Source organism: Oncorhynchus keta, chromosome 35, assembly GCF_023373465.1.
Source record: "Oncorhynchus keta strain PuntledgeMale-10-30-2019 chromosome 35, Oket_V2, whole genome shotgun sequence".
NCBI classification, from domain to species: Eukaryota; Metazoa; Chordata; class Actinopteri; order Salmoniformes; family Salmonidae; genus Oncorhynchus; species Oncorhynchus keta.
The window spans coordinates 30,917,411-30,980,479 of NC_068455.1; the positions used below are offsets into that span (position 1 = coordinate 30,917,411).

A 63,069-nucleotide genomic window follows, 5' to 3' on the forward strand; every position below is an offset into this window, starting at 1 on the left:
TAATACCGGCAACCTTCCCTCCCCTTAACCATATACCAGATCTGTATCTACTTCCAACCTTGAATAAAAGGTATACTGTATGCACACGTCATTTCTATTTATCCTTGAGTTCAAAGATTATGTAATTTCCTATGGTTCATGTTGTTATTCAAAAACACAGAGGGAACTCAAGGACATTGGTGTTAGGGTTAAGAACGTGACATGACTGTCCTGTGAGGATTCAAATAGGTCTGATCAGCTTTGCAACATAACTTCAACCAGATGCCCTCTCATCCGCGGGGAGGGGGGTGGTTAACACCTCACACCCTGTTGTAAATCAAGAGCTTAACAAGCTCACCATGAAAAGGCATAAACCGCGGCAAACCAAGGAATTTCTACATAAATACATCCATATTTCTTACTCCAAGTATAGGAGTAGTGTAATTGAGAGTAGTTTTTAAATGTAACTATGTTAACTATCTCTGTCCCCCTCTCTCTTTCGCCCTCTCCATGTCTTTTGTAACAAACAGCCATATTGTTGTCAGTCCGCTAGGGATCTGTTTCTAATGTATTAAGTCTGTATGTTTATCTTGTGTTACCATTTAATTATCTAGTAAATAAATTATTAAACCAATTTGTGTAGTACTGAATCATAAGGCTGAGTTTTTTTGCAGATGCAGGACGTTACGACTGTTCAGAATGATGATATGATACAAGGTTATGATTAATAGATGTAATAGGTAAAGAACTTTAGAGTTTCATTCAGGAAATGGTAACTCTTTAAAGAACCTCTTTCGTGGTGCCCCAGATCCTAATGAGTTAATTGTTACATGATTCATTTAATTGGGTAACAATTAAACATAGTTAGTAATTAGATAAATAACTTCAGATTAATGTTCAAAGTCAAGTCACGGCAAACGTCTCCCTGTGTATTTGAGTCATTCTGCTGGCTTTGAGTGGTGCTGATGAGATGCCAGACAAAGAAGGGGGAGGGAGGGGGAGGGAGGGAGAGATGGGCTTGATGGCTCTACAGTCTCGAGGTGAATAAAAGACTGCACTCGTTTTGTTCTGCCATCCTGACTCCAAAATGTATGTTTTGTTCCTGAGCTTTCAGCTTGCTGGCAGTTAAAGTCACCTCAAGGCGAGACCATGAGTGATGCCAAACACAGAGAACAGAGAAGCAGTGCCAGTGAGGGGAGAAGCCAGGAGGCGAGCAAATTGTCAATATAACTCACAGTGGCCAACAATGCATTCTGACATCCCTCTATTATACGGTCAGAAATGCCCCTCTCCACACTCCTCAAGGAAACAATGAATAAGTGAGAAAGACAGGCAACAGGAAAATTATTCACGCCAAATGTATTTATTCTGACAGGAGATACAGTGCACAATAAACACATTTTCCTCTTGATCACTGCTCACCAGTTTTATCTACATTCTCCGATAGGTTTCTGTGTTGAGAGTCGATTGACTGATGATGGCAGATTAATTTCCCAGAACCTGGACTGGCGAGCAGTTTGATGAATAATCAGTAAAGTAAGCCTTCTTGATGTAGCATTTCAGACACAATGACTGGCTCATTATGACTCCCTGTGGCATGGAAATCAATAAGAACAAAAACATCATTTGCACATGAAGTATTTAAAGAACTGCAAAAATGATGGATGGGGGCCTCCATGATAATGATGAAGACCAGTGGAGGAGGTTAGCTCTAGAATTAGTATCATCACTTTAATTTTACTAGGAGCAGAACAGTCATCTTTCCATTGATGTTTTCCTCATTACTTTGTGAACCTTGAACATCATTATCAGGCTGATAAACCTAGAGAGAAGAGGCTGGGAAATAGACACAAGGGTGTAATCCAGATGGATACGTCTGTGGTTTACATTGTTTGGTCAGGGTAAACATTTCAAAACACTGACTCTGTCCCTTCCTCTCCTCCTCTATCCTCTCTGCTGCTCCTCAACCCAAACATCTAGACAGAGCCACATCTATAGGGGATGGTGCTTCAGGGTTGCCATAGAAGAGACAGCTTCCTAAGCACTCCCCTGTGGCCGTGGTTCTGCTGCTATACATGTCCTCCAGACGTGGACAGGTAGGCTACGAGGGCCACCACCACCCCCACGTACATCCCTGCCCCGATGGTGATGGAGAGAACAGCAAGGAACAGGGCTCTTCTGGAGCTACTGCTTGCCCTGGAGAAGTCTCCCTTAGCAATGGCCTTGCTAGTCTGAGAGACAAAAAATAGAGAAATGAGTCATGATTAAATATGACTGAGAAAAATGTGAGTAGGTGTACATTTACTGTAGAGCGAGAAAACAAGACATTAGTTGCTATGGCAATTATGTCACTACCATTTTGAATGTGACTAATGTGGTGTTTGGATGTTTTTGTATCCCTCCGAAAGGACCCTCACATAACCCATTTGTCATTTTGACACATTTATTTGGGTCATTTTACAATGTAATTGTCTTTGCAATTAGTTTGAGAGATGTTGCGAACCACTGAGATAAATTGTAGTTGGATTAGGGGGCAGGGAGGGGACCTGCTGCATTCAGAACCTGCTCACTAAAGTGCTGCTATTTATAGATAGACCTGGGGTTCAGTATAATCACAATAATGGTGAGACAGTCCTGGGGGCAGCAGCTATCCTGTCTATTCATTATCTACTGAAAAATACATGTAAATATTATCACCTAGATACTCCCTTGGGAAATGTATTGCTAACATAAAATAACATTTATTGTTGAGGTATTTGATTGACTAAATGTGACCATAATTGAAAATAAAATATACTGTATATGTAGCGGCACAATCATCCTTTAGTTTGAGCTGTACTCAGTTTCCTTTGCTCTCTGCTGTATGGTTGCTTGTGATCACAAGAGTAAATAGGGGCGGGTACCTATACAGTTTACGCAGTAAATGGTCTGTAATAATTGGTATGGGCCGATGGATGTAGAAAATGAGCTGCGTTACACTTGAGAGAGCACTTGTGCCTACTGAACTTGCAGAGTGTTCTGGGGGTAATTAGCATTAATAACAGGGTAGTAGGTGTAAAAGTGTACTGGTCCTGGACTCACCCTCTGGGAAAAGTAAAAGGCTGCGATCCCTAGGGGCCAAAAGCAGCAGAGCATGGAGAAGATGGCCAGGCCCAGGTGGTCCCTGGGGGGTAGCATGATGAAGTTGTCCTCACTCTCACTGTCACTGGAGCTGTCACTCTGGCGCGGGAGGGAAGGGCACAGGAAAGAGCCAGTCAGTTAGGATAGTCAATTTTGGTGTACGTCTGAACAACTACATTATGGTGACGCCAAATCAAATCAAATTTGATTGGTCACATACATGTATTTAGCAGATGTTATTGCGGGTGTAGCGTAATGCTTGTGTTCCTAGCTCCAACAGTGCAGTAGTATCTAACAATTCACAACAATACACACAAATCTAAAAGTAAATGAATGGAATTAAGATACAGTGCCTTGCGAAAGTATTCGGCCCCCTTGAACTTTGCGACCTTTTGCCACATTTCAGGCTTCAAACATAAAGATATAAAACTGTATTTTTTGTGAAGAATCAACAACAAGTGGGACACAATCATGAAGTGGAACGACATTTATTGGATATTTCAAACTTTTTTAACAAATCAAAAACTGAAAAATTGTGCATGCAAAATTATTCAGCCCCCTTAAGTTAATACTTTGTAGCGCCACCTTTTGCTGCGATTACATCTGTAAGTCGCTTGGGGTATGTCTCTATCCGTTTTGCACATCGAGAGACTGAATTTTTCTCCCATTCCTCCTTGCAAAACAGCTCGAGCTCAGTGAGGTTGGATGGAGAGCATTTGTGAACAGCAGTTTTCAGTTCTTTCCACAGATTCTCGATTGGATTCAGGCCTGGACTTTGACTTGGCCATTCTAACACCTGGATAGGTTTATTTTTTAACCATTCCATTGTAGATTTTGCTTTATGTTTTGGATCATTGTCTTTTTGGAAGACAAATCTCCGTCCCAGTCTCAGGTCTTTTGCAGACTCCATCAGGTTTTCCTCCAGAATGGTCCTGTATTTGGCTCCATCCATCTTCCCATCAATTTTAACCATCTTCCCTGTCCCTGCTGAAGAAAAGCAGGCCCAAACCATGATGCTGCCACCACCATGTTTGACAGTGGGGATGGTGTGTTCAGGGTGATGAGCTGTGTTGCTTTTACGCCAAACATAACGTTTTGCATTGTTGCCAAAAAGTTCAATTTTGGTTTCATCTGACCAGGGCACCTTCTTCCACATGTTTGGTGTGTCTCCCAGGTGGCTTGTGGCAAACTTTAAACAACACTTTTTATGGATATCTTTAAGAAATGGCTTTCTTCTTGCCACTCTTCCATAAAGGCCAGATTTGTGCAATATACGACTGATTGTTGTCCTATGGACAGAGTCTCTCACCTCAGCTGTAGAACTCTGCAGTTCATCCAGAGTGATCATGGGCCTCTTGGCTGCATCTCGGATCAGTCTTCTCCTTGTATGAGCTGAAAGTTTAAAGGGACGGCCAGGTCTTGGTAGATTTGCAGTGGTCTGATACTCCTTCCATTTCAATATTATCGCTTGCACAGTGCTCCTTGGGATGTTTAAAGCTTGGGAAATCTTTTTGTATCCAAATCCAGCTTATAACTTCTTCACAACAGTATCTCGGACCTGCCTGGTGTGTTCCTTGTTCTTCATGATGCTCTCTGCGCTTTTAACGGAGCTCTGAGACTATCACAGTGCAGGTGCATTTATACGGAGACTTGATTACACACAGGTGGATTGTATTTATCATCATTAGTCATTTAGGTCAACATTGGATCATTCAGAGATCCTCACTGAACTTCTGGAGAGAGTTTGCTGCACTGAAAGTAAAGGGGCTGAATAATTTTGCACGCCCAATTTTTCAGTTTTTGATTTGTTAAAAAAGTTTGAAATATCCAATAAATGTCGTTCCACTTCATGATTGTGTCCCACTTGTTTTTGATTCTTCACAAAAAAATACAGTTTTATATCTTTATGTTTGAAGCCTGAAATGTGGCAAAAGGTTGCAAAGTTCAAGGGGGCCGAATACTTTCGCAAGGCACTGTATATACATATTAGGATGAGCTCGGACTAAAATACAGTATAATAGAATACTGTATATACATATGAGATGAGTAAAGCAGTATGTACACATTATTATAGTGACTTGTGTTCCATTATTAAAGTGACCAGTGATTCCATGTCTATGTACATACAACAGCAGCCTCTAGGTGCAAGGTTGAGTAACGGGGTGGTAGCCGGCTAATGATGGTTATTTAACAGTCTGATGGCCTTGAGATAGAAGCTGTTTCTCAGTCTCTTGGTCCCAGCTTTGATGTACCCACACTGACCTCACCTTCTGGATGATAGTGGAATGAACAGGCCATGGCTCGTATGGTTGATGTCCTTAATTAACTTTTTGCCTTCCTGTGACATCGGGTGCTGTAGGTGTCCAAGAGGGCAGGCAGTGTGCTTTTGGTGATGCGTTTTCCAGACTGCACCACCCTCCGGAGAGCCCTGCGGTTGTGGGTGGTGCAGTTGCTGTATTGGGTAGTGATACAGCCCGACAGGATGCTCTCAATTGTGCATCTGTAAAAGTGTGTGAGGGTTTTAGGTGCCAAGCCAAATTTCTTTAGCATCCTGAGGTTGAAGAGGCACTGTTGCGCCTTCTCACCACACTGTCTGTGTGGGTGGACCGTCGATGTAGATAGGGGTGTGTTCCCTCTGCTGTTTCATGAAGTCCATGATCAGGTCCTTCATTTTGTTGACGTTGAGGGAGAGGTTATTTTCCTGGCTTCACCAGGGGCCTCACCATCGCCAGGGCCCTCCCCATTCTCCCGCCAATAGTTAATTGTCGATGAGCTACTCATGCTAGATTATCTACTTACACATATGAATGCATTTTTAAATCAGTATGTGTACCTCAAAGCTGTTTCTAACACAAAAATCTGCAAGATTATAGGGTCAGATTCTACAACATTGTTCCATGGACCTGAACTTGTCAGGCAAGTCACTTTGCACTGCAGACATAATGTGATACACTGTGACATACTGTGAACAGTGTGATAGTTGATGACAAACACCCCCAGGCATATCTGCCCTTGTTCTGCTTACATGTAGGACATGATGGGCTCAGCCAGGCAGAGAGGATTTGTATTTCTGTCAACACCCATAAGCGACCTGACAGATACCGCTGGATTAACGGACTGTTTCATCATCACCAGGTGACAGCGGAAACGGGAAGAAGACAGTGTAATGTATGTGCTAAATTGCCTCTACAGAACGAGAAAGACCCCTCCCCCATCCTTCATGTGCACCTCCACCACAGGAAGCTGCTGAGGGGAGGATGGCTCATCATGGGGTGGCAGGTAGCCTAATGGTTAGAGCATTGGGCCAGTAACAAAAATGTTGCTAGCTCGAATTCCTGAGCTGACAAGGTACAAATCTGTCGTCCTGCCCCGGTAGGCTGTCATTATAAATAAGAATTTGTTATTAACTCACTTGCCGAGTTAAATAAATAAAATAAAAAATATATATAATGGCTGGAATGGAGCAAATGGAATGGCATCAAACACATAGAAACCATGTATTTGATACTATTCTGCTCCAACCATTACCACAAGACAGGGTAGCCTAGTGGTTAGAGGGTTGGACTAGTAACCGAAAGGTTGCAAGTTCAAATCCCTGAGCTGACAAGGTACAAATGTGTTGTACTGCTCCTAGGTCGTCATTGAAAGTAAGAATTTGTTCTTAACTTCTTGCCTAGTAAAATAAAGGTAAAATAAATAAAAAATAAAAATAAAAGCCTGTCCTCCACAATTAAGGTGCCATCAACTCTCATCTGTTTGCTTGAGAGGCTGTGAATGTTCTGAGGGCTTGTGTGGTGCTGTACCTTGATCCTCCTCAGAGGCCCCTGGGTTGCTGAGGGACTAATGAATGGAAAAGTCTGACGCTGCTGTGGGCACTCTGGTACGGGGACAAAAGTTGAGAGCCACATCTCTGGGATGACCTTTAAGAAGAGAAAGCCTCACCTTTGCAGTTCTCCCAGAGAGGGAGCTGCTGTTTGATTAAATGAATGGCCCTCCATCAGGACAGGATTCATTTGTTAGTCTTGTTACTCGCAGGGATCAAACAAACCTGGGCGACTGAGGGAAGAGAGGAAATGGAAATGGATGTTCATGGCCGAAAATAAATGAGCCAATTTAAAGAGGACGAGAGGAGAGGCGGAGAGGCGGGCAGAGGGAGTGTCTGTCAAAGCTCTCCAGCCAATTATAATACAGCATGTAGACAAAGTGGACATAGCGGCAAAACCCTCATATCACCTTCTCACCCATTGGCAAACATGTTAGAGAGAGTGATAAACATATTGATGTGCCCTTGCATTGTGCATTAAGCGGCACAAGTACTGTGCATGTAGAGAGAACAAAGTGACAGAGGATCTAAAATGTATTACATAATACTTTACATCCATACGATTATATAGCTACAGAAGCTATGTCAATTTTGTATGAAGTTGCACACGGAGACCCACATGCATGACCAATGGCCAAGAGATTTTGGCCCACAATGGACTTGTGAAATAATTCCTGGTGGAGACCTGTAGCACCAGGTGAGATTCTCTACATCCAACCACATTTCTAATGAATGCCCATGTCGCTGTGGATAGATTGCTAGACTTGGTATGGGAATATGAACAGACAGTGGTGCATTACACTAAAGCCAATCTGAGAGTTAGCCAGTCAGCCAGTAGCGGCAGGCATTTTGAGGCCAGTGTAATTGATGAGACTCCTCCACTGCACTGGTCTGTTAATTATCCTCAGACTGCACTCCCAGAGGGCTCGTTAATGACGGCAGGGGACACTGGGCACACCCACAGGTCACACAGACAGCCATGGCTCCAGTCACTAGGGAATGGCATATTCACCCACACCCAGGCCTGAGTCTTGTTTTACCCCTTACACACCAGCAGTATCCTGATTCCCCATCACATCTGGTGGGAAACGCTGGCAGAGGGACAAAACTGTTGGCATTTTGGAAAAACTTGCTTTTCATCTACAATTATGGATATTAAACATTGCACAGAGCTCAGCAAAACAAAAATAATTACTGAGTAAAGAATTTAGATGGGTGTCATTGAGGACATGGTCCAGTCATGTGTTATTGTGCGGAACAGTTAAGGCCATCATATGCCTACTGAGAACCATGTTTTTTATTTTTTATTTCACCCTTATTTAACCAGGTAGGCTAGTTGAGAACAAGTTCTCATTTGCAACTGCGACCTGGCCAAGATAAAGCATAGCAGTGTGAGCAGACAACACAGAGTTACACATGGAGTAAACAATTAACAAGTCAATAACACAGTAGAAAAAAAGGGGGAGTCTATATACAATGTGTGCAAATGGCATGAGGAGGTAGGCGAATAATTACAATTTTGCAGATTAACACTGGAGTGATAAATGATCAGATGGTCATGTACAGGTAGAGATATTGGTGTGCAAAAGAGCAGAAAAGTAAATAAATAAAAACAGTATGGGGATGAGGTAGGTGAAAATGGGTGGGCTATTTACCAATAGACTATGTACAGCTGCAGCGATCGGTTAGCTGCTCAGATAGCTGATGTTTGAAGTTGGTGAGGGAGATAAAAGTCTCCAGCTTCAGCGATTTTTGCAGTTCGTTCCAGTCACAGGCAGCAGAGTACTGGAACGAAAGGCGGCCAAATGAAGTGTTGGCTTTAGGGATGATCAGTGAGATACACCTGCTGGAGTGCGTGCTACGGATGGGTGTTGCCATCGTGACCAGTGAACTGAGATAAGGCGGAGCTTTACCTAGCATGGACTTGTAGATGACCTGGAGCCAGTGGGTCTAGCGACAAATATGTAGCGAGGGCCAGCCGACTAGAGCATACAAGTCGCAGTGGTGGGTGGTATAGGGTGCTTTAGTGACCAAACGGATGGCACTGTGATAGACTGCATCCAGTTTGCTGAGTAGAGTGTTGGAAGCCATTTTGTAGATGACATCGCCGAAGTCGAGGATCGGTAGGATAGTCAGTTTTACTAGGGTAAGCTTGGCGGCGTGAGTGAAGGAGGCTTTGTTGCGGAATAGAAAGCCAACTCTTGATGTGATTTTCGATTGGAGATGTTTGATATGAGTCTGGAAGGAGAGTTTGCAGTCTAGCCAGACACCTAGGTACTTATAGATGTCCACATATTCAAGGTCGGAACCATCCAGGGTGATGATGCTAGTCGGGCATGCGGGTGCAGGCAGCGATCGGTTGAAAAGCATGCATTTGGTTTTACTAGCGTTTAAGAGCAGTTGGAGGCCACGGAAGGAGTGTTGTATGGCATTGAAGCTTGTTTGGAGGTTAGATAGCACAGTGTCCAATGACGGGCCGAAAGTATATAGAATGGTGTCGTCTGCGTAGAGGTGGATCAGGGAATCGCCCGCAGCAAGAGCAACATCATTGATATATACAGAGAAAAGAGTCGGCCCGAGAATTGAACCCTGTGGCACCCCCATAGAGACTGCCAGAGGACCGGACAGCATGCCCTCCGATTTGACACACTGAACTCTGTCTGCAAAGTAATTGGTGAACCAGGCAAGGCAGTCATCCGAAAAACCGAGGCTACTGAGTCTGCCGATAAGAATATGGTGATTGACAGAGTCGAAAGCCTTGGCAAGGTCGATGAAGACGGCTGCACAGTACTGTCTTTTATCGATGGCGGTTATGATATCGTTTAGTACCTTGAGTGTGGCTGAGGTGCACCCGTGACCGGCTCGGAAACCAGATTGCACAGCAGAGAAGGTACGGTGGGATTCGAGATGGTGAGTGACCTGTTTGTTCACTTGGCTTTCGAAGACCTTAGATAGGCAGGGCAGGATGGATATAGGTCTGTAACAGTTTGGGTCCAGGGTGTCTCCCCCTTTGAAGAGGGGGATGACTGCGGCAGCTTTCCAATCCTTGGGGATCTCAGACGATATGAAAGAGAGGTTGAAAAGGCTGGTAATGGGGTTGCGACAATGGCGGCGGATAGTTTCAGAAATAGAGGGTCCAGATTGTCAAGCCCAGCTGATTTGTACGGGTCCAGGTTTTGCAGCTCTTTCAGAACATCTGCTATATGGATTTGGGTAAAGGAGAACCTGGAGAGGCTTGGGCGAGGAGCTGGGGGGGGGGGGGCGGAGCTGTTGGCCGAGGTTGGAGTAGCCAGGCGGAAGGCATGGCCAGCCGTTGAGAAATGCTTGTTGAAGTTTTCGATAATCATGGATTTATCGGTGGTGACCGTGTTACCTAGCCTCAGTACAGTGGGCAGCTGGGAGGAGGTGCTCTTGTTCTCCATGGACTTCACAGTGTCCCAAAACTTTTTGGAGTTGGAGCTACAGGATGCAAACTTCTGCCTGAAGAAGCTGGCCTTAGCTTTCCTGACTGACTGCGTGTATTGGTTCCTGACTTCCCTGAACAGTTGCATATCACGGGGACTATTCGATGCTATTGCAGTCTGCCACAGGATGTTTTTGTGCTGGTCGAGGGCAGTCAGGTCTGGAGTGAACCAAGGGCTGTATCTGTTCTTACTTCTGCATTTTTTGAACGGAGCATGCTTATCTGAAATGGTGAGGAAGTTACTTTTAAAGAATGACCAGGCATCCTCAACTGACGGGATGAGGTCAATGTCCTTCCAGGATACCCGGGCCAGGTCGATTAGAAAGGCCTGCTCACAGAAGTGTTTTAGGGAGCGTTTGACAGTGATGAGGGGTGGTCGTTTGACTGCGGCTCCGTGGCGGATACAGGCAATGAGGCAGTGATCGCTGAGATCCTGGTTGAAGACAGCGGAGGTGTATTTGGAGGGCCAGTTGGTCAGGATGACGTCTATGAGGGTGCCCTTGTTTACAGAGTTAGGGTTGTACCTGGTGGGTTCCTTGATGATTTGTGTGAGATTGAGGGCATCTAGCTTAGATTATAGGACTGCCGGGGTGTTAAGCATATCCCAGTTTAGGTCACCTAACAGAACAAACTCTGAAGCTAGATGGGGGGGCGATCAATTCACAAATGGTGTCCAGGGCACAGCTGGGAGCTGAGGGGGGTCGGTAGCAGGCGGCAACAGTGAGAGACTTATTTCTGGAGAGAGTAATTTTCAAAATTAGTAGTTCGAACTGTTTGGGTATGGACCTGGAAAGTATGACATTACTTTGCAAGCTATCTCTGCAGTAGACTGCAACTCCTCCCCCTTTGGCAGTTCTATCTTGATGGAAGATGTTATAGTTGGGTATGGAAATCTCTGAATTTTTGGTGGCCTTCCTGAGCCAGGATTCAGACACGGCAAGGACATCAGGGTTAGCAGAGTGTGCTAAAGCAGTGAGTAAAACAAACTTAGGGAGGAGGCTTCTGATGTTGACATGCATGAAACCAAGGCTTTTTCGATCACAGAAGTCAACAAATGAGGGTGCCTGGGGACATGCAGGGCCTGGGTTTACCTCCACATCACCCGCGGAACAGAGAAGGAGTAGTATGAGGGTGCGGCTAAAGGCTATCAAAACTGGTCGCCTAGAGCGTTGGGGACAGAGAATAAGAGGAGCAGGTTTCTGGGCATGGTAGAGTATATTCAGGGCATAATGCGCAGACAGGGGTATGGTGGGGTGCGGGTACAGCGGAGGTAAGCCCAGGCACTGGGTGATGATGAGAGAGGTTGTATCTCTGGACATGCTGGTTGTAATGGGTGAGGTCACCGCATGTGTGGGAGGTGGGACAAAGGAGGAAACAGGGGTATGAAGAGTGGAACTAGGGGCTCCATTGTGAACTAAAACAATGATAACTAACCTGAACAACAGTATACAAGGCATATTGACATTTGAGAGAGACATACAGCGAGGCATACAGTAATCACAGGTGTTGAATTGGGAAAGCTAGCTAAAACAGTAGGTGAGACAACAACAGCTAATCAGCTAGCACAACAAACAGCAGGTAAAATGGCGTTGACTAGGCAACAGGGCCGACAGATAAAACAAACAAGCAGAATGGAGTACCGTGATTAATGGACAGTCCAGCGTGCATCAGCTATGTAGCCAAGAGATCAGTGTCCAGGGGGCAGCGGTGGATGGGCAGGGAAGCTGGACTGGCGAGTGTTATCCAGGTTAAAAAAAACTAACAATGACTAAATAGCTTGTAGCTAGTTAGCTGGTTAGCGTCTGGAGGTTCTTGAGTGTGTTCTAAAAAATTAAAAATAATAGCGATTCCGTATCACATTGGGTGAGGCAGGTTTCCGGAAGGTATAAACAAATTAAAAATCAAAAAGAGATAGAGAGTAAATATGGGTCTAGTGAGTGTTTGGGACGCGGCGATTCAGACGGTTAGCAGGCCTGTGCTAACAAGCTAACAGTTTGTAGGCCCGGGCTAGACAAGGTAGCAGTTAGCGGACCAGAGCTAGACAAGCTAGCAGTTAGCAGGCCGAATTAGCAAGCAGGGAGATAGCGAGGGCTAGAGAGTTAGCCTTTGGGGGACGTCGCGATGGGGTGAGTCTGTTTATTCCTCTTCATGCGGTGACATCGATAGACCGGTCGTGGGCCCGGGTATTGTAGCCCAGGAGTATGCTACAGGTGCTCTGGTCGGGCTAGCTTCAAGCTAAGTGAGTGGAAACGCTAGCTAGCTAGTTGTGAAGATCCAGCTGAAAAAATGTTCAGTTTGCGGTGGGAATCCGGGTATGAATAATAAATAGGTCCGTTATGCTCTGGTTAGAGTCGCGTTGTTCGAACTGGCAAGGGCTTTCCGGGCTGAAGGTTCGCTGATGACCGGTTAGCTGAAGACCGCTAGCATAGCTGGTGGTTAGCTGGCTAGCTTCAGTTGAGGGGTTCCGGTTCCGAAGTAAATATAAATACTTTAGGAAAAATAGCTACATTGGGTGAGGCGGGTTGCAGGAGAATATTTGGAAGCTTAGGTTTAGCAAAAGGTTTTTAAAGAGATATGCGAAGAAAAATATGTAAAAAACGAAAAAGAAACGATATACACAAGGGACATGACACGACAGGACGACTTACTGCTACGCCATCTTGGAATTCAGCATACAGATGCAGGGTTTTCAACATAATCTTTTATCTTGGTTAACACAGAACTAATGTCTCAAGTAATTGGTCAGCTGAGCGATTAAGTTTCGGGTCCATACGTGTTAAGAGAAGAGATGCTAGAGCAAGGAGCGGAACTGGAACGGGGGTGGAACTGCACCCTCTCTCTGTGCAGTTACGGACTGAATGTCCCATCCCCTTCTGAAATTCGAAAGATGCTAACACCTGCGAAATCGTGATTTGTCCCAAAAGCCAGTGAGGAAAAACACAAACACCTGAACTAAAGCTGCTCGTTTTCTTGTAGATCTGTCCAAGAGAAATTCCATAACTTATGATAAACACAACATGTATAGAAGAACTAACAGCAGATACTGACTTTGACGAGTAAGAATTATCGTCCAGCGTTTTCCCTCTTGTCTAAGTGTGTTGAGAGCATGTTCACTTTAAAAGCCTTCTACAGAGCTTTGATCTCCAGCTGTAGAGAGCTGTATCACATCAACACACACCTGGCTGGCACACCCACTTCATCTCCAATTCTTGGAACTACATCCAAGGGTGAAATGATCTACCGACACACACGCGCACTCACACACACTCACACAAATGCTTGACAGAGGGTTAACCAAGAGAACCAGCTCTCAAGTTCCAACTGGAAGCCCAACTTTCATCTCCTGGGTGTTAATCAGATTAATTTGTTATTTGAATCTACCTGGAATAATTGATCTGCTGGCCATTTTGTGTCGGGCCATGCTTCAGCCCAGTCTCTAATACTCTCAAAGCACTGCATTAGCTGTGGCATTAATGGCCGTCTCTGCTGTGAATCTATCCATCTGCTGAGCTCCTAGTGACAGGAGCTGGACTGATCGTAAGTCCAGTTAGGGATCTATGCACTCCTCCCGCTGCCAACTCACGACAATGGGTATTTTACAACCCTCGCTGCATGAAATGAGATTGTTCCACTTTTCAAAAGAAGTTGCTATCCCACTGTCACCGTTTTAGTTTGAGGTGCTTAGTCACAGTTTTGTCCTAACAACAAAAGGACTGGAGTGATATGATCAAAGATGAACAGGGAGATTTGCCAACAATTATGGAAGAGAAAAACAGTACAATTACCCCTGTATTTGACACCAAATTGGTCATTTAGTGAACAGACAGTTAGGTTGAATAAATAGACATGAATCATGCTGGCTGCTTTAGCAGCCTATTAGAAAGAGGTAGGGAGATTTGTTGGAAATGAAATAGTTATCATGAAAAGCATTGAGTGCCGTGACCCATTATTCTGGGATTGATTTCTGCAACTCACTATTACAATCCACACAATTTGAGGTACATGTAACCTTTTTATTTTAATCGTCCTATTAATTTATGTCCAACTGCTCTCTACTAATAAAAAATAACCTTTTGATTTGAACAATGCTCATTGTTTAGCCTGTATGAGCATCAACACATCCCAAATTCAAAGTTGTAGTTGGTCATTTATAGTTGCCCTCTGTGTGATCTCTCACCTCATACTCGTGTCCTTCCTCCTCCACCTCATAGGACACAGTTTGGATCGTCACATCCTTCTCTCCCATTAGTTTGTCCTGAGGGTCCTCTATGGGGGCTCCCTCCACTCCCAACACACTGTCCTTGTTCTCTGTGAACGTGGTCTCGGAGCTCTCACTCTTAGAGTCCTTGCTCTGGAGGCTGACATTGTCCTTATACAGGATAAAGTTGGGCCTATAGAAGGCCTCCACTGCTAAGTGCAGAGAGGTAGCATCCAGGAACTGCTGGGCCTGAGTCTTGCCGTTGCTGCCTGTGACAAAGTAACCAATGATGTTCTCCTGGTACTGGTGGTTGGGGTAGTCACTCTGGTACGCCTGGTAGTCGTTGTGGACCACGTGTCTACTGCTGGTCTTATCTAGAAGAGGGTTCTGCAGCTCACTCAGACTCTCCATGGTGGGAGACAGAGAGGGACTTCAGGGAGATCAGAGTGGATAGACCGCAAACACTGATAACGAGCTGGAAGGGAAAAGACAGGTAGAGTTACGGAAAGTGGGATGAGGTATGATATGTAATGACATTAATTTGTATGAAACTCTTGCCAATGCAATGACAATAGAATCTGCTATATTCTTCACACGGTATTAAACTAATGGCATTCACCCACACCTAAACCACCAAATCACCATCTGTCACTGTTGCACATTTCATGTCCCTAAATTCATATAAAAACGGTGGTAGAAAGTCATTCATCATTTTCCAAGCTCCCTCCAACCAAGTAAGATGAAGACAAATGTTTAAGGATTTTGCAATGCATACTGATCAGAGTGCTGAGCTACCCTCATCACTGCATCGTTGGAGTACCTTGCTCTAGAAGAGGGGGAAAGCCTCTCATAGGTCATGAATAAGCTCCAGTGATGTTGACTGTAGTCACTTTAGCTCTATGAAATCAAGCAAAACAAAGCACCAAAAGCAAATAGCAAAGGTATTTTCAAGCTACGGTAAGTGTATTCTCAAGAGGCTATTTCAATAATGACAATAACACCATCAGGGGAGCGTGTCACCAGGGTAACATGTTTTCCTGTGAGCTAGTTTGTGGTTTTAAGCAGTATGATTCACATGCTCTGAAGAGCTGGCAAAACTCACCACAATTCCCTCTATCAATATCAGACAGGGAATAAATAAATAAATAAATAAATAAATAAATAAATAAATAAAACTCGTAGCCAATGGAAGCGGACCAGGTCAGTCCCAGAGGAAGTTTATGAAAAGACCTTCTTAATCTTTCCACCCAAGCCTACTCACTGAGGTTCTGATGAAAGGAGAACCTATCAGCTTAATCCTGGTACGTGATGGGATATTTTCTGTCTCGCATGGCATGCAATGGAAAAACCCAGTGAGTTGCCTATATCCTGCATTCCTATAGCGTAGTCATAGCATTCTATAGGTCTACTATGGAATGATGGCATTAAGGTGGCTATGTCAGATTAGTCGTCATGTAGAGGTTTATGTGTGGAAGAAGGCATAGTGGGACGGAATTCTGAGTAATAGTTTATCCTTCCTTCTAGGAATATGTTTTTGGGGATTCACCCAGGAGCAATATCACAGAATATGTACAGTAAGAAGCTTATCTAAGGGCTGTAGCAATACTTGTTAATTCAGCGTGGACCTTTAACTCTATGAAAAATCATGTCCATTTGGGAAGATTCCCACAGCAGACAAGTGCTTTCTCCTCTACACATCAAAGCAAAGTATCAATTAGGATTTGAATTCCCTTTATATAAGTATCTCCAGAGGATATTTAAATGGAATTACAAAGTGATTCTCATATGCCTTTGAGGATGCATCTTTGCTGCTTTTCAGAATAGAGGAAATTCCATTTCACAGTACATTACACAACAAAAAGCACATTTCATCTCCACTAATAATTTATCAGACAGACAGTGACATGCACTTATGTTTGTATGAGTCTGTGGCTAGAGAGCACAGTTTGGTGTGTGTATGAGGAGGGCTCATGAGCTGTTCTCTCTCTGTCTCTGTCTCTCTCTTGCTCTCTCTCTGATTAATATGATATAATACATTTTTGAGAGGTGACAACTATCTGAAATGATAAATCACTTCTAACAATATTTTACAGTGCTTAGTCCATTTTGGAATACAACTATGGCTAATTGAATGGCCAATTCGGAAATGTCACATTCCTATTCCACATATATATCAATGGCAGTCTGTCTCTATACATTTTACATTCATTATTTATATCTAATGGCATTTACACTTAATGTTTCATCAGAATCTCAAGATATTACATTTACAAATCATGAATTATAGGGAAACTTAGATGAACAATCAATGACATACAAAGTGAAAATACATGACAGTATGCGATGCAAATCAAAACAATTCAAGGTAATCAATTGAGTCCATCGATCTTACCTTTGTATAAGATCCTGCCACAGACTGCCTCAATAGCATTCCCTTTACAGTTGTCCAAGAGTCGATGGAAAGCGAATTGGGCTCACAATCATACCCCTGTACCTCATATAAGTTCACATCATAAAATTTGAAAAATTGATAAAACAAAACGAGGACCAATTTGCAGGTCACTTTCGCTCTCTGTTGAAACATGAACTGACGGCCCGCTCTATGTTGTGTGCCGCTAGCTGAGAAGACAGACCGCTGCGTATTGAACCCAGTCTGGAGAGAAGGTGGATATTTTACGCACACTCACCGCTTGGGTTCACTTCCTCAATCACTCTCTAAATGACTATCAGTAATAGCTATAGCTCATATAAAGTACATCGAAGATATGTCTTCCATCCACTTTGCGACACAAAGTCGGTTGTAGCCTAGTCTACAGAGCGTGCTTGATGGTAGAATCACCACCGCTCATCTATGTTACACGGCGAGGTGCGGATGACTATGCCGTCGGGGTCTAGCGTCATCGTATGGACATACACTCCTCTTGAAGAAGATAGATCTTGATGTCCTACAGACTGACACAGCCTTCCATGTTCCTATCCCTGGTCTGGTGAGCATGACGTTTGTAGGATGGGTACTCATTTTACTTCTGTGTATAACGTCCCTATACCCTTTTTAGTTCTTAACAACGACGTGACATTATTATTGACCATTTTCATTATAGAATTTGTGGAGTCTTTTCAATTGTCTCTGTTTTTATTACTGTGACTTTCATGAGCTACTATTCAAAATGGTCTATGTCTGAGTCTGAGCTCGAGGACATGATCAAACCTAGAATAAATCAACCCTACTATTCAGGTGCCGCATCACATCAGAAACGAATTAACATTGTTAATATCCTTGCATTTACATTTGGTTAATATTTCAGAAGAAGCTCATGAATTTATTATAAGTCTGCCAGTTTGGTTGACCTTAATGCCCTCCTAAGCTGCTTAAGATTTCATGCCTTCAATTTATCATTGTAAATAGTGTTTACATAACATTAATATAGATGCGATTTTAATGCAAGCACAGCAAAATAGTGACGTGACAAATTCCACACACTGGAATTAAGCTTTGATACTTTTGACATGTCACCAGGAGAATCTATTAGGCAATGACTTAACCATTTATAGGATGCAAATAGCTAAATCCAACCACATCAGCAGCAACAGTTGTTTAGTGCCAGTAAATACAATTCTGAATGTCATCACACAACATTCAAGTTACTAGACACAGACATGTAATAATTGGCCCCACACAGAAGCCAAGGTGGAGCTTTCAACATATTGATGGGTTTCTTTTAGACCTTCATTTTTTAATTTTTAATTTCTCCTTCATTTAACCAGGTTGGCCAGTTGAGAACAAGTTCTCATTTACAACTGCGACCTGGCCGAGATAAAGCAAGCAGTGCGACACAAACAACAACACAGAATTACACATGGAATAAACAAACGTACAGTCAATAACACAATAGGAAAAAAATCTATATACAGTGTGTCCATATGAGGTAAGATTAGGAAGGTAAGGCAATAAATAGGCCGTAGTGGCAAAGTAATTACAATTTAGTAATTAAACACTGGAGTGATAGATATGCAGAAGATGAATGTGCAAGTGGAGATACCGGGGTGCAAAGGAGCAAAATTAAATAACAATATGGGGATGAGGTAGTTGGATGGGCTATTTACAGATGGGCTATGTACAGGTGCAGTGATCTGTGAGCTGCTCTGACAGCTGATGCTTAAAGTTGGTGAGGGAGATATGAGTCTCCAGCTTTAGTGATTTTTGCAATTCGTTCCAGTCATTAGCAGCAGAGAACTGGAAGGTAAGGTGGTCAAAGGAGGAATTGGCTTTGGGAGTGACCAGTGAAATATACCTGCTGGAGCGCGTGCTATGGGTGGGTGCTGCTATGGTGACCAGTGAGCTGAGATAAGGCGGGGCTTTACCTAGCAAAGATTTATAGATGACCTGGGGCCAGTGGGTTAGGCGACGAATATGAAGCGAGGGCCAGCCAACGAGAGCATACAGGTCGATGTAGTGGGTAGTATATGGGGCTTTGGTGACAAAACAGATGGCACTGTGATAGACTCCATCCAATTTTCTGAGTAGAGTGTTGGAGGCTATTTTATAAATGACATCGCCAAAGTCAAGGATCGGTAGGATAGTCAGTTTTACGAGGGTATGTTTGGCAGCATGAGTGAAGGATGCTTTGTTGCGAAATAGGAAGCTGATTCTAGATTTAATTTTGGATTGAAGATGCTTAATGTGAGTCTGTAAGGAGAGTTTACAGTCTAACCAGACACTTAGGTATTTGTAATTGTCCACATATTCTAAGTCAGAACCATCCAGAGTAGTGATGCTGGACGGGCAGGCAGGTGCGGGCAGCAATCGGTTGAAGAGCAGGCATTTAGTTTTACTTGCATTTAAGAGCAGTTGGAGGCCATGGAATGAGAGTTGTATGGCATTGAAGCTCATCTGGAGGTTAGTTAACATAGTGTCCAAAGAAGGGCCAGAAGTATACAGAATGGTGTCGTCTGCGTAGAGGTGGATCAGAGAATCACCAGCAGCAAGAGCTCTGTATACAGAGAAAAGAGTCGGCCCGAGAACTGAACCCTGTGGCACCCCCATAGAGACTGCCGGAGGTCCGGACAACAGACCCTCCGATTTGACACACTGAACTTTGTCTGAGAAGTAGTTGGTGAAACAAGCGAGGCAGTCATTTGAGAAACCAAGGCTGTTGAGTCTGCCAATAAAAGAGACCTCCCCAGCCACCTCATAAATTGGCTGGGGAGGTAGGAGCTCGTGGTTGTTTCCAGGTCAAGGCTTTAGTCTCTCTTTAGTAGTTTATTTTCCATAGAAAAACAGACACATTTTTTGTTGTGTGCAGTGTCTCTATGTCTGCCTCTCCTCTGTCAGATGCATTGGGTGAAGCATTAACCTGCTGAAGGGGACTTTATGAGGGAAACATGAGGCTGCGTTTAGAAGCATGTGGCCTCATGAGCTGTCTGATGAGCTGCGTCTGTCACAGAGTCACCTTGTGTTTAGATGAGCGAGGCGATGGGGTAGAACCGGACATGTCTACCTATGATGGACACAAATGCTTTTGGAAAAAAGTATATTATAGCTCAGAGGCAGAGGGAACAGGCTCTCTTTCTCTCTCTCGATCGATTTAATCAGTTCACAATAGAAAGCCCATTGCAGTAACACTTTGAAACACACTGAACACACATGGCAATATTGGTCCATTCATCCACTTATCCATAATGTACTGTTGACTAGTCCAATCTTTGCCATCTGGGTATAGCTGGACACTGTCTTATTTGTGAATATGTATAGTGTTTACCATGGCCTCCGTTCTATTGCCTAGTCTATATTTAGGTCCTCTGTCACCAAATGGCTGATACAATATTTGTCAACCATAGGTTTATGGTCCTATTCTATTTCATAGTCTTCAAGGTAGAAAAAGGGAGTTTCAGTGGAACAGTCCTTTAGTGTAGGCCCTACATGCTTTACACATTTCTTTCATAGAAAAGTAAAGAATATTTCATTGAAGTTGGGAGGCTTAGGACCTACAGTAAGTAGTGTTTGTTTAATAGTGTTACACCTCTCTCACTGAGGCTTTTGAACACCTCTCTTTGATTTACCAGCCAACACTGAAACCCTGGGCTGGACGGCCTCCCTAATGCCCATTAACCAGCTTTAATCATTTAAACACTTTGGGGTATTAGTCGGCTTAATCCTCTTTGCAGAGGAAGTATGAAACCACTTAATTTGATCTGTTCTTGCTTTTGTCAAGAAAGAAGGCGTTTAAGCTGCTTTCCCCAAGGATCATTCTAGGCATTATTTCCTCTGATTAAGCACTCTGACAAAGCACACCAACACCACCTCTGACCACTGAACCCACCCCAGGGATGGATAAAACAATCCACAATAGTGAAAAGCTGCTGCTAGGTTCTGTTTAAAGGCAGGAATCAAGATTTGGGTTTTAAGTCCCGTCCCAGAATTTTGGGCAACCAATCGTAGCATTCCATTTGTAACTTTGAAACACATGAAAGCAGTGAGCACAGTGGGAAAATACATTTCTTCAAAAAAGTAATTGTTTAAATAGCTAAATAATTGAACAGTGCACCAGGGGTACTTGTGAATGTGATTCACAGAATGCAGAGATGGTATTTTTAGAATCCGAAATGATACTTTTGCTACAGCTGGTTAGCCAGCTCTCAGTCTCATTGACCACCAAATGTTGCTAATGCAAGCTAGCTAGCCATTTAATTTAACTTGTTTTCTCAAAATGTCTGTTAGGTAGCTAAGTTAGCCATGTTATTAATGCAACTTCTATCTGCTGTCGACATCAGGATATGATTTGAGGGTACTAGTTTGCTCCAAAACTGGTTGTAGCTTTGACTGCATGCTGACAATGATCAGAGCCTTTCAGTGGCTAGCCACACTACAAACATTATTTTAACAGGTTCCCATGAATAGTTTCCTGATTAGCAAGGGCTAGTCTGTGTTTAAATTAATTGAGTATTAAAAACACAGTTTTAGATCATAGTGAGAGGATTTCACCAATGGTTAGAAGAGGGAATTTGGCTTCCCAGGAAAATGTTGTCCAAGGATTGAACAGTAACCAAGGGGGGCTTAGCGAAGCGTCAATTGGGAGGGCTGATTCCTCTGCTAAATACTCAATATTAGCTTATAGCTTATTAGTGGTACAATACATCTGCTACTGCATCATCTAGTCTAGAAACACCCTCAACTCATCTTCAAATATTTTTCTTCTGCTGCTCACTGTGAACATCAGAACGTCTGAGAATTTCATCCACAGGAGTAGAGGTCAGTCAGCCATGAGAGGAGGTGGTGATCACACTCATGCCCCAGCTGCCCCTGCTGCAAGTCCGCAGACGTTTGACAAATGAGAAGGCGTTTTTTGACAGGAACAAATGAGATCTCTCCTTCCAGAACTGGAGGCACAAATATAATCACGCCCCCTAAAAAACACTTTCTGGTGTAGATTATGTCATGGCCAAGTGCATCCTCAGATAGAGGACCAGGAAGTGTTCTTTGTTTTCTGTCCAGACATGAGCAGTAGAGGTAGTGGGCAGATGGTTATTAGAGGAGGTGATGAATCAGTAAGGATCATGGGTTGTCCAATAAATAACACATCTAGCTGTTTTATGGCCAAAGACTTAATCTTCCTCTCGCAGACAGTGGCAATTTTTGTAATTGAGCAAGAAATCTTTTTTGGCCGTCGGAGCTGACAAACTCCTCACTAACATACAATTGGTTTGTTTATCATCAACATAAAACTCCTCCCTGTTTCTTATTTGGATGCATTTCTAAATGAAGGATAAACCTTTTCTAACTTGTTATGGTGTGATAGTAAAGCCAACCTGTCTGTGATGGAGCTGCTATATGAAGCATTTAGATATATGGATTAGGGGCCTTATGAACATTGCAGGGAAATGAGTGTGACTCTCCAGCTGTCATAATATGAATGTACAAGTCAAAGAATGCCCACATTTATGTGAAGCAATTTAATTTAGCGTCTGAAAGTTGCACACTCTTCAAGGTCTTCTCTGAAAATGAAATGAAGCATTTAAGGTAGCTTTGGATGTGGGCCCAGGCAAGCACTTGAAAAGCACTTTTAAGTGATAATGCTCGAGAAGCCGTTGTTTGGAGGTTAATATATCCAATATATCCTCCAAACACCGGCTTCACTTTTATGCAACGGGTTACCAACATATTCAAATAATGATTGACATATTTTCCTATTTTTATTATTAATTTATTCATACTATTCCATCCCTGCACGAGTTATAGTCTCGACACAAATCTGAGGTCACTACCCAAGCCAGTTGGTCATTTGTTCTATCGGTTCGGTTGCCAGAGATGCGACCAAGTTGTTAAGTCTTTTTGTTCTGTATCTATGGATAGTCGTTCTTTCTGAATGTTCCACTGCCATACTGGCTGGCAACGTTCTTATCCCTTGCTTGCTAGCTAGCCAACTACGGCTAACTTACAGTCACGTCAAACAGTGCTGCCAGAATAACAGAAAAGTAGCTGCATTTGCATTTGTTTAAGCTGTTATCTAGTGACATTTATTTGGATACTTTCATAACAATGAGCTAATGATGCAATTTCACCTAGCATAGAAAATGTGCTCTCTCAGGACACTGTTGTTCACAGCTAACCCAATGACTTCAAACTGAAGCTGGAAAGACCGTAAACTAGCTGCATTTTGTTTAGTTTGACCTGTTTTCTGTTGACATTTCTATGTATATATCCATCAAAATTATGGCAGCTGATTCATGATTTCGACTGGCTGAGAAAAGCTGTAAGCCTGTCTGTCTCATCCTGACTCCCAACACGTTCAATACTATGAGACAGCTGGAGATTGAATTTAAATATTGAAACAATGTTGTAAATGTAGGAGAGACAGACAGCAAGGTTTATACAAATGTCAACTGTTGAAACCAAATGCTAGTCTAAAAGAAATGGAAGATAATGTATAGATGCTTTTTTTAGTGGAGTTCAAGTTTATAAATTGCCAGGCTGGGCTGATGAGACAGTGGATTGCGCAGTGAGATGGAACAGAGTAAATAGGCATTTTAACGGCATAGATTTAGCCGGAAGTAACTTATGGAATAGACACCGGCTGGAATGTGGTTTTAACAAATCAGCATCCAGGATTAGACCCACCTGTTGTATAAACGGGATATAATGTATGGGGTGCAGAGAAGCAGAGGCCTTTGGCAATATAATTATCCCCCACACAAATCTATTAAGTGTCCTGCAAGTTGAAAGCACTCAGATGCGAGGAGGAATGTTGAAGTTTGTTATCCTGGATTTCAGAGAGGAGGACTGTTCACTAGCTCCTCTCATACAGTACCCGAAGCACATCCATATTGAAAGATGAGTCCAGACTAAAAACCGCTAAGTATGCATCAAGGAATAAATCCTCAGCCTGAAACTAATCTGAGTTCATCGAGGAAACACTCTTCATTTAGGTTTTTATGGACTTTGCGGAATTATTAGTCCAGTGAATGTAATAATGCCGTTGTACAGTATAAGTCCTGCCCTGGAGAATAGGATGGCCACATATTAATTATATCCTCTGTAGTGAGAGTTGAATAGTTTAATTAAAGGTGTGCCAGTGAGAAGTTCTCTCACGTCACCCCGCTCCTCCGCTCTCTCCACTGGCTTCCAGTTGAAGCTCGCATCCGCTACAAGACCATGGTGCTTTATTTAGACGGCTGAGCTTTTCGGCATGAAAATTGTAGGGCCTATGGATCAGCTCGCATCCGCTACAAGACCATGGTGCTCGCCACAGCTGTGGGGGAACGGCACCTCAGTACCTCCAGGCTCTGATCAGGCCCTACACCCAAACAAGGGCACTGCGTTCATCCACCTCTGGCCTGCTCGCCTCCCTACCACTGAGGAAGTACAGTTCCCGCTCAGCCCAGTCAGCATGATAAATCAATCACCACCTCCAACTCAAGGAATACCAGTAAGCTCCCCCCCCCAACAAGATTTAGATGCTGGCTGCCAGTCAATGCACTGGATAAACCTAAATGACTAAATGGTAAATGAAATATGCCAGCAAACTGGAAACCTCTTGGGAAATATGAATAACAATAACACCAATTCAGGTCAAATGTTGTCACTTCATCATTAATCATGAACTAATTATCATTAATCTATCTATCTATCTGACTTGTAACTATAGCATTTTATTCCATCTAATAAAACACTTATTGGGGTATGTGAATATGTTAATGAAAGCAACTAAAGCCAGGTGTTTGACAGGGCTGTGCACTCTCTCAGTCCAGGTTTAACTAATGGGTGATCCAAACTAAATCCTGATAGAATATTTCCACAGTGTGTATTCTCCTGACTGGGTCTGGTGAGTCAGACAGACAGACTGGACAAACTATGTCCCCTTCGCTGCCACCTGGATCTTGGTTTTATTCACACACATACTCATCAGCCTCAATAAAATGGGGAATTGAAGGTGCTCAGCCTTGTCAGAGCTGCTATTCCTGATATGTCATGGGTCCAGCTTGCATATATAAAAGCTTGCAGACATTACTTATGGATGCAACATATTGTCATGCGTAATTCTGTGTGAGATGGCTCTCAAAATATATTTGTCACACACTGGACAATGGACTAAACTTATTGCACTGGAAAACATTTTTAGTATAAAAGGTTGACCTTTTGAAAGAGGGTCACAGTTAGCTTGTATAGAATTCATTTAAGATTAGGGAAAGCTGAATTTAGTGTAGAGTATTATTTGAGGTCCAATGGGTTATGGCTTTCTCTAATCAGATTGTTGCACAAGAGCCCAGGTACATTGAAAAGGCTGGCTTGTCGTCAGAAAGGATTACTGGTGGCCGTAGAATAGCTGGGATGGGTCATAAATAAGTAAGCGTTTGGGGGGGGGCTCTGGATCAGGCACATAGAGAAACTCTCTGCAAGGGTGACTCATCACCCTGTCTGTTTGAATCATGTCAACTATCTGGTTCTCTGCTGTCACTGTGTTCACCTGCCTACCTGCCCACCACATTCCTCTCTCTCTGCCTGTGGGGTCTGCATCAGTCCCTGTCCACCTTGGTGCTGGGTCTAGGGCATATTGTTCAGACACCGTGTAACCCACTCACTCTCCTGGGAACTGAGTCCAAGACACATCATGTTTTTCAGAGTCTAAGCACTGCTGGTAGTTAAGCTATGCTACTAGTAAAAACAAATTAAAGAGAGGGCTTTTTGGTGATCAAGTTCCTAAATGTTCAAGATAATATTTTTCGACTCTGGGAGTAGAGATTGGTAAAACTGTGTGTTAATGTGACGGGAGCAGAGTGACCTGGTGCCATCTTCCTACTATACTATACACTGAGTATACAAAACATAAAGAACACCTGCTCTTTCCATGACATAGACTGGCCAGGTAAATCCAGCTATGATCCCTTATTGATGTCACTTGTTAAATTCACTTCAATCAGTGTATATGAAGGGGAGGAGGCAGGTTAAAGAAGGATTTTGAAGCCTTGTATTGTGTATGTGTGTCATTCAGAGGGTGAATGGGCAAGACAAAGAACTGCAACGCCGCTGGGTTTTTCACACACAACAGTTGCTGAAATTTAATTTAGTCACCATAGGTTTCTGTGAAGTTGTAAACCACGAGAAAACAGCCTTTTCAGCTGAAAGGGAAAGTGCTCAGTCTTTGCTGTAGGTTTAGTTAGATAGTACCCCAGTCTCTTGCAGTTTTAGCACTTAATAAAGAGCCTTTAAAGTGATTGCAGTTTATTTTTGGCAGTCTAATGCATTTGTGAATTCTGCAGATGTGGCTCCAGGCCTGGCCCTGAGATTCTTTACTCTTATCAGCAGCTTTGACTTGAAAACAGTTTCAAATAACTTTACATTTATGAAGCTAATGCAAAGTCAATTGTGGAAACATTTCATTTGTCTGTTTTTGTCTCCTTTATTGATCAATATGCTTAGCTGCCTCCTGTTCCTCCACCGTGTCTTCTACTCTGTTGCCTTATACTGGAGAATACTGCTCTCTCTCCTGCAGGAGGAGATGCAGAGAGTGCCATTACTTGACCAGCTGTTTTAGATCAAGACTGCCACTGTAGATTGTGCTGTGACTAATAAAGAGGGGTTCAACAATTAAGGTTCACCAACTACTCAATATTGCTCATTCTCCATGCCCCATGATACGATCCATTAGTCCCAGAAACCTAAAACGGGCCATCGAAGGTTTACCCAGTTTCCATGGAGATGCTCCATTCCCTCCATAATTGTTCACAGCAAAAAACATGCTTCCTGTCACATGACCATCAACTGGGTCAATACCAGCTCCGTCTCCCAGCCAACCACTAAACAGGACCTGTTTATTTGCTGAGGCTTTTTTGAAAATCGATGGCCTCATATGCATCAAATTGACCCCCAGAGAGAGATCTAATCACAGAGAAAGGGGGATACCTAGTCAGTTGTACAAGCATTCAACTGAAATGTGTCTTCTGAATTGAACCCAACTCCTCTGCATCAGAGAGTTGCAGGGGGCTGCCATAATGAACATCCACGTCTTCAACGCCCGGGGAGCAGTAGGTTAACTGCCTTGCTCAGGGGCAGAATGACAGGTTTTTTACTAGGCTACCTGGGGTTCCTGGTTAAAGCTGGAGACAGAGGAATGACATTCTTAACTGCTCATCCATTTGAACAGGCTGGTCCTGTAAATTAGAACTCACGTCACATGTTCATCTGTCTCCAGACAGCAAACACTCAGAATAGAATGACATTCACACTACGGTCGGTATAATACAAGGGTTACCGTCTTCTGGGTGTAAAATACGTATATATACAGTCTTGGATGGAGAATCTTTAATGGATATAGCCAGCTGAGTGCTTCAGAGACTCTCTAAGACCAACATAATAGGGGAAAATATCAACGTAATTTGGCAAAATGTTAGGTATCAGTGCATGTATCAGTTCTCAAGAGACTGATTACTGGAAGCGTCTACATGGTCTGAACAGGGATGATGCTTGACAACATGTTAGCGCTGTATTCCTTCTGGCAGACTGAATAATACATTATTTCTATGCATAATTCATTAGCCAAGGAATGTTTGCCTATAAATGAATGTTTTATGTCTATACACTCATCTGCCAGTTTATAAGGTACACCACCCTGTTCACAAAAATGATCGTCGGTGCTAGACATGCCGGTTCCAGGATCTCAGAAATGGCCGACCTACTGGGCTGTTCATGCTCTAGACAAGCAAAAAACATCCAGTCAGCAGCAGTTCTGTGTGCGAAAACAGAAGGGCAAGAATCGTGCAAGCTAACAGGCGGGCCACAAACAGGCAAATAACGGCGCATTACAACAGTGGTGTGCAGAACTGCATGTCGGAATGCACAACCCGTCGGTTCTTGTCACGGATGGGCTAATGCAGCAGACAACCACACCAGGTTCTACTTCTATCAAATAAAAACAAGAAGAAGCAGCTCCAGTGGACACGCGATCACCAACACTAGACAATTGAGGAGTGGAAAAACATTGCCTGGTCTGATGAATCCCGGTTCCTCTTCACATTCCAATATTTCATGGATTGAACTTGAATATGACAACTTTTAGAATTAATCAAACCACTGTATTTTTTATTCATCAATATATGTAGTGTTTTTTATGATTCATACATACTTTCCTAACCCAAGAATGTGCCCAAACAGTCTACAAGATCAGAGTATTTTTACATCTACTACCTGGTGCTGAAACTGAGATGAATATGCATGTACAGTATTTAGTTGGCTTTCTTTCATTGATCCCTATATTATGAACCCTTTCTCTAAATAATTCTAGTGTCTGTCGACAAAATTGTATAAATACACTACCGTTCATAAGTTTGGGGTCACTTAGAAATGTCCTTGTTTTTGAAAGATAAGCACATTTTTTTGCCCATTAAAATAACATCAAATTGATCAGAAAGACAGTGTAGACATTGTTAATGTTGTAAATGACTATTGTAGCTGGAAAAGGCAGATTTTTTATGGAATATCTACATAGGCGTACAGAGGCCCATTATCAGCAACCATCACTCCTGTGTTCCAATGGCACGTTGTGTTAGCTAATCCAAGTGCATCATTTTAAAAGACTACTATGATTATTGCAATTATGTTAGCACAGCTGAAAAATGTTGTTCTGATTAAAGAAGCAATAAAACTGGCCTTATTTAGACTAGTTGAGTATCTGGAGCATCAGCATTTGTGGGTTCGATTACAGGCTCAAAATGGCCAGAAACAAAGAACTTTCTTCTGAAACTTGTCAGTCTATTCTTGTTCTGAGAAATTAAGGCTATTTCATGCTGGAAATTGCCAAGAAACTGAAGATCTTGTACAATGCTGTGTACTACTCCCTTCACAGAACTGCGCAAACTGTCTCTAGTCAGAATAGAAAGAGGAGTGGGAGGCCCCGATGCACAATTGAGCAAGAGGACAAGTACATTAGAGTGTCTAGTTTGAGAAACAGGCGCCTCACAAGTCCTCAACTGGGAGCTTCATTAAATATTACCCGCAAAACACCAGTCTCAACGTTAACATTGAAGAGGCGACACCAGGATGCTGGCCTTCTAGGAACCCTCAGATTCAGAGGGTGTGGCAGCGGAACTGGACAGGTGGGAAAGGATGTCTGGCTTCACATTTTTGGACCCTGGGCTACAAATCATTCCCTAAGTTCTAGAACCTCTGCTGAATCTGGTAATGAATGTATGTTGTGGCTGTTGAACAAGTTGAGGAGACTAAATTACTTGGTGTTACCATAGATTGTAAACTGTCATATAGATATAGGTTCAATGGTTGTAAAGATGGGGAAAGGTCTGTCCATAAAGAGATGCTCTGATTTGTTGACACCACACTCCAAAAAGCAAGTCCTGCAGGCTGTAGTTTTGTCTTATCTTGATTATTGTTCAGTCGAGTGCTGCAAGGAAAGACCTAATTTAGCTGCAGCTGTTCCAGAACAAGAGTGGCATATCTTGATCTTCATTGTAGTCAGAGGGCTGATATAAATGTCAGTCTCTCTTGGCTAATGTCATGTTCTGTCCATCGTTCGTATGTGTTTTCCTTGTTTTAGTGTTGGTCAGGACGTGAGCTGGGTGGGCATTCTATGTTGTGTGTCTGGTTTGTCTATTTCTATGTTTGGCCTGATATGGTTCTCAATCAGAGGCAGGTGTTAGTCATTGTCTCTGATTGGGAACCATATTTAGGTAGCCTGTTTTGTGTTGGGTTTTGTGGGTGATTGTTCCTGTCTCTGTGTTTGCACCAGATAGGACTATTTAGGTTTTCACTTTTCTTGTTTTATATAGTCTGTTCATGTATAGTCGTCTTTATTAAAAACATGAATAACCACCACGCTCCATTTTGGTCCGCCTCTCTTTCACCAGAAAACCCTTACAGCTAAGATTGAGGAGAGACTGACTGCTTCACTTCTTCTTTTTATAAGAAACATTCATGTTTTTAAAATCCCAAATTGTTTGCATAGTCAACTTACACACAGCTCAGACACACACACTTAACCCACCAGACATGCCACCATAGGTTTTTTTCACAGTCCCCAAATCCAGAACAAATTTAAGGAAGCGTACAGTATTATATAGGGACATTATTGCATGGAACTCCGTTTCATCTCATATTGTTCAAAAGAACAGCAGACCTGGTTTAAAAAAATAGATAAAGCAACACCTCACGGCACAACGCCTCTCTGATGTTTTTGTAGCAGCTACTGGGATCTTAATAAAATACCAAATACATCATGTCTACCTTTCATATGTTGGAAGACGTTTGGTAGAAATGAGATACAAATGTGATTGTTTTTGCAAGCCCCAATTTACACCACTTCTATAGAAGAGACTGGTCATTTGGCATTCTGTTTTCTGGAGTTTAACGGTTGAGTTGGCAAAGCATCACTATTGATTGTTTATCTTCCACACGAGCAGAGCTACTGTCTGTTGTCTGCCTGTGTGAGTGTTTTAATGAGCTCACCACTTCATTTCATTGTTGTGCAGCCCAAATGGCACCCTATTCCTTATGTACACTCAGAAAAAAGGGTTCCACAACTGGCTTTTCCCATAGCACATTTTTGAATCCAGGTAGAACTATTTTGGGTTCCATCTAGAATCCTCTGTGGAAGGGGTTCTACATGGAACCCAAAAAGGTTCTACCTGGAACCAAAAAGGGTTCTCCTATGGGGAGAGCCAAAGAACCCTTAGGTTCTATATGGCACTTTTTTTTCTAAGGTCCCTGGTCAAAAGTAGATCACCATAAAGGGAAAAGGGTGCCATAAGGTAGAGGTAATACATCACCGCCCAATCACAAATGGAATGGATTTTCATTTCAGTAGAGAGAAGTGAAATGAATACCTGTAACCAGAAACACTAGGGCAGCGTTTACCAAACTCTGTCCTCGGGACCCTAAGAGGTGCACCTTTTGTTTTTTCCTAACACTACACAGCTCATTCAAATGATCAAAGCATGATAATTAGTTTATTATTTGAAACGTGCACCCCTTGGGGTCCCGCGGACTGATTTTGAGAAATCCTGCACTAGGGAATAATTTCATTAGCCTGATCGGGGTTTAAAAATGTAAAGAACTTTGGAGTCCCAGCTAATCTGTAAAGATATAAGACATTTCTGTCAAGTCCAGTCCAGTAACACATGGACTGGTGAAAGTATGCATATTTTATTTGCCGAATACATATTTATTTTAAGTGTTCATTTTAGTGCTCATTAACTTGAGTGATGGCTCGGCTACAGATTTAATCAGCTCTTTTTTAAATCTCTCACTTACTGCATAATGGCGCCCTATTTCCCCCTTGACATTGACTTCTGCAGATTGAAATCCAATTATACTGTGGCCTCACAAATGTAAGAACAGTTCAAAAAAAATCTCCCTATTGACCCTGCAGTTTGCACCCTGTCACCGGTAATAAAAACTGCTGTAGTACCAGGGTACATTTATGTATCATTATGGCAAGACCTCTCACCATAGGACTGTAGGGTAGTGTGTACACGTATTACTATGAAGTTATTAACGGGGCACCAGAACAGTTATTGGACAAAATGATCTCTAAGAAGACCTGACTTATGAGGGATCTTTTTGTAATAAGATTAAACCAATAGTAATTATTAACTTATCTGAAGGTATGAATTATTTTGAGAATCAAATGGCATTCTTTACCAGAATAACAAGACAAACATTTATATAATCAACATGTAATTGCTCATCAAAATATTAACAAACATAATGAAAATGGAAATGAAATAGGAAATAGAATGAAAGACAAGAAGTGCAGACCTGGAGATCCTGAACATTGAATGACTTTATACTCAGTCTGTGATCAAAGTCTGTTGTGACATCTTGATTGATTAGGCCACATGGAGGAGAACAAAGGCTGTGTCCTTTCTGGTTGGTTTGGGTGGTTCCTCCTTCAGGTTGCTCCTTTGGTCCTGAGTTGGTGTCCTTATGCTTGTTGCTCATCTCTGTTGGCTCCTTGCTTGAGTTTCTTGAGGCTGTGCTCTATATGTCTTCTCTTTCATTCCTTGAAGAAGGTGAGTTTAAGTGTACCGTTCAGGCTACACTAGCTCTTTGAAGTCTGATGCCTTCTTCTGAGAGTAGGTCTTCTTCTTAGCCTGTTTAGTACATGGGCATTTCTGTCCCAATTTCTGTAGTGAATTACAGGTACTATTCCCTAAAAGGTACATTTCCACTAATTTATCAAAGACCAGTCCTGGCCATTAAAAGGCTCCAGAGTGGCACAGCGGTCTAAGGCACTGCATCTCAGTGCTAGAGGCTTCACTACAGAACCTGGATCGATTCCAGGCTGTATCACATCCGGCCGTGATTGGGAGTCCCATAGGGCGGAGCACTATTGGCCCAGCGTCGTCTGGGTTAGGGTTTGGCCGGTGTAGGCCGCCATTGTAAATGAGAATTTGTTCTTAACTGACTTGCCTAGTTAAATTAAGGTTAAATACATTTTTTTTTAAAGGCAAAGGTCCAGGGCCTGTGGTCGGTCTGCTGGAGATGGGGGGGGGTGTAATCCACATATATACACACACACATACACACATACATACAAACCTACATACACACCTACATGCACGCACACACACACATCCTCACTTTTTATATTTGTATTTTTGTTTGTTCTTTCAGTTGTATTATTTTTTTGTTACTTTTATAAAACATAGATGATGTGTGATTAAAGACAGTCTTGCATGATTATGTTGTGGATAGGGGGATATGTTAGGTCAGTTTCAACATTATGGACATGTGTTTGTGGTCCATTTGGGCTCTCCCAGCGCTTCCTTCAATGATAGATTATGGATGGCCCTATCGATGAACTTCTGACCAATGTTTGACTGTATATTGTTGATTGATGTGAGTCCAGATATGCTGTGGCTGTATTGATTACTGATATATCTTGGTAGTTTGTAGGCTATTTTTATTGCTGTGTTTTGGATTATCTGTAGCTGATTCATCTGCTGTAGTGAAGCTGTTATCCAGGCTGGTAGGGCGTATTCAAACAGAGATTGGATGTTATAGAGCTAATATAGACTTTCAACACTGTCTGAGGGTGAGGCTCCGTATTTTCTTCTGCACAGTGTTTTTAAGTGTTTGATTCCTTCTCATCCCCCTCTCTCTATGTTCGCTATATGTGTAGTCCAGTGCATGTTCTTCTGAAAGGTGATTCCAAGGAATTTTGCTTATTTTTCTACTTTTATTATTTCACCGTAAAGCTTGAGTTCTATGGGTTTCTTTGTTTTTTTGATGGTGCTTCTTGTAAAGAAGACACATTGAGTCTTTTGTGGGTTCAGCTTTACCCGCAACATGTTAGACCATGTCTCGATCTCTTCAATAGCTTCAAGTTCCTTGGGGTACACATCACTGACAAACAGAAATGGACCACCCACACAGACAGTGTGAGAAAGAAGGCACAACAGTCTCTACAATCTCAGGAGGCTAAAGAAATGTGGCTTGTCACCTAAAACCCTCACAATTGTTTTACAGATGCACAATTGAAACCATCCTGTTGGGCTGTATAACCACATGGTACAGCAACTGTACCGCCCGCAACCGCAAGACTCTCCAGAGGGTGGTGCGGTCTGCCCAGTGCATTAGCGGGGGCAAACTACCTGCCCTCCAGACACCTACAGCACCCGATGTCACAGGAAGGCCAAAAAGATCATCAAGGACATTAACCACACAATCCGCTGTCTGTTCACCCCGCTATCATCCAGAAGACGAGGTCAGTACAGGTGTATCAAAGTTTGGACCGAGAGACTGAAAAACAGCTTCTATCTCAAGGCCATCAGACTGTTAAACAGCCGTCACTACCACATTAGAGGCTGCTGCCTATAGTCATAGACTAGGAATCACTAGTCACTTTAATAATGTTTACATATCTCGCATTAGTCATATATATACACTGTATTCTATACTATTCTACTGTATCTTAGTCACTTGATAATGTTTACATATCTTGCATTACTCATATGTATATACTGTTTTCTATACCATTCTACGGTATCTCATTCACTTAATAATTCTTAAATATCTTGCATCACTGATCTCATATGTACAGTGTGGCAAAAAAGTATTTAGTCAGCCACCAATTGTGCAAGTTCTCCCACTTAAAAAGATGAGAGAGGCCTGTAATTTTCATCATAGGTACACTTCAACTATGACAGACAAAATGAGAAAAGAAAATCCAGAAAATCACATTGTAGGATTTTTAATGAATGTATTTGCAAATTATGGTGGAAAATAAGTATTTGGTCACCTACAAACATGCAAGATTTCTGGCTCTCACAGACCTGTAACTTCTTCTTTGGGAGAATGTCATATGGTCAGATGAAACCAAAATATAACTTTTTGGTAAAAACTATAAGATACAGCCTGGATTCAAACCAGGGTGTCTGTAGTGACGCCTCTAGCACTGAGATGCAGTGCCCTTAGACGGCTGTGTCACTCGGGAGTCCCAAGTGTGTTTAATGTGACATTAAAAAGACACATCGCTACAGGGCACTGAGGTCAACAGTTTATATCCTCTCAGTCATTCTGTTCATCTAACTACAGTAGAGGAAACATGATGTTGCAAGGTTTTTATGTTAAAATGGGTTTATTCACAATGTTAAAGAAATGTAAATCTGATTTGGGATTATAGACCTACTGCACAAATTGTACAAACCAATCATTTGCAATAAACTAAATGACTGGTCAATTTTCCTGGTGTTAGTATCAGTTACATAGTCACTGTAATAGAGCAGCACCAAAACACATTTCCTCCTGCAGCTAAATTTGTGTGGTGAACTGTGCACTCATTTATGGGATGAAATAGTTTCTTAAAATAGTATGACAGTGGCACCTGTGGTTTCCATGGTTACCCAGTCTGTGGGAGAGGCAACTGAAGCAACAGTAGACCAAGACTCACCAGTAGAGACTGGCCATCTGAATTATTATGACATAACTACAATGCAGGAGACATAATTATTCTGGCTGTGTTGACCAGGTCTCTGTCTGCTAAGACTAATACATGATGTTAAAATATTCTCACAAGTTTTATCAATAAACCAGACAAACCAACTAATCCAAATATGGCATAAGTTTTCTGTTTCCAAAAAATGTTGAGCCACATTCTGTGTGTTTTGTATACCACTCATGCTGACTATTTTGGGCATTGGAGAGTTTGTGACATGCTAGGTGAGAGGTTTCCAGCAGTGTGCTCTATAAATTAAGAGCTGTGACTGCTCAGAGATTCAGATTAAGTCTTTAATTGTCACATGTACCCAGAGCTGTCAACTCACATCACCTGTAGTTATCCTTCTCCTCAAACGCTCTTAGCACTTCAGTATGCAGGGGGAAGGTCATGATTGGCTCAGGAATTCATTTAACTGACAACCTTAATAAACATATTGTAACATTTATGACTGTGACTCAGACTCTTCCAATAATGATTCCATGTTCTATGTATCCACTGCCAATGTTAAAAGTGGGAAAATGGTGAAGTAAGGGTATGATGGGAATGGTTTATTAGCATGAAAATTCAGCCTCTTTACCCCATGTCTCTATGATGTTACTGCTGCCAGTATCATGAGATCTATGCAGAGGGAGGCATCATGCCAAATTAAGGAGAACAGTTGGCATCTCCCTATGGATTAGTGGCTCACATATGGTGCAGAGTTGTGTGTTGTGTTTTAACTCCTTACTACTTGCCCCAAATTAACTTCAGTCGAGCAAGTTGGTTACTCCAGGGATATTTTTGACATTCCTCAAAGATAAAGAAGTGAGAGCTGGAAGATGTTTTTTATGTCAGCATGTCCCGCTGAGTTATTTAAAAATATATATATATATTTAACCTTTATTTAACTAGGCAAGTCAATTAAGAACACATTCTTATTTACAATAATGGCCTACCAACAGGCAAAAGGCCTCCTGCGGGGACTGGGGCTGGGATTTAAAAAATAATTATAAACGCAATATAAATATAGGACAAAACACACATCACAACAAGAGAGACAACACTACATAAAGAGAGACCTAAGACAACAACATAGCAAGATAGCAACACATGACAACACAGCATGGTAGCAACACAACATGGTAGCAGCACAAAACATGGTACAAACATTATTGGACACAGTCAACAGCGCAAAGGTCAAGAAGGTAGAGACAACAATACATCACACAAAGCAGCCATGACTCTCAGTAAGAGTGTCCATGATTGAATCTTTGAATGAAGAGATTGAGATAAAACTGTCCAGTTTGAGTGTTTGTTGCAGCTCATTCCAGTCGCTAGTTGCAGTGAACTGAAAAGAGGAGCGACCCAGGGATGTGTGTCCTTTGGGGACCTTTAACAGAATGTGACTGCCAGAACGGGTGTTGTATGTGGAGGATGAGGGCTGCAGTATATATCTCAGATAGGGGGAGTGAGGGTTTTATAAATCAATATAAATCAACCAGTGGGTCTTGCGACAGGTATACAGAGATGACCAGTTTACAGAGAAGTATAGAGTGCAGTGATGTGTCCTATAAGGAGCATTGGTGGCAAATCTGATGGCCGAATGGTAAAGAACATCTAGCCGATCGAGAGCACCCTTACCTGCCAATCTATATATTATGTCTCCGTAATCTAGCATGGGTAGGATAGTCATCTGGATCAGGGTTAGTTTGGCAGCTGGGGTGAAAGAGGAGCGATTACAATAGAGGAAACCAAGTCTAGATTTAACTTTAGCCTGGAGCATTGATATGTGCTGAGAGAAAGATAGTGCACCATCTAGCCATACTCCCAAGTACTTGTATGAGGTCAGCCATGTGCTTCTTCTCAGTAACAACCACATCATCAACATTAAGGGACATAGGAAGCTGTGAGAAGGAGGGGTTATTCTCCAGGTCTTTAACCATTTTCCATAACTTCTTGGGGTTAAACCCACAGAGAGTGAACTGCTCCTTAAAGTAACTAACTTTGGATAGCCTGAGTGCACTTATTTCTCATTTTCCTGAACAATAGTAAGTCAGCTTGAGTATGCGTGTGCCAAGCCTTTCGCCAAATGCAATTCCTGACATGGAGTAACTCTACATGATCACGGTCAAACCAGGGGCTGAACCCGTTTTTAATTGACATTTTCTGAAAATACCCAAACAGAAGGTCCAAGCGTCTTCGACAGAGGGGATCAAGCTGATTCTATACCAGTTCATTAAGGAAGGCTTGTTCATTAAAGTTTTTTAGCAAGAGTCTATGACAAATCAAGACAGGTTGTTTCACTGAGCAGCCATTACAAACACAGGCTGTAAAACAGTTATCACTAAGTTCATTACAGAAAACACCAGACTGATACCTATCAGGATTATTTGTGAGAATAACATCGAGGAGAGTAGCCTTTTCTGGGTGTTTGGAGTCATACCTTGTGGGATTGGTGATCATCTGAGAAAGATTTAGGGAGTGCCATTGCTTTAGGACTTGGTCAAGTGGTTTAAGCATGTCCCAGTTTAGGTCACCTAGCAGGACAAATTCAGACTTTAAAAAGAACAAGTTCTCATTTGCAACTGCGACCTGGCCAAGATAAAGCATAGTAATTCGACACACAACAACACAGATGGAATAAACAAAACATAGTCAATAATACAGTAGAACAAAAGAAAACAAAAGTCTATAGACAGTGAGTGCAAATGAGGTAAGATAAGGGAGTTAAGGCAATAAATAGGCCATAGTGGCAAAGTAATTACAATATAGCAATTAAACACTGGAATGGTAGATGTGCAGAAGATGAATGTGAAAGTAGAGATACTGGGGTGCAAAGGAGTAAAATAAATAAATAAATAAATACAGTATGGGGATGAGGTAGGTAGATAGATGGGCTGTTTACAGATGGGCTATGTACAGGTGCAGTGATCTGTGAGCTGCTCTGACAGCTGGCGCTTAAAGCTAGTGAGGGAGATATGTGTCTCCAGCTTCAGAGGTTTTTGCAGTTCGTTCCAGTCATTGGCAGCAGAGAACTGTAAGGAAAGATGACCAAAGGAGGAATAGGCTTTGGGGGTGACCAGTGAGATATACCTGCTGGAGCGCGTGCTAGGAGTGGGTGATGCTATGGTGACCAGTGAGCTGAGATAAGGCGGGGATTTACCTAGCAGAGACTTGTAGATAACCTGTAGCCAGTGGGTTTGGCAACGAGTATGAAGCGAGGGCCAACCAACGAGAGCGTACAGGTCGCAATGGTGGGTAGTGTATGGGGCTTTGGTGACAAAATGGATGGCACTGTGATAGACTGCATCCAGTTTGTTGAGTAGAGTGTTGGATGCTATTTTATAGATGACATCACTGAAGTCGAGGATCGGTAGGATAGTCAGTTTTACAAGGGTATATTTGGCAGCATGAGTGAAGGATGCTTTGTTGCGATACAGGAAGCCGATTCAAGATTTAATTTTGGATTGGAGATCCTTAATGTGAGTCTGGAAGGAGAGTTTACAGTCTAACCAGACACCTAGTTATTTGTAGTTGTCCACGTATTCTAAGTCAGAGCCTTCCAGAGTAGTGATGCTGGACGGGCGAGCAGGTGCGGGCAGTGATCGGTTGAATACCATGCACCTGGCTATCCCTACCCCGGTCAACTGGAAATCCGCCAAAGCCCCCACTAAGGGATAGCTGATGACCGCTAGCAGTGGTTAGCTGACTGGTAGCTAGTTAGCTAGCTAGCTTCAGTTGAGGTATTCCAGTTCGGAGGTAATTAGAAATACTTTAGGAAAAAAAAGAGATCCACACCACATTGGGTGAGGCGGGTTGCAGGAGGGTATTTTGAAGTTGAAGTTTAGGAAAAATATTAAAAAGAACGCGAAGAAAAAAATATATACACATGAGACAAGACAAAGACAAAGACGTCTGACTGCTACGCCATCTTGGATAGAAGTGTGTAAGGGGCCAGGAGAGAGCTTAGGGCAGTTTGGTTACAGGCCGGTGCTGATGGGGGATGATAGCACCCAGCAACAGTCATTAAAGAGTTATTTGAAAGTTTAATTCTTAAAACTTGCAAGTCAAATTGTTTGGGGACCGACTTGGTGGAGACAACCGAGCCCTGAAGGTGATCCTTGGTAGAGATTGCCACTCCCCCCACCATTGGAAGATCTGTCTTGCCAAAAAAGGTAATAACCACAAAGGTTAATATCAGTGTACATTTCCAGATATCATCAACAGTAATACAATCAAGGTACAGGGAGAACTCTGCAGTGCTGCATCAGATGGCAACAAGATCATATTGTACAGACATTTCATCAGGTAACATGAATACTAAGCCGGCGAGAGGTGGTTACAATAGGATGTTAGGCCAAAAGTCTGTATAACCAATAGAGAGTCACAGTCCCGAGTGTGGGAACAAACACACTCGTCATGAGGCAAAATTGCTAAATGCACAAGAAAAAAAATAAATATATAACGATGTGGGGCTAGCCATTGTAAGGTCAGAGTCACTCGGCCCCAACAGTGTGTGCTGGAGGCGAGTGAAAGCAGACAGGGGGAGACAGGCCAGGGCAGACAGTGAACAGATCGCCAGGTAGAATCCAAGCAGCAGTGCAGCAGGCAATGGGAGTAGGTGTCACACCCACACCCACTTAGGAGAAGCTTTTATTTCTGGAGTTAGATTTCTTGTAGAAAACACCAGGGAATGGTCTGAACAGCAGGAGGGGGCTTCAGAGGACCATCAAAGACTCCTGACACTTGTTGGGCCCAAAGGCCTTTTACTTTATAGTGCTAATTGTTTTACTTTTAGTGCTAATTGTTTTATTTTAATTTTACCTTTATTTAATTGGGCAAGTCAGTTAAGAACAAATTCTTATTTCAATGACAGCCTAGGAACAGTGAGTTAACTGCCTGTCCAGGGGCAGAACGACAGATTTGTACCTTGTCAGCTCGGGGATTTGAACTTGCAACCTTCCAGTTACTAGTCCAACGCTCTAACCACTAGGCTACACTGGCTCAGTTCCAGGTTGGAATGGTGTCCTCAGGTCTCTGCTGTTTGTTGGCTAGAGCACCCTCCTTTCAAGATATGCCAACAGATATACCATGTTTTAGGTGGGTCCATCCACTTATGTAACTTCAACCCCACATTCCTCAATGACGAAGGTATGCTTTCCCTGTGCATGTACAAATGTGTGGTGATGTCCTCTCCTGAGCAGTGATGGCCCAGTCCCAGTTTAACAGTAACCCAGAGGAATGCTTGGCTTATGTTCCACTGTGGGCTGCAGTATTACTGCTGTCACTGTGTATTGCCTTCCCTATAAATCCAGAGCTTTGAAATCTCCCATGAGTAATTGTGTTGGACTGAAGGAGAAAATGGGGTCTTTATTTGGCTGGGATTTGTCTGTGACTAGAAGGCCATATTCAAATACTATTTTGGTGCTTTGGGTGTAAGTCTGAGGTGGAGTATCTCATGAAAAGGTGTAGACCACACTATTTACCAAGAGAGTAGCTGTCTATTTACTTCTACACCCAAGCCATAAGACTCCTGAACAGCTAGTCAAATGGCTACCCAGACTATTTGCATTGTCCCCCCCTCTTTTATGCTGTTGTTACTCTCTGTTTATTATCTATGCATAGTCACTTTAACTCTACCTACACATTGACTCTGTACCGGTACCCACTTTATCTAGCCTTGCTATTGTTATTTTACTGCTGCTCTTTAATTATTTGTCATTTTATTTATCTATATTTTACTTAACACTTATTTTTCTTTAAACTGCACTGTTAAGGACCTGTTGTATTCGGCGCATGTGACAACTTTTTATATATTTTTTATTTTATTTGATAAGTCTAGGCTTCACTTAGACTTATATCCACACCAGCGTGACGCCAGTGTTTTATGTTAATGTACACAGTGTTAATGTACACAGTGTTATTGTCTTTCCATCAGGACTAAAGACTTGTGAGAAGCATAATGAACAACCTCTGCATCATTCAAGACTGTTGCATTGTGAGAAGGTGTTAAAGTTCCCAGTTAGACATGGTTATGTACTGTAAATTCCAGCTGAAAAGTACCCAGGGCCTTGTCTTGGCTCAGCGGAGGTCTGCCGGAGCCATGGCCCAGTGAGACATGGGTGCCCACCCGCGTAGAAGATAACAGAAAAGTCTGAGCTTTTTGTGTAAAACACCAGGGTATATCCTCAGTGGAAATAAGCCCAAAATACAGTTTGCTAGAGAAGATACTGTGGGTTTGAGCCTCTACAGAGCACTGGATTACACATGCTGAGGGGAATGAAAGTGAAGGTACAGTACAACACATAAGCCCATTAACACTCCTCTGTAGGACCAGATATCATATCCTTGATTCTACAACTCTGGGCAGCAATGCTGAATATGAGTGCTTTACCTTATTACTGTGTACGGACGGTGTGTACAATCACTGTACCTTATAGCCTGACATGACCCCCTCCTTAGGACCATCTGGCAGAATGCCCAGAATTTCTTCTATAAGTTAAGATAGGAGACAGTTAAGATAGGAGACAGACACCTGTGTCTTTTGACACTACATAAACGAATCATCCCGCACTGTTTGTGATTATACCCTGATGAAGACAGCTTGGCTGTCGAAACGTTGGTAATTACATTTTTGCATATGAGCTCCTAGAGTGTGCGGGTCTCTTTAATTTTCAAGTTTTCTACTCCGCTAGCCAGCACCTCGCCTAAATAGGTGTGCGTTTCTTTTTATTCTAGATAGGAGATGGTGCCAGACACATACAGGGACCAACCTTATTTAACTTGTCTGTGTAATCAATAAATAAGAGATCTAACGGGACTGCTCCGAGAGAGCTCACTTCAGACCGGTACTTTATGCATCTAAGTTTGACAGTGACCTCTCAAGCTTACTGACAATAAAGAGTGATTCATTTAATGATTAATTTAATATTGACTTATTGACTTAAGAGTGTCCCTGTGTTGAATTTCCACTACCATTTGACGTCAACGAACAGGATGATTTATTCTGCCTGCGGAGCTTTCCACTGTTGGACTATGAGGAAAACCTGTGGCACATTTTATGAAGTGTGAGTGAGGGAAATTGCCATCTGACCAAAAGATGATGAGGACCTGTCCAGACCATTAATGTGAGCTGCCCGACAAACTGAATTTCAGAAAGTCAATTTAAATGCATCTGTATAAAAATAAATAATAAAACCAATAAAACTGAACAATAAAAAGGTAGCCATAGTCTTATGAGAAGGCTATTCACTAGTCTTATGTGAGAAGACTAGAGCGAGGGCGAGTAACGGTACCATGGAAATCCCCGCTGACAGCTGTTTGTAGGCATTTATTGAAAGAAGTATCTACGTGGTCTGCAGTCACTACTAATAGTACGTGGTGTTATTATGTATGAATAGGAAGTAACGACAACAAAATTGTTGAAGATGCACAGCGAGAGTAATAAGGGAAGTTACTGAGAGTTTTTGGGAATAGTACTAAGTGAATGTGGATGTGAGAGTTGTGTGAGTGTAAAAGAGGTGCGTGTCTGAATGAATAACCAAACCAGTTCTGTGAGCTGATCTTTAACGTTATCTAGGGGTTGCGTCCACCACCGCCCATCATAGTCGGGGACTACTAGCACGAGGTGTTATTGAGCACGGGGTGTTTTATTTGTATAGGAAGTAGCGCCAAGAACCATTGAAGATATATATGGTGCATAGGATGTAATGATAGAAATGTTTACGTGGTCTGAGAACCACTGATAATAGCATGAGGTGTTATTGTAGGCATTTAGGAATCGTTGAAGATACATAAAAATAATAATAATAATATACAACTTACACACCAACACATAGACTATTAAGATAGATTAATAGTATAATTGGTTACTAGATTTGATAAAGTGACTATATATGAATGTATAATTGGTCACTTTTTAAAATGGTATTTATTTATTTTATATATTTTTCCTTTAACGAGCCCGACGTGAATGATATACTGCTTCCCTGGAAACAGGCCCAGAGCCCCGCCATTTGTGTGAAGAGAAGGCGGAGAAAAAGGGGCCAGAGGGCGGGCTGCCTTCTGAGAATTCGTAGGCGATTGAATAAACCCCCACTCCTTCCAGTCTGCTAGCAAAAATGAAAACTTTGGAAAATAAAATTGATGACCTACGCGGAAGATTAAACTACCAACGGGACATTCAAAACTGTAATATCTTATGCTTCACGGAGTTGTGGCTGAACGACAACATTATCAACATACAGCTGGCTGGTTATACGCTGTATCGGCAAGACAGAACAGCGGCTTCTGGTAAGACAAGGGGCGGACTACATAAATAACAGCTGGTGCACTAAGGAAGTCTCAAGGTTTTGGTCGCCTGAGGTAGAGTATCTCATGATAAGCTGTAGACAACACTATCTACCTAGAGAGTTTTCATCTGTATTTTTCGTAGCTGTCTACATACCAGCACAGACTAATGCTGGCACTAAGACTGCACTGAATGACCTGTATTCCGCCATAAGCAAACAGGAAAATGCTCACCCAGAGGTGGCGCTCCTAGTAGACAGGGACTTTAATGCTGGGAAACTTAAATCCGTCTTAGCAAATTTCTATCAGCATGTTAAATGTGCAACCAGAGGGAAAAAACTCTGGACCACATTTACTCCACACACAGAGATGCATACAAAGCTCTCCCTCTCCCATTTGGCAAATTTGACCATAATTATATCCTCCTGATTCTTGCTTGCAAACAAAAATTAAAGCAGGAAGCACCGGTGACTCGATCAATAAAAAAAAGTGGTCAGATGAAGCAGATGCTAAGCTACAGGACTGTTTTGCTAGCACATATTGGAATATGTTCCGGGATTCCTCCGATGGCATTGAGGAGTACACCACATCAGTCATTGGCTTCATCAATAGGTGCATCGATGACATCGTCCCCACAGTGACTGTACGTACATCTTTATTCGTATGTTTAACACTTGTATCGTTTATCAATGTTTATGATGAGTATTTCCGTAATTTCACCGGATGTTTGTTTGAGACAATGCATTTCTGACCATAACGCGCCCATGTAAACTGAGATTTTTGGATATAAATATGAACTTTATCGAACAAAACATACATGTATTGTGTCGTGTCTTTGGCTATGCCAGATTAAGTGATATGATATGCTATTCCATAAAACAATTTCTCCGTAATAAATATTTTCTGATTGAGCTAATCCTGTAAATGTAATTAACTAGAGAGTCGGGGCACCACAAAATAATATTTATAGAGCTGTTATCTTCCGAATAAACTCTTAAAGACCTAGTAATATTTTACATCAATAGCAGTCAATATTAATCGTCATCTTAATTCAGTCTCATCTGAAAGTTGTAAATTCTTGGTTATCTGCACGAACCCTGGCTAATAAATTAAATCAGCAATACAAAATTAGGTTTAATTATTTATTTACTAAATACCTAACTAATCACTCAGAATTACACATACACATAATTAAATCATAACTTGATTACAAATTACGTCATAAAGGAAAACGTCCCTAGCGGGCGGAACAGATATGACAGCTTGTTACACAAAAGAAAAGGGGCTGGGTTTGAGTGAAAGAGCGGGAAGACTGAGGAACAAAGTGCGAAGCTGTGCTATCGTAAATACAGTATCTTATGCATTCTAAATTACCGCCTATTTGGAAAAGGAAAATGCAATAAATATTTACTCTGAGCTGTGCTTCGGTAGGTTGGTGGTAGATGGAAGGCCGTGTTGCCCAACCGAGTCCTTTGAAGAATGTCTCTGGTTGTCAATTGGATACGTTGTAGTAACGTCGTTGTGTGATTGACGGGATACTCTGTCCCTTCCTAAACCTCGTTTGCAGTGGCTGTTGCTAACTCAACGGCTAGGAGGTATCACTTCTGTAATGAATAAGAGTTCAAAGTTCATACCATTCGCAAACAGAGCTCACGCTGATGTTGGCTTCGTTCTGTAGTTATTATCTGAACCATTCTGACATCGGACCATCGTCCTCACATCCTCGGAACAGGAGTTTACTTTGCCGTCAAGGCTTTTTATAGGAAGGAAGAGGAGGGTGTGTTTGAACAGTTTTATAGCCCATGCCCCTTGACAGGGGCGGGCCACTGATTGAGCAGAGCCCTACCTTATGAAAACCCAAATCTCACATTTTAGAAGCTAAAATCACATTGCATACCATCACAAATAATTTAATATTCAAACATTTAAATTGAACAACAATTCCATGTGAATCCGATAACTCTGATGTGTAGACTTTCCACTGTAGAGTTTATGTCATCTTATCATTGATGAGAATGTCTCAGATGACAACCGAACTGACATCATATTCATTAAGTACCACCGCATATGTTCAATTGGTCGGATTACCAGAGTATAGTTCATTTCCCCCCACCTTCTGATGTTCCCAGAATCTCTATGTTAACCAAGGGTTTTGCAAATGTAACATCAGTAGGGTAGAGAGAGGAAAAAGAGGGGAAGAGGTATTTATGACTGTCATAAACCTACCCCCAGGTCAACGTCATGACAATTGTGTAACATGAAATCCTATGAGTGCCATCTGATGAAGATCATCAAAGTTTAGTGATTAATTTTATCTCTAATTCTGCTTTTTGTGACTCCTCTCTTTGGCTGGAAAAATGTCTGTATGGTTTTCTGTGACTAGGTGCTGACCTAACATAATCGCATGGTGTGCATTCGCAGTAATGCCTTTTTGAAATCGGACACTGTGGTTGGATTTACAAGAAGTTTATCTTTAAAATGGTGGATAATACTTGTATGTTTGAGGAATTTTAATTATGGGATTTCTGTTTTGAATTTGGCGCCCTGCAATTTCACTGGCTGTTGTCGAGGTGGGACGCTTGTACCAGAGAGATTAATGGGGTGGAATGACCTCTGAACTCTGTTCTGACTTTCTGGTGAGGCCTGATCCACATCACTAGAAAAACTAGAGACATTGGGTGAGATTTAAATATAATATGTAAACACTGATAATTAGGTAGAAGTTTATAATTGATCAACAGTCCTATGTGTGATTCGGACCACAAGAAGGAGAGAGAGAGAGCTGCCCCTGAATGAGGAACACCGTTTCTCGAGTCTATTTTACTATTCCTTGAATTTTGTTATTTTGATTTAACCGGCAGTGTTTAGTGTTTTTTTGGGACGCATGAACGCCCAGAATATGTTCTATAAATTAAGATTGGAGATGGTGCCAGACACATTCAGGAACCAACCCTATGTAACTTGTCTGCCTAATCAGTATATAAAATATCAAATGGGACTGCCCCAAGACAGCTCACTTCAGACGGATACTTTAAGTTTAAGTTTCACTGTGACCTCTCCAGCTTGCTGACAATAAAGAGTGATTCATTTAATATTGACTTTGAGTGTCCCTGTGTTGAATTTCCACGACAATCTGGACTAGATACTACCATAAATGTCAAAGTGAAAAGAAGATTCTACACATTTTTACTAATTAATACAAATGAATTAACTTAAATATGGTCAATGCATAAGTATCACACCTTTTGTTTAGCAAGCGCAAATGATCTCAGAAGTAAAATTTGGCTTACAAAAACACAAAATAAGTTATATGGACTCTGCGTGAAATAATAGGGGTTGACATGATTTTTTAATGACTATCCCTTCCTTTGTATAACAAATCAGACATTGCATATATCTTTAAGCACGGTCAATTTAATAATTGTGCTGTGGATGATGTATTAAACCACATAGACACATCAAATATGCAGTTGTCCTTCTGAACTGAGCTGCAGGACAGGACAGAAACTGCTTAGGAATGTCACCATGAGGTTATTGGTGATTTTAAAACAGCTACAGAGTTCAATGGCTGTGATGGAAGAAAACTGAGGATGTATCAACAACATTGTAGTGACTCCAAGATAATGACATAAATGACAAAGTGAAAAAAATAATATAAATATACAGCATAAAAAATATTCCAAAACCCGCGTATTCATGCATCAAGGCACTAAAGTAATACAGCAAAAAACACAGCAAAATAATACACTTTTTGGCCTAAATGCAAAGCCTTATGTTTGGGGAAAATCCAACACAACACATCTCTGAGTAAATGCCTACTTATTTTCAAGCATGGTGGTGGCTGCATTATGGTATGGGTATGCTTGATATCAGCAAAGACAGGAGTTTTTCAGGAAGAAAATGATCAGGATGGAGCTAGGCACAGGCAAAATCCTAAAGTAAAACTTTCTTCAGTCTACTTTACACCAGACACTGGGAGAAGAATTCTAGCATTTAAAAAATAATAATAGGCAAATATTGCACAATACAGGTATGCAAAGCAATTATGACACTTACCCAAGAAGACTGCAACTTTGTGTGGGGAGTACATTCAAATAACGTATCCACATAAACACATAGTCAGGTATTCAATGAGTCTTTTGAGTTCTCCTTTTTATTCACTTCCAAAGGACCAGGACGCAATAAGAGTGTGAGGGGGCTCTCTTGCTATGGGAAACATGCTGATTGATTTGGCCAAATTACAGTCATACTGAGATACACCATATTCATATTTGAAATGTATGCTATTTAAGTAAATGTGGTTCAGCTACTCAAGCACAATTGGTCTTATGCAGCTGAACAAACCATGTGAATGTGCTGATATGATATACCCATGCAGAAAACCCATTTGAAGCCCACAGTCTCAGTTTTTATAAGAGAAAACTGAGGTTTGGATACTTATACACAACAGCAAGCCCATTTTCAAGCATGTAATGTTATGGAATTATTGGATGACACCTGGCGTACCTCTGTTTTGATAAACTGATCCAGATATGACACACAAGCCGCCAAGCCAAGACTAACACAGACCAATAACAATGCTCCTGGAGAGGTGATTGCTGGCTGAAACCAGTCCATCGATTGCTGGGACCATAGTATATTCAGCCACTTACTGTACTTCTGACAGCTACGCTGATTGTGTGGCTTTACAACCTCTGACACTCTGGGGATAGAGCTCAGAGTGTAACAATCCAGTGATTTCACATGGACTTATTGAGCCTCAATCCTCATGTGAACTGCGTGAGCTGAGTTTACAGACTCAAGCACAGGCCTGTGCTGTAGAGCTCTGCTGTCAGAACACCCAGCTCCTAAAAGCCCTCTGTGTATGGAGTCACTCTTAGGGACTGTCTGTATGCAAGGGAATGTGTGAAAGACAGGCAGAGAAATCCGGCAATGACACCCCACTCAAACATCTGATCTTTGGTTTCTATACAAGTAAAATATCTAGCTGTTATCGCAGTCACACAAAAATGTTGATATTCTATCTAACAGCAGCACGAACCCAAACATATAGACATGACATGTGTCTAGTGGAGAAATGAGAGTGTGAAATAGAACATTGACAGAAAGAATGTGTGTAGCAGTGAGGAAAATGTCAAACTGATGTTTATAGCATGGTCTGGGGCAGGGCTCTCAAACCTGTTCCTGAAGAGCTACTGTCCTGCAGATTTTCACTCCAACCCTAATTTAGCACAGCTGATTCAAATAATTAGCTCATTGATAAACTGAATCAGTGTGGTTACAACTAGGGTTTGATCGAAAACCTACAGGACGGTAGCTCTCCAGGAACAAGGTTGGAGAGCCCTGGTCTGGGAGGATGCATCCAATCTCAATGGCTTCATGCAGGCAAATACAGTACCACAGAGCCACACTTTCAATCTAGTGAACCAGTTGGTCTTTAGGTTGTGCTTATATGTTATCAACTTTCTTACACCTTGACTTTAGATCTGGACATTATGGGCATTTGACAATAATTTTCTATTCAATTAAGATAAACTTACAATGCATTACTGCCCTGGTTAACAACAACTGAGGAAAAAAATGTCTATAAGGGCTCTTTTCAATCCATAGCGCTGAAGATCTGCTTTATAGAGCTATTGACAATTAAAGGTAATGTTCCCGGGGTCGCGGAGACTGCATTCACAGTAAACGCTGCATATGACGGATCAATCGGAAATTACCTTAACATTTTTAAGCAGATCTTCCTCGATACTTCAGCGATACGGATTGAATCCAGCCCATGATTAAAGTAGATTGTATAAAATGGCTTGGTACTGACATTAGGAAATGAGAGGGAAAGGTCAGAAAGAACATGGGAGTGATGAGGTTTCTTCTCACGAACACCCACACATCCCAATCTTCCCTTAAACTTCTTCAATGTTAATTAGAAAGTCCTAGGGGGCTTCAGATTACTTCTCAAACCACTCCAGAAAAAATAAAAATGTATTTCTTCAACTCTCTGCTACTGCACAGGGTTCCTTTGGCCATCATTAGAACTTAATGAACTAATTTGAATAATTTAGGGAATGTACTTCCCTAAATCAGAGCAGTTTGAGTACGGTATATCCTAAGGACATTGCGGCATCCATCATGAAACACTATTGGTGACACCATTCTGAAATGTCAGAAAAGCAAAGAAACCTTTTTGCCCGTCAAGAACTGAACCCAGACAGCTGTCAGTACAAGGTCTGCTACAATCATTTCATCACTGTTAAGTTAAGCTGTTATGCTAACCAGGTGTTAACAACAACACTTAGTTAGCCAAAATTAGCTAGCTAGATAGCTTGTTGTCTAGCTAATAGCACGTGTCGCGTGAGGTTCAAGTTTTTTGCAAGCAATTTTTCACCTTTTAAGTTCCCCTTGATAACAAGGGATTGCATGCATCTATCATCCCATTTGCAGACTAATGTAAGCCTACTATTCCTAATGTGATGAGTAGATTGGATAGTCATAATTTAGCATATTACTGAGCGAGTAGTGGCATCGGCCTGTAGGAGAGATGTTTACTTCCATTGCACGGGAAAAATGTGGCATTTGAGAAACATTGTATATACTTCTACTACACTTTATATGACTGGAGACATTATCCAAATCTATTTGAATTCAAGGATAGCCTAGGCCTACTCTGCTGACACTGACAACAGACCATTAAAAACCACATTGTCTTGAATGTAACCATGTAATCTAGGCCTATGAAAAGGGTCATGGCTAGATATAATCCAGTTTTTGTCAAATTAACTTCAAGTCACTTTTTTTGCATTTTAGTTAACCCTATCCCTTTTCCTTACCTTAACCTAATTCTCATTGCCTGCAGTGTAAATTCTTCTAATCTGTTACGAAAATGTTAAATAATGTTAATCTGACAAAATATGGATCCCTTCTAGCCATGACTAGGAAAGGGGGAGAGATAAATTGTACAATAGGTCCATATAGCCTGGAGCCTAACCTATTGTACAATTTATGTCTCCCCTTATTGTACAATTTGTGTCTCTCCTTTACTGTTGGCACTATGCATTGGGACAAGTAGCGTTTTCCTAGCATCTTCCAACCCAGATTAGTCTGTCGGACTGCCAGATGGTGAAGCGTGATTCATCATTCCAGAGAACACATTTCCACTGCCCCAGAGTCCAATGGTGGTGAACTTTACACCACTCCAGCCGACGCTTGGCATTGTACATGGTGATCTTAGGCTTGTGTGCGGCTGGTTGGCCATGGAAACCCATTTCATTAAGCTCCTGACAAACAGTTTTTGTTCTGATGTTGCTTCCAGAGGCAGTTTGGAACATTATAGTGAGTGATACAACCGAGGACAGATGATTTTTACATGCTAAGTGCTTCAGCACTCGGCGATCCGGTTCTGTGAGCTTTTGTAGCCTACCACTTTGCGGCTGAACCGTTGTTGTTCCTATGCCTTTCCACTTCATGATAACAGCGCTTACAGTTGACCGGAGCAGCTCCAGAAGGGCGGAAATTTGAGGAACTGACTTGTTGGAAAGGTGGCATCCTTTGATCCATCCTTTGCATCCACTTGGCAGTGGGTGGGGATATATCCTGCCTGTTTGGCCCTGTCCAGGGGTATCATCGGACAGGGCCACAGTGTCTCCTGACCCTTCCTGTCTCAGCCTCCAGTATTTATGCTGCAGTAGTTTATGTGTCGGGGGGCTAGGGTCAGTCTGTTATAACTGGAGTATTTCTCCTGTCTTATCCGGTGTCCTGTGTGAATTTAAGTATGCTCTCTCTAATTCTCTCTTTCTTTCATTCTCTCTCTCGGAGGACCTGAGCCCTAGGACCATGCCACAGGACTACCTGGCATGATTACCCCTTGTTGTCCCCAGTCCACCTGGCCGTGCTGCTGCTCCAGTTTCAACTGTTCTGCCTGCGGCTATGGATCCCTGACCTGTTCATTGTGATTACTATTATTTGACCATGCTGGTCATTTATGACTGGCCACCCCTCATAGCCTGGTTCCTCTCTAGGTTTTGGCCTTTCTAGGGAGTTTTTCCAAGCCACCGTGCTTCTACACCTGCATTGCTTGCCATTTGGGGTTTTAGGCAGGGTTTCTGTACAGCACTTTGATATATCAGCTGATGTAAGAAGGGCTATATAAATACATTTGATTTAATTTGAGGGTGCCACGTTGAAAGTTACTGAGCTCTTCAGTAAGACCATTCTACTGCCATTGTTTGTCTATGGAGATTGCATGGCTGTGTGCTCAATTTTATACACCTGTCATTAACAAGTGTCGCGGAAATAGCCAAATCCACTCATTTGAAGGGGTGTCCACATTCTTTTGTATACATAGTGTAGCTATTCTCTGCTTCAGATGCACAATGTCAAGGGGTGCATTGCGAATGCCCATAAGGCTAATGTAATCATACTGTAGGTACTGTAGGCCTATGGCCGCATTGGCGTTGCGTGCAATTATCAGCTGCAAAATGGGTTCAAATGACAATCAAATAAAACTAATTGGATAGCTTACAACTGAACAAAAAGGTAGGTAATGTAATATTCATTTGATAATACAATAGAGACAAATTACATATTCCCTTACCCTCTTTATTGCAGGATTGTGAGCTGTGATTCATCAACAATGACACTAGTTCATCTTGAATAATAGTTTTAAGTTATTAAAACAAGTTTAAACACTTTACTTCATAGAATCAACACTTTATTTTTTATAATTTCAAAATGTACAAGTAAGCTAACTCATATGTAGAGGTTAGACATATTAGTAACAAGTAGGCTATTATCACTAAAGCATAATTTCAGCTGAACAAAAAAAGGTCAATACCAGAGGTGACCATCCTCCTTCCACTGATCACAGATCTACTGGGGGAGCAGACTTCTGTTCCAGCCCAGCAATAGTACACTTGATTATCAACTAATTAGGTTTGATAATGTGAATCATGTGTGTTAGTGCTGGGCTGGAACAGAAGACTGCACACCCAGCAGGGTTAGCCTGCTCCAGTTGTAATAGGTTTATACATTGTGTGTGACTTTTAAAATTTATTTTTGTTTAGAAGATTTGCTAACATAGGTACAGTACACATCCATGTTATACAAGGATTTACCCTTATTCTCTTGAGACATTCATTGGGAACTCCTTATCTGCAGACAGGGTTTCACGGCTCTATGTAATCGAGGAAAGAAAACATCACAAAGAAACAGGCTGCATTATTAGACAGCCCTGAATATTATATTGCTATATATCTCTGTCTTCATACAGTCATTTTTCTCACTAGAGATTTTTATTTTTAAATGTCCTCCCACAAAGGTACCTGCCCTATCCACAGTAGCCTATTCTCCATTCTCTTGACAGTTGGAACTTCTAGCTATTTCACCCTCTTCCATGGCTGTTAGCTAGCTAGCTACCTAGCAACAAATGTATTTCAATTTACAACAATGAAACATTAATATAATATTAGCTAGTTAGCTACCTAAGTTAGCTAGCTGGTGATATTTAATTCACTTGGCTAGCTATACAGTTTGTAAAAAAAAAACGAAAATTACGTTAGCAGCTCATTTGAGTTAGCTATAGGAACTTTGTGTGCAGGCTATCATTTTCAAAATATATTTACTTAATTGAAAATAGGTTCTCCCACTGCCTCAGTTTTCTGGGACATTAGAAAAACAAAATAATAGGCAATCTTCCCGAAGTTTCCCGTGATAGCAAAATGCAGCCAGCCATGTGGATGATTGAAGGACTTCCCCCAGACTGACTGATCTTTCAACATGGCGCTTGGTGCGGTTGCTTGGTGATTTGTGATACAACTGCAAGCCCTCTATAGGGACCATAATGGGATATTCCTGGACCTGTCTGCCATGCCTCAACATATAGTTCAACTCTCATCCTTCTCTGCTTTTTGTCTATACCATCTCATGGATGGATGGATCTTAATGTGTATGAATTATGATTTATAGTTCATTTTCAGTCTGAAGGAGGTGGATGACACCAGAATAATCAACTACCCATTTTTTTTTTTTTTTGCAGATTCTGTTGTTATTTTTTACTTCTATTTAACTAGGCAGGTCAGTTAAGAACAAATTATTATTTTCAATGACGTCCTACGCCAGCCAAACTGACGCTGGGCAAATTGTGCGCCGCCATATGGGACTCCAAATCATAGCCGGATGTGATTCAGCCTGGATATGGCTGTCTTTGGGTTCCAACATTTCAATGTAATTATAGATTCCTTAGAAGGTTACTCAAGGGAAAAACTAAAGTAGGGTGGTTGGTTGGGGTGAATGGGTAGGCGTATAACGCAAATGTCAAGCAACCCAAAGGTTGCGTGTTTAGCTAATTAGCAACTACTTGCTACTTTTTAACTACTTTGCAAATACTTAGCATGTTATCTAACCCTTTCCGTAACCCTTTAACCTAACTCCCAAGCCTAACCTCTAACCTAGCTAACGTTAGCCACAACAAATTGGAATTCCTAACATATCATGTCGACTTATTATATCATGTTGTAACATATTGTACGAATTGCAATTGGTAACATATCATATGAATTGGATGATGGATATTCACAAATGAATACATACCATACGAAATGTAACATGTCATACCAATCGGAGTGTTCCAGGTTTACATTTACTATCTTACATCTACCCCGGAGTCCAGATTGCATTAATTAAAAACCTCCCATTCCCCACATGCTGTCCCCTGAGTTTAATGAACTGTCTGTTCACTCTGTCCCTCTTTTTCCAACTCAGCCATGTTATTGGAAATGATCCTGCGAGGAGGCTGGCTGGGAGACTGGCTGTGACTTTCCCTGAGCTAGGTGTCACATCCAAATAGAAGTAAATCAACTGTCAGCAACATTAAGCCTGCAGGCTGCACAGTCTCAGAGTGCTCAGAGCAGCTGTAGTCATGATTGGAACTCCTCTTCGTGTGTTTGCATGGGCTATGTTATGCTTCCACTGGGCTACAGTGACACTGAGAAATATACCTCCTATTTGCTATGAACTGATTGGAGATATGTTCTTATTTTCCTGTTCAGTAAAAGTATAGAGTACATGGTACAGATGTCGGAACTTAACTTGATCACTCTTTTGTCAGGGAGAATTTTCCTGCTGCATCAGGAAATTCAAATGAGCCTTGTGATTCCTTGAACATGTACAGTTCTCTTTCTCTCCATCTGGAGGCAGTCAAGTCATTGGGATCAGGCCTGCTATCAAAATAATATTATCTCTCGCTCGCTCAAACATTAGGCCTAGGTCCTATTACCTGTCAAAATTGAAATCAGTCGTGGCCTAGGTTGGTCTAGAGGTTAGGGCCGCTACCTTCAGGGCGCACATGTAGACCTACTGTGTCGGTGTGGGTTCAATTCCAGCCCATGCCCTTCTGGCATAAATAACATAATCCCCCTGATTTACTTGATATAGTTTAAAATTTTAAATATGGAGAGTGCAGGGATATTTTACCCTTACCTTGATAAGAAATGACCATATCAGACACTTTTGGATAACAATAGTAGGATACAAATAAAATAACAGTAGGCTACACCAACATGAGTTTCTTTTCATACAAACTGTCAAGTAGATTTGCCATGGTATTTCTATTTTACGGAATGCTTGTCAAATAGATAAATTGCCCGTAGTCTGCAAAAAAAAAAAAAAGTTATTCCGATGACAATACCAACCATGGGCGAACATATCTTGAAAGGCTTTGGTTACAAGCAGGACTAAGGATGAGAGGAAGAGGCAAAGTGAGAGGGCTCATTCTCTGCAAAAATCTGTCCAGAATAAGCCCAATGCGTTTCTATGGGTTTAATATGCAGACCTAAGCTTGTCGCCTGTCTTCCTGCCTTTGGGACAACAACTCTCATTGTTAGGTTGGAAACATGAGCATCTCTTTTTCATGCTTACTTGAGTAGTTTCTAAAGAGGGCTACTTTAACATTTACTTGAGTAAATTACAGTACTTTTTTTTTTCTTGAATACAGATTTTCAGTACTCTACCCAGCTCTGAAAATTATACATTGCCTAATTATAAAATGTGGGCGAGCATACACACTGAGGGAAAGTTTTTCGTTCTACAGTAGGCCTACATCTGTCAATCAACTGATGGCACAAATCAGCTGGTATACTGGTAAACACAAACAGTAGCCTATTATCGGTTTTCACACCTTTCACTATGTGACAATGGATAGGCTAACGGGTAGCTTACAACATGTAGCCTATTGAAATAGAATCAAATAACAAGGGGCCTAGCGTTAAATTCACCCGCACAGCTGATCTTAATTGCAACCATTATTAGTCACATAATTAAACCAATCCCTAAAAGATGATGTGGGTGTTACCTTAGTCAAAGATCTGTATATAACTGCGACAGCAAACAAAAAGAACAACTTAGTCCAAATAATTTGACATTAATTTATTATTTAAGCCTGTCTTTTTTGTGTTTAATTTTTTACATTTTTTACATTTATTTAAGCCTGTCAGCACCATCCTGCAGAAGTCACCCAGTACAGGCGTATAATCATTACGCCTATTCTGTTGCAAATCGTCTGAAACCGGAAACGGAAAACGCAAACAAGAGTTTCTATTGGACAACTTCAGGTAGGTCCCGCCCTGTTTCGCTCCGTTTGCTCTGTTGCTCTGATTGGTTCTTAAACAGTAAACGTTTTCCGTAATAAATACACTCCAATAAAGACTGACGTCAAACGAAGTCCGCAGGCTGGACAGTTTCAATTATGGTCTTATTCAACGTTTACTTAATATATATCAATGTGCTCAAGTTCATAAAAAGGTAAATGGTACTCAGGACATTGGAATAATTTTACAATATCAATAGCATTCATGAAAATGTATTTCACAATATAATTCCAAGTACATCACGTGATGGTGAATGCATACTTAAAAAGATGGACAACAAGTGCTATGTTTAATTTTACACAAGATAATGAAATATCTAGGAGGATCAGGTAAGTGTGCATATCAGACATATTTCAGCATGGAATATGACGTCAAGGTAGGTTATTCAGGTAAGAATCATGTAAGTTACAAATAATCAAATCTGCTGCTACTCGATGTTTATCTAGGCATAGTCATATATTACCTCGACTGTACCAGATCACATTGACTCGGTACCCCGTATATAGCCATGTTATTGTCATGTTATTGTATTGCATAACTTTTTAAACTTTAGTTTATTTAGTAAACATTTTTGTAACTCTTTTCTTAAACTGCATTGTTGGTTAGGGGCTTGTAAGTAAGCATTTTACAGGAAGGTGTTGTATTTGGCACATGTGACAAATACATTTTTATTTGATATCAGTTGCCATGGTCAACTAACTCATCTTTTTCCTTCTAAGGTAGAAGTTACCCTCCAACCTCTTCCAACCTCTCCTTTCCATTTTGAAGGGTATTTTCTTTTCTTGGCTGGCCCATTCTCCCCCCTCGGTTGTGGCGCTACAAGCTGTAAATAAAAGACACATCATTTTGTATTTCTAGTACTTGGCACAAAAAGCTTACCTAGATGATACACTGTATGACTTGTCATAAAAACAGCAACATTTAGACACGCACACAGAGAGTGGGAGGATGCTGCGCTGGACTGACCAGTTGATCATCTTGCTAATGTTAGCTAACAGTAGCTACATGGTTAACACTGCAGCTAAAGCTAGCTAGTTTAACCAGCTTATCTAGTGGCAACCTAACGCGATAGCTATTGCCACACACATCTGATTCATCATCTGTTCACTCTTTATGCCAATGACAAGGTGGCTAGTTAGCCAACAAGCAGAGATCATACACTACTGGTCAAAATATTCAGAACATCTACTCACTCAAGGGTTTCTTTATTCTTTACTATTTTCTTAATTGTATAATATTTGTAAAGTCCTCAACTATGAAATAAAACACATGGAATCATGTAGTAACCAAAAAATGTGTTATATTTGAGATTCTTCAATAGCCACCCTTTGCCTTGATGACAGCTTTGCACAATCTTGGCATTATCTCAACCAGCTTCATCTGGAATGCTTTTCCAACAGTCCTGAAGGAGTTCCCACATATGCTGAGCACTTGTTGGCTGCTTTTCCTTCACTGAGGTCCAACTCATCCCAAACCATCTCAATGTTGGTTGAGGTCGGGATTGTGGAGGCCAGGTCATCTGATGTAGCACTCCTTCACTCTCCTCCTTGGTCAAATAGCCCTATTTCAAAATATATTTAATTGGTCAAGGGGTCGTGAATTGTTCATACAGACATAAAATAACATATTTGACATGATTTGATCATTTAAATCACAATTTGGATTGTTTTCACCTGTCAGTGGGGGCTCCTCAGAGGATGAAGGGGAGGACCATCCTCATTTAATTTTTTAAAATCAACTTTTTAAAAGTCATCCATTTTAAATTACATTATTAAATATTCACTCCAACCAAATAACTGATTAAAACTTTTTTTTTGCAATGAAGTTCTACAATATCCTCAACACTGTAGTGTAACACCATGGTGTAGCTGGAGGACAGCTAGCTTTTGTCCTCCTCTGAGTACATTGACTTCAATACAAAACCTAGGAGGCTCATGGTTCTCACCTCCTTCCACAGACACACAGTAATTGTTACAACTTCCAGAGGACGTCCTCTAACCTATCAGAGCTCTTGCAGCATGAACTGACATGTTGTCCACACAAAAGGATCAGTGAATTAATCTAGGACTGAAAGCATAAGCTCCAGCTAGTTATCACTGCAGTGCATAATGTGGTGAGTAGTTGACGCAGAAAAGAGCGAAAGACAATAGTTGAACAGTTTTGAACAAATTCATTTCTTCCTAAAGAGCGAGACAGATGTGTTGTGCATTGAAGTCCACAAGTGAAGTGTAAAGGTGAGAGGAGGGCGCAAAGATGCGAGAATGAATACAATGTGGCTGATATGAAAGTGAACTGTGTTTACGCATGATCAGGGGTGTATTCATTCCGCCGATTCTGTTAACATTTTTAAACGGAAGCAAAAGGAACGAAAGCGGGGATAAACATACAGTTGAAGTCGGAGGTTTACATACACTTAGGTTGTCGTCATTAAAACTAGTTTTTCAACCACTCCACACATTTCTTGTTAACAAACTATAGTTTTGGCAAGTCAGTTAGGACATCTACTTTGTGCATGACACAAGTAATTTTTCCAACAATTGTTTACAGACAGATTTATTTCACTGTATCAATTCCAGTGGGTCAAAAGTTGACGTACACTAAGTTGACTGCCTTTAAACAGCTTGGAAAATTCCAGAAGATGTCATGGCTTTCGAAGCTTCTGATAGGCTAATTGACATAATTTGAGTTAATTGGAGGTGTACCTGTGGATGTATTTCGAGGCCTACCTTCAAACTCCGTGCCTCTTTGCTTGACATCATAGGGAAAATCAAGATAAATCAGCCAAGAGCTCAGAAAAAAAATTGTAGACCTCCACAAGTCTGGTTCATCCTTGGGAGCAATTTCCAAATGCCTGAAGGTACCACGTTCATCTGTACAAACAATAGTAGGCAAGTATAGACACCATGGGACCACGCAGCCGTCATACCGCTCAGGAAGGAGACGCGTTCTGTCTCCTAGAGATGAATGTACTGTTGTGCGAAAAGTGCTAATCAATCCCAGAACAGCAGCAAAGGACCTTGTGAAGATGCTGGAGGAAACAGGTACAAAAGTATCAATATCCACAGTAAAACGAGTCCTATATCGACATAACCTGAAAGGCCGTTCAGCAAGGAAGAAGACACTGCTCAAAAACGGCCATAAAAAAAGGCAGACTACCCTTTGCAACTACACATGGGGACAAAGATCATAATTTTTGGAGAAATGTCGTCTGGTCTGAAAAAACAAAAATAGAACTGTTTGGCCGTAACGAACATCATTATGTTTGGAGGAAAAAGGGGAATGCTTGCAAGCCAAAGAACACCATCCCAACCGTGAAGCATGGGGTAGCAGCATCATGTTGTGGGGGTGCTTTGCTGCAGGAGGGACTGGTGCACTTCACAAAATAGATGGCATCATGAGGTAGGAAAATTGTGGATATATTGAAGCAACATCTCAAGACATCAGTCAGGAAGTTAAAGCTTGGTCGTAAATGGGTCTTCCAAATAGACAATGAGCCCAAGCATACTTCCAAAGTTGTGGCAAAATGGCTTAATGACAACAAAATCAAGGTATTGGAGTGGCCATCACAAACCCTGACCTCAATCCAATAGATCATTTTTGGGCAGAAAAAGCATGTGCGAGAAAGGAGGCCTACAAACCTGACTCAGTTACACCAGCTTTATAAGGAGGAATAGGCCAAAATTCACTGGACTTATTGTGGGAAGCTTGTGGAAGGCTACCCAAAACGTTTGACCCAAGTTAAACAATTTAAAGGCAATGCTACAAAATACAAATTGAGTGTATGTAAACTTCTGACCCACTGGGAATGTGATGAAAGAAACAAACGGTTAAAAATCACTTATTCTGACATTTCACATTCTTAAAGTAAAGTGGTGATCCTAACTGATCTAAGACAGGGAATGTTTTACTCTGATTAAATGTCAGGAATTGTGAAACTAAGTTTAAATGTATTTGGCTATGGTGTATGTAAACTTCCCACTTCAACTGTACCTGAATTTATCCAATAGAAACTCTCGTTACCAACTGTTGGACTAATGATTATACCCTAGATCAGCTATATGCTGGCAAGAGTGTGCAAGGCGGTATTGAATGTGTCACTCTCTGTCCATGTGTCACTGTCTGTCGCCTCAGGATTGTAGCAATTAGGTTGTAGCAAACTCATGATGGTCTAGGGAAAATGTGAGTATTATGTAGTAGTCGAAGCCTGCCACTGTTACATTATACTGGGTGAATGGAATATGAATGGCAGTCATCCAATATGCTGTAATAGAAATAAGGCCATGCTCATGAACAACAACAAAAAATGTCCATCTTAAACGGCACCGAACGCCACTATCTGCAGTACCTGTCAAAAGTTTGGACATGCCATTTCATTCAAGGGTTTCTTTATTTTTACCATTTTCTACATTGGAGAATAATAATGAAGACTTAAACTATAAAATAACACAAATGGAATCATGTAGTAACCAAAAAAAGTGTTTAAAAAAATATATTTGAGATTCTTCAAAGTAGTCACCCTTTGCCTTGAGGACAGCTTTGCACACTCTTGGCATTCTCTCTGATGCAGCACTCCACCACTTTCCTTCTTGGTCAAATAGCCCATACACAGCCTGGAGGTGTGTTGGGTCATTGTCCTGTTGAAAAATAAATTATAGTCCCACCAAGTGCAAACCAGATGTGATGGCGTATCGCTGCATAATGCTGTGGTAGCCATGCTGGTTTAGTGTGCCTTGAATTCTAAATAAATCACTTAGTGTAACCAGCAAAGCACCCCCACACCTGCTTCACGGTGAGAACCACACATGCAGAGATCATCTGTTCATCTACTCTGCGTCTCACAAAAACATGGCAGTTGGAATCAAAAATCTCAAATTTGGACTCATCAGACCAAAGGACAGATTTCCACCGGTCTAATATCCATTGCTCGTGTTTCTTGGCCAGTCTCTTCTTATTATTGTTGTCTTTTAGTAGTGGTTTCTTTGCAGCAATTTGACCATGGAGGCCTGATTCACGATTGGCTGTGATTGGGAGTCCCATAGGGCTGCGCACAATTGGCTCAGCGTCGTCCGAGTTTGGCCAGAGTAGGCAGTCATTGTAAATAAGAATTTGTTCTTAACTGACTTACCTAGTTAAATAAAATTCACGCAGTTGATGTTGAGATGTCTGTTACTTGAACTCTGAAGCATTTATTTGGGCTGCAATCTGAGGCACAGCTAACTCTAGTGAATTTATCCTCTGCAGCAGAGTTAACTCTGGGTCCTCCTTTCATGTGGCGGTCCTCATGAGAGCCAGTTTCATCATAGCACTTGATGGTTTTTGCGACTGCACTTGAAGAAACTTCCAAAGGTCTTGAAATGTTCCACATTGACTGACCTTCATGTCTTAAAGTAATGATGGACTGTTGTTTCTCTTTGCTTATTTGAGCTGTTCTTGCCATAATATGGACTTGGTGTTTTACCAAATAGGGATAACTTCTGTATACCACGCTACCTTGTCACAACACAACCGATTGGCTCAAACGCATTAAGTAGGAAATAAATTCCACAAATAACTTTTAACAAGGCACACCTGTTAATTGATTTGCATTCCAGGTGACTACCTCATGAAGCTGGTTGAGAAAATGCCAAGAGTATGCAAAGCTGTCATCAAGGCAAAGGATGGCTACTTTGAAGAATCTCAAAATATATGTTATACCTCAGTATACATTATACATGATACATAGTTGTTATTTTATAGTTTTGATGTCTTCACTATAGTAGAAATGTATAATGTAGAAAATAGCAAAAATAAATAAAATACCTTGAATGAGTAGGTGTGTCCAAACTTTTGACTGGTACTGTATGTATCTAATATCTATGTAACTGTAAGGGATTTGGTCAAATGTAAAACAGTAGAAAGTAAGTTCCTTCCTTCAGAAATGACTTGAGTAAGAGTACAAATACAGCCCACTGAGAGTAACTATAAAGTACGAGTTCCTGCAAAAAGTCAAAGGGCAGTGGGCTGGATTCAAACCCATGACAACTCTGGCATATGTGTGATGGGGTCAGCAGCTATAACCACTGGACTACACAAGCACAGATGTAGCTGCTAATTTATTCAGCCTATCTGTTGTCTTGAAAATATAAAAACAGTTGTTAACATTAATCCAGAGATTCTTACCTTTGCCTTGATTTGGCAGTCTTGTCCAGATCATGGCATTTGTAGTTCTTTATGATAGTCACATTAGCACTTAATTTTTGGGCTGTAAATACAGGCAAAGATATTGATAAGTCACCTTGTCTTCGAGAGATTTACAGTTATCCAAACGTCACACCAGTGTAAGCCTACACAAAATACAGCCCTTATTTGAAGTGTTTCTAAAAAAATAAAAAACACCATGGGAAATGAATGATGGAAAAACGATTGGAACCATTTCCTTGTCTGACCGCTAGGTTTTATGGGTATTATGACTCATAATGTGGTACTCTATTGGCTACTCGAACTGACACCCAATGGACCAGCATTCTTAAAAGGTACACTATGCAGAAGCCCCTCCGCCATTTCCTGGCTGCTAAAATTCTAATAGTTCGCCTAATATCAGTTTATGTGAAAAACAAGTACAATGATTATCTACACTATACGCTTCACCACAGAAGACTAATTACCTACAGAGACCTCAGGTCAAAAATAAATGCGAACATGGCACTAATTATGAGCAGCAGGCTATTGACCTACAAGGGACACAAAAGATAGGCACCAAATGTACACTGCTCTATCCTCTTGAGAAAGTTCTTTCTTTCACTTATTATTTACTTATTATTATTAATGCCATATAGGTGGTCACAATCTCACCTGTTGACTGTAAAGGTGGAGCCTTATTGTTCCATTTACATTTTAGTCATTTAGCAGACACTCTTATCCAGAGCGACTTATAGTAGTGAGTGCATCCATTTTCGTACCAAACCTCTGAAGGCGAGGGGGTCTGCCCCTTTAAGAGCAGAACCCCCTGCCCAGGCTACCTTGCTCATGTTCTCTAACATTATGGAAGGACTTTCTTCTTTTCCTGTTAAACTTCCCATTAACCACCAACTGAGGAGGTAATGGCACTGGTTCACAGCTATTCTGATGAGGTTGAATAGAGAATGGCATTTATACAG

General features: G+C 41.5%; 1 protein-coding gene across 1 annotated transcript; it reads right to left on the reverse strand.

Annotated features, from left to right (window-relative positions):
- Positions 1-1,008: 1,008 nt before the first annotated feature.
- On the reverse strand, positions 1,009-17,492 carry LOC118369247 (synapse differentiation-inducing gene protein 1-like). Its single transcript, XM_035753704.2, has 4 exons — positions 16,976-17,492; positions 14,563-15,058; positions 3,061-3,198; positions 1,009-2,210 (listed from the first exon to the last, which is right to left on the reverse strand). Exons 2-4 carry the CDS (start codon positions 14,992-14,994, stop codon positions 2,049-2,051), a joined length of 732 nt encoding a protein of 243 aa, XP_035609597.1. The 5' UTR covers positions 14,995-15,058; positions 16,976-17,492; the 3' UTR covers positions 1,009-2,048.
- Between the last annotated feature and the right edge of the window lie 45,577 nt (positions 17,493-63,069).

Bases quoted from the DNA above. Each gene is read 5' to 3' on its own strand.
- LOC118369247 (XM_035753704.2), bottom strand. From the start codon at position 14,994: ATGGAGAGTCTGAGTGAGCTGCAGAACCCTCTTCTAGATAAGACCAGC. The intron at 3,199-14,562 runs GTGAGAGATCAC...CTCCCGCGCCAG, and splicing joins AGGAAGGACACGAGTATGAG to AGTGACAGCTCCAGTGACAG. The intron at 2,211-3,060 runs GTGAGTCCAGGA...TTTGTCTCTCAG, and splicing joins CCTTTTACTTTTCCCAGAGG to ACTAGCAAGGCCATTGCTAA.